The following is a 70,129-nucleotide window of genomic DNA, read 5'->3' as shown; positions in this document are numbered from 1 at the left end:
GAAGCGGCAGCCCTTGGCTGGGCTGTCTTGGTTGGGGGATGGGCAGGTGGGGAGCCCCAGAACCCCAGATTCAGGCTCTCCTGTCTGGTTCATCCTGCCACCACCTTCCTGCTCACCCTCCCCACCACCACCTCTCTTTTCCCAAGACAGGAACAACCCTGCCATTCCTTCCACTGGAATCTGAGCTGCCAGACAGCCGTGGTCTTTTTTTAACCACCAAAGTGGCCCTGGAGAACCCTGGCTCATGCTTACTAAGTGGTGCCCTTAACTCAGTCCTAATCTCTACATGTGCATGGGATGGGGGGTAGGGGAGGAGATTAGTGGTGTTTTACAAAAACATGCAGAGAGAAATCCCAGCACTCAAGCTGGGAATGTTTCCTCGAAAGACCCAGGTTGCTGTCTCCACTTGGAAAATAAGTATAAGGGGAGTCACCTAAGCCAGATGTCCTGAAAGACAGGGTGGAAATGGGTGGGGAGAGTGGGAGAAGCATCGCTCTTGAGACTCAAGAGGCAAACGCTCTCCTCAACCCACTATTGCTCCTGATCCAGCTCATCTAGCCCATCAGGGATGGGCAGTCATTCCTCTGGGCTGTACAGTCCAGGAGCTACCTGTCCCTGAGCTTGCTTTGCCAGAGGGTGCTTGGGAAGGGGCCACAGGTGGAAATGTGGGGGAAGTGAGGCTGCCACCAGCCCCTGGGGCATCCCTTTTGGACAGAGCTGCTCCCTAGCTCACCTCCTCCAGGCCACCTTTTAACTGAGCATCTACTATGTACAACTAAAGCACTGTGTTGAGCTCTTTCTGGATACTTTGCTGCATGCACCTCCCTTCAGGCATTTGCTTGAGAGATGAATAGCTTGAAGCTAGATTGGGCCAGGCTGGGTGTGCATGCCATTCCCTGGTGATTGGCCTTTCTGAAGATTCTTGGCCAGGGAGTGGGGAAGACAGCAAAGAGGGAGGACAGAAATGAGGCTCCCACTGAAAGCTGTTACTCTGCTTTTCCCTGCTACTGGGGCCACAGCCAGTGCCAGCATGGGGCTCCTTGGGCTTGGGAGTCAGGGTGGGGAGTGAGAGTTTGAGAGCAAAGAGGTTCCTGCAGGCTCAGGCAGGGGTTGCCCTGAAGTGACGGGGAATAGGGCATCTGCTTCTTGTCACTGGCAGAACTCAGCCCACAGCTGTCTGGAGTGAGTAGGCGGGGCTGACACATGACCTCCACTGCAGCATGGGGCTAAAATTAGAGAGCAGCAGGGGTGGGGAGGGAGCGTCCAGTCCAGGGCAGGGCAGCACAGCCTGTGACAGGGATCCAGAGGGAATCCCCACAGTTCCTGGGAGCTGTGGGCACCTCCCTCTACCCACAGGGCCAGTTGGTCATGCTCAGGAGCACTGAACTCTGGGGAGCCAGGCCTACATAGGGGATGTGAGGTGGGGCCAACGCGGCCCAAAGGGAGGAGGAGCAGGCCCAGGAGGTCCCCCCGACGCTGGCTGAGCCAGCCCAGTGCTCCCTGGCGGCCCCCAGATGCTGCTCTTCCTTGCCCTGTGGGCCCTGGTGCCCTGCGTGGTGCTGCTAACCCTCTACTTTCTCTCCTCCACAGGAGGGAAGAGTGGAGGCAACAAGAAGAACGATGGGGTGAAGGTAAGGTCCCGGCAGTCCAGCAGGGCCTGACTTGGGCAGCCATTCTGTCCTTAGGCCTGGTCACAGACCTGGGTCTGTGTGATGGGCAGCTGTGAGGATGGGTGTACCCAGACCAGATATTTGGCCACTGCACCCGCCCTCCCACCGGCATCAGTGGGTGGCTGTGGGAGGTGGAGGATTGAACGAGGTGGCCCAAGGTGGAGGTGGGAAGCAGGTTCCAGGAGGTGGCTATGGTTCTCCAGGGCTGGGGGACAGGGGAGCAGAGGGATCTGGCTGGTCCTGACGGGTGATTCTTTCCTTCCCAAGTGTGAGTCCTCCCCACACTGAACACACCCCAGTTTAACCACAAAGCCTAGACAAGGTGGGCTTCTCCAGGTCTCAGGACCCACAGGTCTCCCCCCATCACCACTCCCCTCTCTCAGCCTCCCTGCCCAGGCCTTCCAGATGAGTGCTGAGAGTCCCATCTTATCCAAACTCAGGCTGGCCCTCTGTCCCCAACCCAAAGCCCAAGATATGCCTTCCCCTTCACACCCCCACTGGTCCCCCTCCCCATCTCTCTCTTTTCCATCTGCTCTTTGGACCTGGCCCCTTCTCTGCAGCCCTCTCCTCCCCTCCCCTCCCCTGCCACTGGCTCGCCTTGAGGGCTACCCTCTTTAGAGAGTCTGTCTGTCTCTCTCTCTCTTGGCATGGAGCCCTGTCTGGCCAAGTTCCCAGGGCCTGACTGTGCCCAGGCACTGGAAGATGTGCAGAGGTGTCCAAATGCAGCCACCCAGGTGGGCTTTGGGGCTGTGTTTGCAGCAGCATGGGCAGTAACCAGGGTCTGGTCTGTTCTGTCTGGGGGTCACATGGCAGTCAGCCCGGGTTGGCTGTCTGAGGCAAGGGCTGGGGTCTCCCCTCCCATCTTAGCCCTCTGCAGAACAAAGGTACACAACGGAGATACAAAGAGTGGGGGAGAAAAGGGGTGAGTCTGTGATGTCTGAGATTACACCTTTTAAAATAGAAGGACTATCCGGTGGTGGTGCAGTGGGTAAGGTATTGCACCCTCAAATTTGAGGTCTGGAGTTTGATCTCTAGCAATGTACATGCCAGAGTGATGCTCTGGTTCTCTCTCTCCCTCTCTTTTTCTCTCTCATATAAGTATGTATTTCTAAAAAAAAAAAAAAACTGGAAGAAAGGAAAAATTCCTGTCTAATCCTTTCCCCTTTTCTTGTCTTTTGTTTTATCTTTAAATTTGGGTGGTCAGAGTCTCACACATGAATGATTTCACTGCTCCTGGACTGCCTTTTCATTCAGACAGAGAACGAACACCTCAACATTGGAGCTTTCTCCACTTTCCTAACACCACCAGATGGTGCCAGGGCTCAAACCTGAACACAGCAAGCCATGTGCTTTACCTAGTGAGCTCTTTTTCACTCTCTGTTTTTTGTCTATGTTGTGCCAGGATCTCATGTATGTATGAATCTAGCACTCCTGGACCAATCTTTATTTATTTTATTTCATTTAGTGAGAAAGAGAGGCTGCCAGAGGGAGAGACATTACAATACTGCTCCACCATCCATGGAGCTTCCCTAGGTGCCATGGTGTTCCCATGAGGTGCTGGGGCTCAACCCCAGAGCATGGTAAGGGTAAGGTGCATGCTCTTCAGAGCTGGATGAGCTAGCTCCTAAACCCTTCTTGTCCCTCTTATACTGGTTATCAGCTGGCTTGGTTTTCTTGGAGCCCGAAGGCTTAGCACATAGGTTGGGGTGGGATTACTTAGGAAGGAATGGGCTTCTCATGCCTGCTTCAACCAGAGCTACTCTCCTAGCTCACAGTGGTTAAGGGAGCCTTAATGAGGTGAAAGGGGGCTCTGAGAGCGACCCTGGAGGGTTGAGTCCCTGAGGAATTTGTTCCTCAATTCCAGCAATAGGGACGGTTTGTGAGCTAAGAAAATGTGTATCCGGAGCTCAGTGCAGTGCTGGCGTGAGGTCCAAACTCCTGAGATGCTGACCTGGTGATTACCTGGTCTCTTTTGGTTTGGTGGGTAAGTTTGCTTCAGTAAATGTTTGGCAGCCACAGATCTACTGTGAATCTGATTAATAAAACCAATATGTACTTATCCATGGTCCCAAATGGGTCCAAAATTGACCTGGGGCTCGCTCACTGTTTTGGGGGTGTCAGTGGGGCATGGGACAACTGATCTGCAACTGGGTATTGTTCTCTAGCTTGTAGGAGCTGAGTGTGGTGCCAGGTTCCCTAGGAGAGATCGTATTTGGGGGAGAAGGGAGGGGACAGGAGCCCCAGGAGGTGGCAGTGCCATTGAGTTATGACCCGAGTTGCCCTTGAGCTGGCTCCTCTCCAGGCAAAGCCAGGAGGTAGAGGCTGGCTGAGTGCCAGCGTGTCATTTGCTTTGGGGCTCTGGCTGATCACTGCTTCCTGTGATGCGGGACTGAGCCGCAGGGCCTTTTGGGGTGGCCTGGGTATGGGTGAAGGGAAGTTCAAAGGCTAGTCCTGGTCAGACCTTCTCTTCGCTGCTCAGTTGCCTCTGTGGCTCCCAGTCTGAGGTGGAACAGAGGGCTAGTCCACCTAGGGAACAGGAGGAACTCACAAAAGAGCATGGTCTGTAATATGTCATTCTGGAGGGTCTGCTCATGTTTGCAGGACCAATATCCAGGAATGAGACTGAGCTTCATATCAGGAAGCCAAGACTTTGAGTCCTCAGGAACCTGGGTCATCAGTTCTGTCCCTTGTACACTATTTGTGGGGGGCTGTGTCACAGGATGTGCTCCTTGAGTGGACACATATTCAGCTAAGGGGGAAGCCTTCTCTTGAAACAAGCTTTGACCGAAGAACCAGAGCCTAGTTCTCATGCTGAGTGGCAAACAAAGATGGCTGTCGGAGTTACTCTGAAAGGAAAACCAAGGTGGCCATCAAGAGTTGCTGAGCTGTGACAAGGTCCTATACTGTACAGTCTCTGAGGGAATGTTTTGATGTTAATCTTGACTGTACTTCATTTCAACCATCTTGGCTAAACCTTAGAACCCTGCTTCCATGTGCAGCTCTAAGAGATCTACCTCTCATTTGGGTGAAAGCCCCTTGTAAATTAAACATGAGCACTGGTCCATGTGGGGTTATTATTAGGATCATCGCCATTTGTCACTCAGGAAAAAATGGAGTCTTCCTATTGCTAAGAAAGCAACTCCCTACCCCCCATGCAACCCTTGGCCTCGATGCCTATAAAGAGAGCCCAGCTGCTCCCACCCCTCAAACCCACTCACTGCCCCTGTTGGTGTCCCATCCGTGCCGTCGTGAATGCTCTCTCCCCCATGTCCCATCCTGTCACTGTGCGTCCGACTCTGATGGCAGTCTCTGCTCTGTGTCTCCTCTTCATGTCCCCACCTGGAACTCTCTGGTGCCATACAAGCTATGCCTCAGGTTTTTGCTGATGGCCCAGCTTTGGGGCCTCCCACGTACCAGGCCTGGCCCAGCCCCAGCAGGGAGTGAGGCTACAACAAGAGAGAGAGCTGTCCAGGGCTGTTGCCCTCATACTACCTGGCCAGGTTGGGACAGAAGCAGGCTGGGAGAACCACCAGTGAACCACCCAGCCTACCTGTGGAAGCCTGGACAGAGAGCATATAGGCTTTATGGTATCTGGTGTTCAGAGGATTCCGGAGCCTAGAATTAGACTCCAGGGCCCTCAGGGGCTATCTAGGACTTTTCCTGGCAAAGGCTTACTGAGAGACTCAGACAGAGGAGAGACCCTCTTCCCTGTAGCACCCAGCTAGGAGACCTGAGTACATCTCTGCCCAACTCCAGAATCAGGTCTCTCACCTGTGTAACACAAGTGTCTACCTGAGACTTCCTATAAACTCCGGTCTCCAAGACTCTGACTGTGAGCTGAGGGAAGGAGAAAAGGACAACTTTTTTTTCTCTCTCTCCTTAGTTCCACATCTAACATGAGTCCCTGTCACCCCCCCCCCCCCCAGGGCCAAAGACTCAAGTGAGTGGACTCAGTTTCTTGTCTGGCTGTGCCTGCCTCTTATCTCAGGCAGGTCGAGGCTCTCTAAGGTCACTTAGTGGACTGGTCCACCACACCAGGCCTTGCTTTGGAATGGCCCAGAGATTCTTTTGGAAATGGAGGTGCCCAGGCCCCACCCCACGCCTAGCTACTAAACTCATGGTTATGGAAACTTTCCACCAGATTTCCAAGTAACTAGAACAACCTACCAACCTACCAGGAGTGGGGCCCTCCTCAGAGGAGATGCCTGGGGAATCTGGAAGGATGCTGGAGGCTACTCTGTACTAGAGCCCTCCATGGTCCTATGAGGGCTTTGGATTTTGGATGCCATAAGCCAGGGTCACCCAGGTAGGAACCTGAGGCAGAAGTAGTCCTCATCAGTTAAGTCTGATCCAGAGCTCAGGGGTCAGGTTGATTAGGCTCAGGTCACAGTGCTTGAGGCCTGAGCAGGCTGAGGGAGGCCTGGCCTTACCAGGTCTGTGGCTGCTGATGGGCCCGACTCCTTGCCTGGCATCACATCAGCAAGGGACCCCAGAGGATGACCCTGAGGCCCATCCTCCTCCCAGACCTCCACACCCCCCACTTGTTGTTCGTTTCTCTGCTCCCTGCCGTTTTCACGTGTGTCTTTTCCTGTCCCATCTCTTCTCCTTGTTTTTCCAGAAAAGAAAGTCCAGTTCCAGCGTTCAGTTAATGGTGAGTGTCTGCCGTCTCCCAAACACCGGTAACTGCTGAGCCTCGCACCCTCACTCCTGCCTCCCTCCTGCGCCGGCTGCACCGGGACCCCCAGGGTGGGGAGCGGGTGCTCAGGGCGTGCTTGGTACATGGTGTGTGCCTTGTGCGACAACATGTGCGTTGCGTGTGCGTGTTGTTGGCGTGTTTCTGTCCACACTTCCGACTCCATGGCCCAGACCAGCAGCCTGACAGTAGACCTGAGAGTTCCCTCTGGCATAGAATAAGGTGGATTAGCACCTAGTCCCCCCTCTTCCCCATATCCTGCTCTCGGCTTCTAGCTTCTCCCCACCCCTCTGCTCTGAACCTCATCTCGGGGCTAGGTTGGTGCCAGTTGCAACCAGGGTGGGACTTGGTGTGACTGATGTGGAGGTGGGTGGGGAAGCATCTTTGAGGCCCTTCTTTTGATTCTGCAAGGGGACCCAGGCCCGCCGGTGGCAGAGGGGCCACTAACCCCTGCTTTTACTCCAGAGGTGATATGGTGGCCCATGTCCTTCTTCTTCTACTTCCGGTGTCACTCAGCCATGTGGTTCTTCCACCCCCCCACCCCCCCACCCCCGGGGAGTCCAGCCTCTCATACTGGACCTCTCCCTCTCTCTCTCTTTCTCTTCCTCTCCCACCAGTGTGTGCATTCCTTCCCCATCCTGTGGCACCATGTGCCTCTCTGCTCCCCTGCACTCCATCTCTGCTGCTTTGAGCAGTTGGGGGCCCAGTTTTCCCCCTCTCCGAGTCCTTCTGGGAAAGCCAGGGTGCTCCCCTTCGTCCATACCTTACCCTCAGCCACCCGCTCAGCCAGACTTATGCTTCGCAGGCGTGGAAGTCTGACAGGGTTTGCCGCCAGCATCAAGATGGCACAGCCCTTGGGCTTGTGCAGAATTGGACCTCGATGTCAGGCCTCCGGGGCAGCCTCCTGCCAACCACACCTCCTTTTCCATCTGCTTCACCAGACCTCACCACCCTGATTGTTCTCTTTGGCAGGAATCTTCTGAGAGCACCAACACTACCATCGAGGATGAAGACACCAAAGGTAGGGGGGCCTTGGATGGCCAAGCCCAGGCACACTGGGTCTCCCTGCAGGCCAACCTTCTCCAGTAGCTACCTTCAAGTCTCATCCCATTCTGTCCTGTCCAGAGAGCCTCCTTGGGCTCCATACAAACCAGGAACATGAGGTTTCTCACCCACTAGTGGTGCTGAGATGGATTTTCCTTTTTCAACAGTTATTTCTTTCAAGATATTTTAGAAAGGAAAATAATTTGACATAATTGAGTGCACTGTATAGTAGAGGTATTTATTCTGGGGAGAGAGAGAAAGAGAGACATTGAGAGAAAGGGGGAGAGAGGGAGAGAGAAAGACAAACACTTGCAGCACTTCTTCATCACTCACGAAACTTCCCCCCTACAGGTAGGGACCTGGGGCTTGAACCCAGATCGTTGTGCATGGTAACATTGTGCTTTGCTGGGTTTGCTACCAGCTGGTCCCATTAGAAGTTTCTGCATTTTGAAAAAGTGAGTTGACTTTTTTTCCAGTCGTCCTCAGAACTTCACCATTTCAGGGTTTTTCAGATAGCCATATTCAGAAAACAGAGACATACAGAGAAAGGGAACAACACCACAGCACTGAAGCTTCTTCCATTATAGTATGGGGTGGGGACAGTCTGGGCTTGAACCTAGGTTGTGTGCATGGCAAGCACTACCCAGGGGAGCTATTTTGTTGGCCTAGTGAGGTACCCTTTCTTTCTTTCTTTCTTTCTTTCTTTCTTTTTCTTCCTTCCTTCCTTTCTTCCTTTTTTTTCATGAAAGGAAAACAATATTTTTTAAGTTCAGTTGACCAGAGAGCAGCCCCCAAAACAGATGGTTATGAACTTAAATTTTTCCACCTGTCAGGGAGCACTGCCAGGGTGTCTGGGTAAATACCTGGCAGATGAGAAACGCCACTTGTTCCTGAGTATCTGTTGGATAGACCCCTCAGTGCCACCCCCATTACCCTCCCCTATCCCCCAGATCTTCTGTCCCAGTGAATGAAGCCAGGGGGATCTTGCTCATGAGGTTTCCACTGCTGGAAAACTTCATGTTGCAAGTGGATTAAGGCATAGTCAAGCCATGCTGGGGATTCAGACAGCTCAAGGGCCTTGAAGAATAAATGACTGGCTTGAGTCAGATCCCATAAACTAGATAACTGCAACAGCATAGTAAGAGAGGGAGCCAGAATGACAGTAATTAGAGTAAGGGCTGCCTTGATGGGCCCCTGCTGTGTGCTAGGTCTCTTCCTAGTACTTTCTGTTTATCTGAGCTTCACAACAGCTTTCTGAGGTGGGGGCTGCGGAGACCTCCATCCATAGCCCAGGAGATCATGTTGAGTCAACTGTGACTGAGGTTCCGGGACTCAGGGTGGCCTTAGGATTTGAACCCTGGGGCTTGTGGGAAGTGTGCTCTGACCCTACATGATGAGCATTGCTCAGCGGATACCGGACCCTGGGATGTGGGAGTGACATCACAGGTCTGCCTGTGGGTAGTCCTCCTTTCTCCTGAGCACAGGGACATGCCCTGGGCACAGAGGTCTTCACATCCCAGCATGTCTCTGACAATCAGAAAATTGCCTTGACCTGGAGAGGGTCAGATCATTTGCTTCTGAAAGAATACAATGATGTGGGGAAAGGACATTTGATTTGTATAATAATTGTTTTTGCTGGGGCTGGGTGGTGGCACACTTGGTTAAGCACACATGTCGTCATGTGAAAGGACCCAGGTTTAAATCCCCGCTCCCCACCTGCAGGGGGCACACTTCAGAAGCAGTAAAGCAGTGCTGCAGGTGTCTCTCCCTCACTATCTCCTGCTATCCTCTCAATTTCTCTCTGTCCTATTATATAATATAGAAAAAGAATGCTTGCTGGCGGCAGTGGATTCATAGTGCCAGCACTGAGTCCCAACAATAACCCTGTTGGCAATTAAAAAAAAATTGTTTTTGCTCCCCTCCCACCCCACCTCTCAGTCCCCGCCTGCAGGGGGTGGGGCTTCATGACTGGTGGAGCAGTGCTACAGGTGTCTCTCCTTCTTTCTGTCTCTCTCTTTCCCTTTAACCTTCTCTACTTCTTTCTGTCTTCTACCCTCTACCAAAAAGAAAGAAAAAGAAAAGAAAAAAAAAGTGCTAGGAATGGTGGAGTTGTGTAAGTACAGAACTCCAGTGATAACCCTGGTGGCTAAATGTTTACATATGTATACGTTCAGTTGCCAGTCAGGGCACCTTGTCCTCAAGTCACCTGGCCCTAACTCAGGGTGTCCCAGGAGACCAACCCCACCCTCGGTGAGCCTCTCTGGTCCTTCCCAGCTGTGGCTGTGGTCTCTATCTCCATGGCTTGGCATTGCAGCAAGTCAGCCTTTTACAATGACACCAGGGACAGCCTTTTTGAAACATGCTATCTAGGGACTGGGGGAGCATATGCCTTACTGTGCATAAGTATTCAGGTTCCATAGAAACCGCACAAGAGCACCTGCATGGGGGAAGCTTCATGAGCAGTGGAGCAATGCTGTGGTGTCTCTCCTCTTTATCTCTCTCTCCATTATTGTCTTTCACCTTCTACTTAAAAAAATTAAAATCTTCTAGGAGCACTGGAATCATGCAGGTGCAGAACCCCAGTGCTAAGACTGGTGGATAGATGTGTGTATATGTTTTCTTAAGAATCCCGTGAAGTTCAAGTCAGAATTCTAAGTCCCTCAAGTATGATTTTTCTGACCACATTCCCAGTCCTGCTTCTTCAGATTCTGATTCCATGACACTGAGACAAAGGATTTCTAAAACAGCCTTCATATTTAAGACTCACTGTCACGATGGTAGGAGGGTGCTGGGATTTTGAAGAGACTGACTCATCATGGTCTCAAGTCCTGGTCTTCCAGCTGACAGGGGTCACGGGGTCATGGAAGCAAGCTGACTCCCCTTCTCCTTTTAAAATGTTTTTATTTATTTATTCTTTTTAATGAGAGAGGTACAGAGAGAAACACACACACACATACACACACACACACACACACACACACACACACACACAGAGAGAGAGAGAATGGAAATGGACAGAGAGAGAGGGGCCAAAGCACTGCTCACGTTTGGTATAGTGCCGGGGATTGAAACGAAGACCTCAGAGCTTCAGGCATGAAAATCTTTTACATAACCATTATGCTGTCTTCCCCAGCCCCTTTCAGTTTCTTTTTTTTAAATTTATTTATTTATAAAATGGAAACACTGACAAGACCATAGGATAAGAGGGATACAATTCTCACCACTAGAGCTCCGTATCCCATCCCCTCCCCTGATAACTTTCCTATTCTTTAACCCCATGGGAGTATGGACCCATGATCATTATGGGGTATAGAAAGTGGAAGGTCTGGCTTCTGTAATTGCTTCCCTACTGAACATGGGCATTGAAAGGTCGATCTATACTCCCAGCCTGTCTCTCTCTTTCCTTAGTGGGGCAGGGCTCTGAGGAAGTGGACACATTGGTGGGGTCATCTGTTCAGGGAACTCCAGATGGCATCATGGTGTCATCTGGAACCTGGTTGCTGAAAAAAAAGTTAACATATAAAGTCATACAAATTGTTGACTAATCATGAACATAAAGGCTGAAATATTGCAGGTGAAGATTTGGGGTCTTTGTTTTATAAATAGCTAGTAGGTCTATTTTAGATATATTCCACAGGGCCCATGACTTTGTTAGTTTTTGCCTGAGCCTGACATCTGATATGCAGGTGAACCCAAGTTATTGTCTGGGGAGATGACGTCATGGCTGGAAAAAGGGCCAGAAAGCTGGATCAGAGAAGAGAGTAGCTCCCAAATATGGGAAAGGTGTATAAATATTATTGACTGTAAACCCCCATTGATTTGATCTGGGGCCCATATTCAGCATAGGAGCCTATGTAACCTCTACATCCCTGTAGGTCCGAACTTGCTTTCTGTGGTCATCAGTAGGAGCAATCTGAGTTGCACCAATTTCAGGACCCATCTTCTTCAGGTGGTAGATAGAGTATGTTATCCAACCCCCTTTTGGAGGATGGGACATTCTCTACCATTGTTGATCCACCCTTTCAGTTTCTTTACTGGAATCTATTTGCTTGGTTACTATGGACAATTTGTTCAGCCTCTCAGAGCCTTGTTTCCTTACCAGTAAAGAGGTGAAGGTGACAGTCAGCCTCAGGGGGCTGCTGTGCTGTGATATATGAAGCATTTCCACTTTGTTTGGAACTTGGCACTTGTTTAATGCATCTTAGTTCCTTTTTGATTAGTCTCAAAATATAGCTTGTGGCTGAGTGACAAGCAGACATGTGACACTTTCTTAGTGCATCCGTTTTCTTCAATGGTTATTTTAAGATGAATATTTATTCACATGTGCAACAGACAGTGAAATAGTGGGCATGGAATGCATAATATGTCTGAATAGTTAATGTAAGCATTGAGCCATCAAAAGACATTAGTCACCCGGGGGTGGCAGCTCTGGTGCATCCCCAGGACCCAAGCCTACAACCTTCATCTTCTCCTTTATTTTTATTTTAATTTTTATTGTTACTTTACTTTATTTCATTTTTTTGCTATTAGAGTTGTCACTGGGGCATGGTGTCTACACAGATCCACTGCTCCTGAGTACTGTTTGTTTCTTCTTTTTGCTAGAGTTAAAGATTTAGACAGACAGATAGATAGATAAGGATGAGAGACACCTGCAACATTGTTCCACTGCTCATGAAGCTTCCTCCTTGCAGGTGGGGACTAGGGGCTTGAACCCAGATCTTTGTGCATGGTAACGTGTGCAGTCTACTACTGGGTGTGCCGCTGCCACTGCCCAGCCCCACCCACTATTTTAGAGAGATCAGCAGGGTGAAGTCTGTGAAGTCTGGAATTTGGGTTCACCTTCTGTCCCTTTTATGGAGGAGAAGCGGAGGCCTGAACAGGATAAAGAACACCTTCAGATTTTGTATGGCAGAATCCCCTGCCTCAGTTTCCCTCCCTGGGAGACAGAACATGAAGACAGAGATGCTGGCCCAGGCAGGAGTGTCTTCACCACAAGCTTCCCTCCCCCAGCTTCCTCAAGCCTCTGAGAAAGTTTCTCAAGTGCTACTTTCTGGTGTTAATTTGTTAAGGCCTCTTGCTAAGTGAGAATAACAGCTGGTAGGGTGGATTCTGACCTCACATTAAAGTTAATTAGAAATGTCAGTGGCCAGAGCACATTTACCCCCTGAGTTCAGAAAGGGAAATTAATATTTTAGGGCCCCTCTGGCTGAGTGTACAGGGCTTGGGGCGGGGAGAGGTTCAGATGCTGTCAGGCTTCCTCCTTGCCTCTCCACCTCACCCCTGACTTCTGGTCAGTTCTCTGAGGAGTTCATCTTCCTTCCAACGCAAGGAGCAGTCTTTGAGTCTGGGAAATTTCAGCCAGGAATACTGATGATCCTACCTCAACCTCAGTGTTGTATGACCTGGAGAGGGTGTCTTTATGCCTTCTGTATGCCCGCCATCTGTCAGGGGGTCTGGGTGGGCACCTGGCAGAGGAGAAATGGCCAGAGGTTGCTCCAGGACACCTGCTGAATGAGTCCCTTGTGCACAAAAGAGACTGCTGAGGGTATGGGCGGAGAAGATCCAGAGGGGACTTCTCCAACTAGAAAGAGAACCAGACTTTCCTGATATTCTGTTCCTGAGAACAAAGCCAGGGAGATTCCTGCCCACCAGGCTTCCACTGCTGCATTCAAAGTAGACGAAAATCAGACACTTGCCGTGGCTGTGTTCATTGGAGAGGTATAGTTTCCAGAATTAGGAAGGGGATAGAGAGTGCCTCCACCTCGCTTTTAGATTCTCCTACATCAGGGATGGAGGGCTGGCTCTTAGAGAGATAACCAGGCAGCTCAGAGACACCGGAAGAACAAATGACCAGCTTGAATCAGATGCTGCAGACTACTATCTAGAGGCCCTGACTCCTGAGAAGAGTAGGCTGAGTGAGCTGGTTCTCAGGGCAGGATCCCAGAATACAGAAACAGTGTGTGTGTGTGGGGCGGGGTAGGTAGCATAATGGTTATGCAAAGAGATGCTCGCGCCTGAGACTCCAGAGTCTCAGGTTCAGTCCCCCACACCACCATAAACCAGAGCTAAACCAGAGCTAAGCAGTGCTCTGGTTAAAAATAAATAAATAAATAAATAAATCCAGAAACAGAATGCAGAAACAGAGCCAGAATTATAATTGTACTCTGTCCCAGAGAGACAGATCTCAGCTTGAAAGAAGGAGGCAGGCGGGGCTGGGTGGTGGCACATCCAGTTAGTGCATGTTACCATGCACAAAGACATGGGTTCAAGCCCCCAGTCTCCACCTGCAGGGGGGAAGCAGTACTTCAGGCATCTCTCTGTCTCCCTTACCCTCTCTATTTCCCTTCCCCCTCATTTCTCTCTGTCCTATCAAATCAAAGAAATAAAATTTAAAGAATTTTTAGACAAATTTTAAGAAGAGTAAGAGGCAGGTGTCAGCTGTAAGACCTTGCTCAATAGTCAGTCCAGTGGGCAGTGGACAGGCTGCAAAACCCAGTGTTTCCAACAAGAGCAGGCTACCTCTTAGCAGCTGCTGGGAAGCCCCTCTACCCTAGCAAAAGGCTAGAGCCCATCTGATTTAGAGCCTGACAGATGCATAGACTCCTGGCCCTCATTTCTGGAGCATGAGCACTGCTCCCAAGGCTTTACATAATGCACTGCTCTTTGCATCAAAGAGCAGCTCCAAAGGGCTTGCAACAGCAGCTGGCACCCAGCAAGCAAGGACGAGCCTGGGTTAGCTGTTTCTATCCATAGACTTCCAAGCTTACATCATCCTCAAAGCCAGCGGAGGAAGTGCATGCTCTTTGCAGTTCCATCACATGAATGGGGAAACTGAGGCCAGGGAGGTAGCCTTCCAACAGTCACACAGGGGCAAGATAGGGTCTTGGGGAGGGGGGAGGTGGTTCCCAGACCCCACACCCATGACCACTTTGCAAGACAGTCAAAGGGGAGTGAGAAGCAGCCTGCAGGAGCTATGACAGCAAGTGAGGACTCCAGGCAAGTCAAGTTGGGGGAGCTCTTAAAATCCAATCCGCAGGGTCCGGTCATGGCACACCTGATAGAGTGCACAGGTAAGATGAGTAAGGATCTGGATTCAAGTCCCCTGTCCTCACCTGCAGGGGGGAAAGCATCATGAGCAATGAAACAGTGCTGCAGGTATTTCTCTCCTTCTCTAGCTCCCCTTTCCCTCTCAGCTTCTCTCTGTATCTACTCACCCTCTCAAAAAAGAATAACATTTTAAAAATCCAATCCACCATGAGAAGGAAAGGCCACACAACAGAGGTTCCACAATCAGTAGGAACATGTGGCCACCCCTAGCTTATCATGCTGACTCAGGGCTGAGTAGATAGGATGGGATTTCTCCTGTAGGGGTGGGCTTCTTCCCCTCCTTGAGTCTCAGCTCTCCCCACTTCCTCCCCAAAGGGGCTGGCATTGACCAGGAAGTTGGGTCCTTGAGCTGCTAGGTATAGAGACCACAATGCATCATAAACAACAGGGAGGCAGAAAAAAAATATCAGCCCCAGGCCCTGTCTTGATCCCCCGCCACACACACACACCCTTTTATAAAGATGTTTGACATCTTTATTCCTTTGCCTCTGGTAGCTTTTTGTTTCTTCCTGTTTTATTTCTCTCTTCCTTCATTTCTTTCTTACTTTTATTTATTTTCTTTATTTTTCCTTCTCTTTCTTTTCTTTCTTTCACCCTTTCTTTCTTTCCTCCCCTCTCTTCTCTCTTTCCTTCTTTTACTTCCAAGGCTTCATGCCTGCTGATTCCACTACTCCCTGCAGATTTTTCTTTTTAAAATTTCAGATAGAAATGGTTAATTTCAGCTCTAAACAGAGAGGACAAAACAGAGTCAAAGAGAGAGAAGGAAAGATAGCACAGCATCACTCCACCACTCATGGAGCTTCTGCCTTAGTGTGTTGTGGGGTACCCTCATATAGTGCTGAAGGCTTAAACTTGGAGCCTCATGTGTGGTAAGATGTGTGCTCTACCAGGGTCAGCTATCTCCAGGCCCTTCTTTTTCTTCCCCACCCATTTATTCATTCAGGTGGGCTCTGTGACAGCTCTAGGAGGGGCTCAGGGGTGGAGAATGGGCAAGTAACATCTACTGACCCATAGAACTCATGCTCTAAGGCAGGGTGATTCTAGGCAGAGGTCAGAGAGTGAGAGAATTCATCTCTCCCTGCAGTGGTGATGACACTGGTGCTCCCCATGTCAACCAAGCACTGAAGAGCCAAGAGCCATGTAGGCCTGGAATCCCTGCACCAGGGACACACGGTGTGGGGCAAAGTGTGCTGGGCTCCAGAGCTGCACCCTGTGGCTGGGGTGGCTCCTCCCTGGACACTCAGCTCTCAGCCTCAGCTCCTGGGACTGAGTGGGTGGTAGTGCAGGAAGGCTTGACAACCCCACGAGCTCTGCAAACAGCTCAATATCTGGTGTATGGTGCTCTGTCAGTCGCATGGCCACAGTGGGTCATGCCTGGCTTTGGCTCCAGGGGTGCATAAGTCAGAGGTCAAGGGCAACCAAGAAAGGCCAAGGGAGGCCAAGAGGTGGTGCACTTGTTTGAGCACACATGTTACCAAGTGTAAAGACCCAGGTTCAAGCCCCTGGTCCTCACCTGCACGGGGAAGCTTCACGAGTGGTGAAACAGTGCTACAGGTGTCTCTCCTCTCTCCTTATCTCCCCCTACCCATCTCAGTTTCTCTGTCCCTATCCAATATGCAAACAGATTATATATATTGAAAAGGGCAGCCCCCTGTGAAGATTCTGTTTCGTCTGTTCTGTTTGGACAGGATACCATTTCCCAAGGGAGTGTAAGGACTCCTGAGGGTGAGAGAGACAGTGGCACTTACCATGTGCATTTACTGTGTCTGGGATAAAATTCCCATCACCATCTGTCTGGTTCTGAAATCTGGTTCTGTCTACACATTGAGCACTGAAAGAGAGGTGGTGGCATGCCCATTTTACAGATGAGGAAACTGAGGCTTGGCATAGCACATGTTTAACAGGGAACCTGGTGCCTAACCCTCTGCCAAAAAGACCCCAGTGCCTCTGGTGTTTGAGGGAGGCTAGATCTCTGCAAATGGGCTTCATTTTGCCTAGAAATTTCCAGAGAGCTCAGTGTCTGATTCCTACAGGGCCCCACATGCAACAAAAAGCTCCTCCAGGCCTAAGGGAAGAGTGAGTCCTAAGCCTGTCCTCGGTGATCTTCGTTTTGATCATGGGAGAACCCTCCTGGTTTTGTGACTTCTGGTACCAACCACCACAGTTAATATCCTCCTCCTCTTTCTTATATGTTACTTTGAAAACACTCCCAGACTACTTCTTCATTCAGAGAGACAGAGAGACGCAGAAACACCACAGCACTGGAACCTTCCCAGTTGTTGTGACACTCCCATGTTGTGCTGGGGCTGGAACCTGGACCTGTGCTCACATGGCAAAGTCCATGCCCTACCCAGAAAGCTGTCTCTCAGGCCCCTGCTTGGCTTCAGTTCAGGTGTCAAAGCAAGATGAGGGGGACTCATACCCGCAGGGTAGAGATCTGGGTTCTCATCAGGAGGCCTTAGGGAGGCAGAGGCTGCCCAGGGAGACCCTGCCACTGCTCTTTATAGTGGAAAGGAACATCTCACCCCTCCACTTCTCCAGCTCTTTGCTTCTTCTGTGACCTTGAGGGTGATGCCACTTGTCCTCTAGGGACAATGCAGAGCTGCAGGGACATTTCCTCTAGCCGAGGTCCCCAGTCCCAGTCAGGGTCTGGCTGAAGATAAGGATTCCTCAAAGGGCCATGGGCGTTTTCTTACTATCAGGACTGTCACTCTCTGTGTTTCCTCCACCCCCTCCTTTCTACCCCCACCTTGCAGTGCGGAAACAGGAGATTATAAAGGTGACAGAGCAGCTGATCGAAGCCATCAGCAATGGAGATTTTGAATCTTACACGTGAGTGGGCCAGGCCCAGGCTGCATGTCCCACCCTGGGTGGCAGGTGGGGGGGGAGGGCTATGGGGAGGGTGCTGATGGCTGACTGGGACCCTCCTACACCCCCTCTGCATGGTGGGCTGGGGTTGGATGAAGCTCCTGTGTCTGTTTTGTGGTCAGACTTTGCACATCTACAAAACTTTCTGCTCATGACACTTCTCTGTATTCCTGTCCCCTTCTTTTTTCTCCTCCTCTCTTCCCAGCCTCCTCTTTCTTTCTTCCCTCTCCCCTCATCCTCCTGCTTTCCTCTTTCTTCTCCCCCTCCTTTCCTTCTCTCCTCTTCTTCCTCCTTTCTGTCTTCCCTACAGCTTGTCCTCCTTCCCTTCCCCCAACGAAGGTGGGAGGTAGGGGGTAGGGCTCCCAGAGAGTTGCTCTGGGAAGGAGGAGAAGGAACACTGTGGCACTGGGCCAGGGTCCTCACCCCTGACCTCCTCAGACCAGTTATCTCAGATGGACAGGAGCTGACAGGAATTTGGACAGCTCAGGGTACCCTACTAGGTGGGGCAGGCTGAGGGCAGGAACACCTCAGAACAGGACCATCAGCTCTCTGAGGAGAAAGGCATGACAATAACTCACAAATCAGCCCCTCCTTACAGTCAGGCTCTCAGAGGGGAGGCTGGCTGAAGGCTGAGTTGGAGCACCCCCTGCTGGCCACATACACCCTTCCCAGCTTGGTCCTAAAACAAGCTCTTGGTGGGGCGGAGAGGCGGTTGCCTGGGGAGAGTGAAGATTCAGATTGGGTCTAGGAACCCCAGTTCATCTTCTGGTAGCCAATGGCAGCTGAGGCCAGATGGCTTGAGCTGGTGAGGTTATGGCCAGGTGGAAATCACTTTGCTGGGCTCTGCTCCTTCTCACTGTGCCCAAGAACTAACTAGAATGGACACCTTACAGACTTCGAGAGGGTTTCAGGGGATAGGAAGGGAGCACGCCAACATTCTGCCGGAACAGAAATGCAGCCTTGGAAACTGCAAGCCTGAGCTGGAAGTGGCATGTGGGTGTGTGCACACCCCTGCCTGTGCATGTGCCTACCTGTGATTGTACCCAGAGCTGAGCATGGGGTATGTGCATGTGTGCCCCTGGGTGCTGCATGCCAGCACCCAAACCCCTGTGCAAAAGGCTCAGGAAAGGTGAAAGCAGCTCAAGGGAGCCCAGGAATAGCTCTATAAAGTCACAACCAGGGAGTGGGGAGAGGGAAGGAAGAGGGTATTTCTTGGAGAACTGGGAATACCCTGCCACCTCAGCCATCTTGATCCTTCTGCCATTGAAACTGGATCTAGGTCCTGACCCTTTGCTCTAACCTCTGGGGATCCTGGAGTCCTCACCTCCAGTTTTCCCCTGTGTGACCATGATAAGCCCCTTGTCTCACTGAGCCCCAGTGCCACTCCCCCCTCCCCGCCACACACATACACACATATGATCAGTGGAAGCTGGTCTCTTAAAGTCTTCACAATAACAGAAGGGGTCTCCTAGATTCTCCGAGTGAACCTCAAGCCTGGAGAACACTTGAACCCCTGGGACATCAAGTCCTGATGGTTTGAGACCACTTCTCGCCAAGAACCGCTGGAGGACCTGAGAGCCTGAGTGGAGAGCACACTAACTGGGGTCACAGGAACAGGGCAGAGTGGGGGACATGTCTTCATTTTCCATCCAACTTGGAATCAGGGGGTTTCTGATTTTTCCAGAGTTCTTCCTGCCCCTGGGCTCACTGTCACTGTCACTGGGGGGGGGGGTCCATGTCATGTCACAGCAGAGCCTCCAGCCCCCATTAAGGTCTCTCAGGAGACAGACTTGGGGAGAAGCCTTGTGCCAAATGTGGAGCTGGGGCCCCATAACTGGGCTCCTTCCTGCAGGGAACAGCTCCACAGCATACCACTGTTCTCACCTCACAGGAAAGGAGTGGGCTCACAGGGTTGCTGCTAACAACCCAGCACCTCTTTTTTCTTTCTTAAGATTTATTGTCCTTATTTCATATGCATTAAAGAGAATTTCAAGATACCGGAGAGAGAGAGACAGCAGAGAACCACTCCAGTACATGCAGTGCTGGGAATCTGGGCATCGAACCCAGAACCTCAGACATGCAAATTCTGTGTCTCCCAACTGATGTTTCCCCAGTTGCTGGCAATTGCATTTAATTTAATTTAATTTAATTTAATTTTTCAGAGTTATAGTTGGGGCTGGGTGCCTGCACAACAAATCCAGTACCCCAGAGTTCATTTTTCTCTTTCCCTCTTCTTTCCTTCTTTCCCTTTCTTCATTCATTTCTTTCTTTCTCTCTCTCTCTCTTTTCTCTTTCTTTCTTTTCTTGAGAGAGATAGAGAAAAATTGGGGGAAATTGAGAAAAACTGTTCATGAAGATCCCCCCCCCCCCCCGTGGAGGTGGAAACTGGGCCCTTAAACTTGGGTCCTGGTGCATGGTAACATGTGCGCTGTACCCAGTGTACCATCACCTGACCTCTACACCTGTGTTTAGATGAGTAAATACACACACACACACACACACACACACACACACACACACACACACACACGGGGACAGACCTGCTTGCTGAGCCTGAGCCCATTTGATGCAGAGGAAGCAGAGCGCCAGGAAGACAAAGAAATGAGGAAATGTCTCCTCGGGACCAGTTGCCCTGGACAGAGAATGCATTTTGGAGCACAGGCTCAGGATAGCTGTTTTTCCCAACCCCCCTCCCTGCCACCACCTCATATCATCTGTGGACAGACATTCTGGAAGTTCATTTCCAGGGGGCAGGGGGTGTCAGGGACAGGACCTGAATGCCTCTTAAATGGCAAGGCCAGTCAGCAATGGCCCTCATTGGACAGCTTGCAAGCTCTTACCACTCACCAAGCTCCCTCATGCTGAGAAGTGGTAGTGGCTTCCCTCACAGCACCTGCCCCTCTGCTGGCTTCCTGGCACGGGAAGGTGGCACCTCAGCTCCTCTCTCCTCTGGCTTCTTCCCTCCCCCCTCCAGGAAGATGTGTGACCCTGGCATGACGGCATTTGAACCCGAGGCCCTGGGGAACCTGGTCGAGGGTCTGGACTTCCACCGATTCTATTTTGAAAACCGTGAGCAATCCCTTCTCTCTGGGGTGCCTGTTGTCTGCTCTCGTTCCATGTCCTGCCGGATGGCACAGCAGGGTGACGGGCAGGGCCCCCCAGGCAGCTCAGCATCCAGCGAAGAGGAAGAGCCCGTGTGGACAGGGGTGGGTAACCTCTTACTCCCCTCTCCTAACCCTGGTCCGTCTGTGAGTGAGGATGGGCAAAATTGGTCCCAGACATGGTGGGGGTGAGCCCTCCAGGCCCCTCCTGCCCACCACCCCAATTCCCATTTTCTAGAACTGTCCCACCCATGCACATCTAGGACCCCTGGTACCACAAGCAAGTACCCCTAGACCCAGAGAAGGGGAGAGGGTCTGAGCTCACACTGCTGTGCCCTGCCTGTGTGTCTAGGTCTCTGTCCGCATGTCTGTCCTTCTGGGCCTCTCCTCAGCAGGAGAGACCTGGCAGCTTTGCAGTGAGGGGCTATTGGGGGCCGAAGTCAGGGCTCAGCCGGGCCGGGGTGCTTTCTGCTGCTGTCTGTGTCTCTCCAAGGCCAGGGCTCAGCTGGTTGTGAGCCAAACCATGCAGAGGTCAGAGTCCTGCTCAGGGTTCTGCGAGGCTAATGCAGACAGACTTCCCAATAGGAAGGACATGGCCCATTCAGGCAGTGACTGGGGCATTATCTAAATGGCCAAGTGGGCCTCTTTATTGTATTTTGCTTATTTATTTATTTATTTATTTGATAGATCTGAAAGATACTGAGAAGTAATGGGAAGATAGAGAGGGTGAGAGAAAGAAAGACACCTACAGCACTCATGAAACTTCCCCCAGCAGGTGGGGAACCAGAGCTTGAACCCAGATCCTTGTTCAAAGTAACATATGCTCTCAACTAGGTGCACTATAATCCTTCCCCTCACTTTCTTGTTTTTTAAAGATTTGCCTTTCTCCCCCCCCCCCCCCCCTCTTTCTCTCTCGGTAAGACACACACACACACACACACACTCACACGCACACACACACACAAAGAGGACCAGAGCATCACTCAGACATATTCAATGTTAGAGACTGGCTTGGGGCCTCATAGTTAAGAGGCCAGAGTTCTAGCCACTATGCCACCTCCTGGGCTGCTGAAATTTCTGTCATATGTCAGGCCCCAGGAAAGGCTCATAGGGTGCTAGTTGTTTTTTTTTTTTAATTTAATTTAATTTAACTTAGTTTGTTTTATGAGACAGAGGAAGGAAAAAGAAGACAGAGCAGCACTCTGACATACTCAGTGACCAGAATCAAACCCAGGACCTCATGGTAGCAAGTACAGTGCTTTACGCACTATGCTACTTCTCAAGCCTTTAAAGATGTATTTTTATTTACTTATGAGAAAGGGAGAGAGGGAGAGAGAACACATAACAGAGCACCACTCTGGTACATACAATGCCTAGGCTCAGACTTGGGACCTCATGTTCTTTTTAAGTCCAAAGCTCTAGTTATCATGCCACCTCCCAGGCCAAGGGTGTTTGTGTCTTGATCTCCTCTTTATACTTTAGAATTCATCTCTTTGCCAAAGAGAGATCAAAGTCTCAAGTTCCATTCAGGCCACAGTACAGAGCTAGGGTTGCATAAAGTTATTCTGATGTTACCAGACTTCTTGTCATGCAAATCACATCCTGTGATACTAGATGCCCATTAACAGTTGTGCTTAAGAAGCTTTCTTTTCAAACAGATGCATATAAATGAAAAAAGTAAACAGACTTAAGGAAGTATTTTCATCAAGTAAGTCTGGGTGACATTTGCTGATGGCAAAAAATGCAGATGGCACTTAGGTGACTGAAATAAAATCTAATCCAACTCTGAACCCTACAGAAGGGGGGAACTGAGGCACAGAGAGGAGAAGCAAGTTATCCAAAGGAGTCCAGACATCCAGTGGCAAAACCAGGTCCTGACTCCCTCCAAGACTCCATATCGTCCCCCATGCCTGCCCTCACCTGCACTTTCATGCCCTCCCCTCACTGTGCACCACTCTTGTTCTGCACCTTGTCTGGCTGATCCTTATACAGCACAGAGGCTCAAAAGCAACTTTATACCATATATATATATATGAAGGATAAAGTTGTAATTTCCCTGAATAAGTCAGGCCCTGGTTCTCCAAGGCTAACAATGGAGATGGAGATGGAATTTTCATGTGATCAGAGCATGTTCCATTTCACTGGTCTGTCCTTTAGAGGGCAGTTTCTAAAGTGAACTCCCCACCCAGCGCAGAGCAGCAGAGCAGAGCAGAGAACAGGTTAAGAGTTGGCCTCTGCACTAGGGAGATAGCATAGTGATTATGCAAAAAGACCTTTTCAGGCCTGAGTTTCAGAGGTTCCAGGTTCAAGCCCTTGCATCAGTCTAAGCCAGAGCTGAGCCATGTTCTGTGTGAAAAAAAACAAAACAAAACTGTGTCTCTTCATAGTTCCAGCTCCCTGGACTCTAGGACATCAGGTCACATGGAAAAACTCACAGAGAAAGCCCCCAAATAATTGCCACTCAACCCAATTCCCACCCTTCTTTTTTATGCACTGGAGGACCAGTGCCTTCAGCAATGCCAAGCTGTGTTTTTCCTTTCTGAGGCTGTTCTAGATTACCTAGCTGCAGTCCTTGTGAACACTGGCTTCTTCCAGATTCCACTGCAGTGCTTTAAGGAACAGGCCCAGCTTAGCGTAAAGCAGATTCATTCTCTGGATCTATCTCCAGGTCCAGATCTGCTAAATGGGTACATTGCATTAAACAGACTCTCACACCCCCAGTTCTGTATGCTGTCAAGGGGGTTTCCTGAGGCCTTCTGCAGTTTTTTCTTTGTTCTGCAGTCTTATGAGTGAATGAGAGGGAGAGGGAGGGAATGCAGAGCCTCACTCTGGAATCCTGAATGCTTTCTGTAGGAGGGTTCTGGTTGGCCCCTGGTCTCTGAGGTTTCTCCTAAACCCAGGGCTCAAAAGTCTCATGTCTTTTGTATTTAAAAGTCTAGAATCAAGGAAGTCTCTTAGTTAATGTGTCTAAGACTTGGGAACTATTTAGCCTTTTATCCAAAGACTGGGTGTAGTGTGGTGTGGTTTTGTTAGGGAGCAGATATTAGTACTAACTTTCTGTCATCCTGAACAGTGACAACAACAACAAAAGTCATGGCTCAGGAAATTGGGGCCTCACTAACCTGGTTAGGCATTAGAATTAGGGTGAGGAAGGGGATTGGGACTTTTTTTTCTTATTGCCTAGGCATCTTTTTCAAATTGAGATAGACAGAGATAGACAGACACACACACACACACACATACACACACACACACACACACACAGAGAGAGAGAGAGAGAGATGCCACATCACTGAAACTTCTTTTAGTGTGTTGGGGTCCAGGCTGTGCCCCTGACAAAGCAGGTGCACTATCCATGTGAGCTGTCTTGTCAGGCCAAGGACAGGGACTTTTAGCTTCTCAGATTCTAGCAGTGGAGAGTAGGTAGTAGGCCATCTCTATTTGAAGCCAGCTCTCCACAGGTGTTATACCTACATCTGGGCTACTCTGAGGGAAGGTGTGAGGCTTTTGGCTTTTTTGGGTTGAGTCTTTCTGTGCTTTGGTTTCCAACTTGCTGAAAATCCCTAGGACCAAATAATAACATTTGTGGCACACATATCACATAGAAGGGACTCTTCTTAGGTACTTTGGTCAGTTCTGTCATGATGACTAGAACTGTGCATCTCCCTCCCCCCCATCCTGGTTCTGGGAAACTCCATGGCTTCACCCTATAAGCACCAACACCATTCACATTATTCTGAGATTCTAAGATTCTGAATTGTTTGATATTCCTCAATCTCCATGATTCTTTATAGAGGGGCCCACAGTCCACATCTGGATAGAAAATGTGCAGATGTGCTGTATGTGGGCTGCATCTAACCTGACATTGAATTAGAGGCTAATAATTTAAGAAATGAGGAGTTCTCACCTAAAAGCCCAGGCTTCCAGGTTGTCCTCAAACAGACCACAATGTAATCATGAGGGCGGTCATGGTACCAAGCATCCTCTGGAGCTGGCCATAGTGTGCTCTTAGTCCAAATCCACACCACTCCCTGTCACGTCCTGAGCCAGAAGCAAAGGACTTCTGAGCACTTAGCATCTCTTTAAATGTTTTACTTTTTAAGATTTATTGATATGAGAGTCAGAGAGGAGGAGGAGGAGGAAGAGGAGGAGGAGGAGGAAGAGGAGGAGGAGGAGGAGGAGGAGGAGGAGGACATACACAAGAGAGGACCAGAGAATCACTCTGGTACATGCTATGCCAGGGATTGAATTTAGGACCTCATGCTTGAGAGTCCAGTGTTTCACCCACCACTCTTTCTTTAGCATCTCACTCCTACCTGGCCCCTGTAAGGCTTGGGGCTTGCAACTCAGCCCTGAGCTTAACTGATTCAAGAGTCAGCCTAAATTCATACTTCTAAGTGCTGGGACCCTCTGCTCCTAACACCCACCCCCTGCCTTCGAACATTCCCAGGTAGCTGAACCCTGTCACAGAGACCCTTTTCTTGGTGATGGAGCAGGCAGAGGGGACTGGAAGCAAGGGGAGTACGGTTAGGAGGTAGGAGGCCCCCACAGCATACCTTCTGCCCTCCCATCCCACCTCCAGTGTGGTCCCGGAACAGCAAGCCGGTGCACACCACCATCCTGAACCCCCACATCCACCTGATGGGCGACGAGTCTGCCTGCATCGCCTACATCCGCATCACGCAGTACCTGGATGCAGGCGGCATCCCACGCACAGCACAGTCGGAGGAGACTCGCGTGTGGCACCGCCGGGACGGCAAGTGGCAGATTGTGCACTTCCACAGATCGGGGGCACCCTCCGTCCTGCCTCAGTAAGCACCCCACCATCCTTCAGGACCAGGGGCGTGGGGCTAAGGGTGACACTGGGGTGCTGGCTGCCACTGGGAGGGCACCATCTAAGGAGGTGCCACCTCTGCTGTATTTTTTCTTGTTTTTTATTGCCACCAGGGTTATTGGCTGGAGTTCAGTGCTTGCACAATGAGTCCACTGCTCCCAGTTGCCATTTTTCCTTTCTTTTTATTTGATAGAGCAGAGAGAAATTGAGAGGGGGACATGGGAATACACATATATAGAGAATGAGAGAGAGATAGCCCTGCAGATGTGCTTCACCACTCACGAAGCTTTCTCCTTGCTGGTGGGGACGTGGGACAGGGGGACTGAATCCAGGTTATTCTGCATAGTGACAGGTACCCACCATCTGGCCCTCTGTTATGTCTTGCAGTTGAAGGAGCAGGTCCCAGGGGCCCTGGATCGAAAGGCCTGCTCTTTGCCCGTGGAATGTGGCTGCCGGTTCTCCCACTTGGATTTTACTGGAATTCCCCGGGCCATGTCAACCCACTGCCATCACCACCACTGCCACCACTACCACCTTGTCACCCCCATACTTGAATCAACGAGACCAGTCTGTTATCCAAAGCAATCACAACTTCGGAGCAAACGGCTGGCTCTCCCTGCCCCTTCCCCCCACTTCTCACTTTTGCTCTTTGTCCCTTCACATTGGGGACCCCGGCTGCCCCCCTAATATCATCCTGGTCCTGCCTTGGCTGTAGACCAGCTGTGTGGTCACCCAGGGGATTGGAGAAGAAAGGCCAGCGTCGGGAGGGTTTCCTGCCTATCCCTCTCCCTGGTGAATCCTCTCCTGGGGTCCCCTAGGGGAGAACCAGGTGAACCCCACTTCTGTGAGTCAACCACTCAATGAGAGAACCTGAGCAAGGAGCAGACCCAGCATCCTCCTGCCTCAAACCACCTCCCTTACTCATCTCTAGCCTGCCCTGCCCTCCTGAAAGCCCCCCCTTGCTTTTCCCTCAGTGTGGGGGGCACGATCCTCTCAGGGTACCCCCACTAGTGTCCTCCCTTCTCTGCTGGTGTGTACTTCCACCATAAACTGCCCACTCCAATGTGTCATCCGGCCCAGAGAATTCCATCTTCATTTTATCCAAGGGAGAGAACCGGACTTGTTTGTGGTGGGGAGGGGAAGGGCAAAAAGAAAGCAACGTTTTAGGTATCACTTCTCTACTCAGACCGCATGCCTTTTTATAGCCCAACTTCTGTGTGTTTTGTAAATGGAGTTTGCGTTGGTGGGGCATCTATGTGCTGACCAGACCCCTCAAGCCATTGTGAGGAGGGCTGGGCTGGGCTGGGGAGGGGGGAGGGGGAGGGGTAGCTCTATTTTTCTGTTCTAAGTCTTTCCTTCTTCTATTCTTCTTCTTCTTCTTCTTCTTCTTCTTCTTCTTCTTCTTCTTCTTCTTCTCCTCCTCCTCCTCCTCCTCCTCCTCCTCCTCCTTTTCTTCCTCCACTCCTCCACTCCTCCTCCTCCTCCTCCTCCTCCTTTTCTTCCTCCACTCCTCCACTCCTCCTCCTCCTCCTCCTTCTTCTCCTTCTTTTCCCATTGTCATCATTGAAATGGATTTTGTCATCCATGGTTATCCAGGGGCCACGGTGGCATTTTGATCCTAAGCTTCCTCTTGGGACTATAGGTGCCCTGGATATTACTGCTGACAGAGCAAAAAGGGAGGGAGGGAGGAAGGGAGGGAGGGAGGGAGAGAGAGAGAGAGAGAGAGAGGGAGGGAGAGAAAAGAGAGAGAACACAGGGGAAGCAGTAGGGCCTGGAAACATCTGGATTTTGCTTTGCTCACCCCCTAAACTGGGGTCTCTACTACCACAATGCCCAGGAGTCCATCCTTACACATCTGTGTGTTGCCCGCACCTCCCCATACCAATCCATCCTTGGGGGTGGGGTTCATCAGCACATGTCTTCATCAGGCTTCCCATGGCCTCAGCTGGCCCAAACAGAGCCCTGGACTTCTACTTCACTGGGGTCTTGCAGTCACAGGCACCCATGTCTCTCTCTCTCTCTCTCTCTCTCTCTCTCTCTCTCTCTTTCTTACTCTGAGATTGGCTCTGACATAGGAAGAAGCCTTGGCACATCCACTAGGATCTCCTATCAGCACTGTTTTCTTTGCATGACTTTATATGCAGTAAGTATGTTGAAAAAAAGAAAAAAACTCTCAGTAAAACCAATCTACACGTTTTGGACAAAAGAAAAAAATGGAGGTTATATCCTCGACTGTCCAACTAAGAGTTCTATTGCTGCCTCTCTGTGTTTTGGCCCCTGTGTGGCCATGTTCTGCCAGCATGAGATAATGTCCCCTCTGGAGGAGCAAGAGCCAATCCCCAGACATTTGGAGGAGGCTCTGGATCCCCTGCCCCTAGGACTGGGGGTAGGGAGGGTTGTCCTGGGTGTGGATTGGAGCAAGACTGATGGGACTTTCTATATGTTCCCAACCAAGCTGTCTGCCTGGTCCCTTTGCAGTTGCTGCTGCCTGCTGACAGGGGGCTGTCGGCCGGAAAGGCAGGAGTCCCAGGCCCCAGTTCTCACATAGGTCAATCAATGGCCTCAATTCTTGGTAGAGCCCCTGATGCCCAGGGCACTTGGTTGCCCCATATCCAGAGGGTTCCCAGGAAGGCCTAAAGACATCTATGCCTCAGCAGCAAAAATGCCTGCTCCCTGTGAACTGCAGCCTCCTGCAGCCCCCCACCCCCCTGCCAAAGGTGAAGATGTGTTCTTCACCAGTTGAAATTATCAGGACAAGGTCTGGTCCCTTCACCAGCCTCAGTTTTCCCCATCAATTAAGAGGGATGACATTCCTGCTGGTCTGCACCAATACACCTGTGAGAGCCAACATGGCTTTGATGGCTGGACTCCTGCTCATTCTGGGCCTGGCCACCCCCATCCCCACCCAGCCTTCCTTCCCCTCTTTGGTGCCTGTCAACTGCTTATGGGCAGAGACTGTGGAGAAAAGAGCTGAAGTCTGGGGCTTTGTAGGATCCCGTTTCCAGCTCAGACCAGACTTGCTGTGTGACCCTGGGAAAGCCCCCTTTCTCTCTCTGGCCCTCAGTCTCCCACACCTGAGAAAGCTGAGCATTAAGGACCCCCAAAGACCTGCCTTTCATTTGCTGATGCACCTCCCGACCACTAGGTCCATATTCAAGTGCCAGAGAAGTGGTGGAGGTGGCAGGTCCCCCACCCCAGGCTGAGACATCCCCCCGTCCCCCAGAAGGTCTCACCTGGAGATGGCACTCAGCAGACATGGGCCACAGGGTACCATTCCCAGGCAGCAAGCAGGCAACAATGGCAACGTAAGACAAAGGAGCCCAATGCCCACCCCCTACCGGATGGCCCGACTCCATGCTCCTCCAACCCCCCCCCCATGCAGATGCAAAAAAAAAAAAAAAAAAAAAAGTAATTTCAGACCTCAGGCAAAACTTAGGTTGTGGCTTTGCACACACATTTACAGGAAAGTCTTCTCCCAGGTCCACACCAACTGAGGCCCTAATCTAGATCCATTGGCCTCATCTCCCTTCCTGGGGAGACCCTTTGGGAGGGGGTGATGTATTTGCCAGACTCCCCATGCTGCCATGCTGGATTCTTTGTTACTATTCATTTGGGGTTTTGTTTCAGTTCTGTTTCTCCTCCTCCTCCTCCTTCTTTTCCTTCTCCTTTTCCTTCTTCTTAAAAAAAAATTATCTAAATATGTGGCTGTGAACTTGAATGACCACTGCTCAAACTTTCTGCTACTTGGGTGGGGGTGGGTGGGTGGGGAGATTGGGGCATCTGTTTTATTCTTGGTGTTTTCAGTGCAATAAATAGCTCTAAACTCCCTGTCTCCTCCCTGTTTGGGTCAAGGGGGTTGGGGGGAGTTGACTGTCATTCATGCAAATTACAAACCAGGGTCTTCCTTCTCATTGGGCCAACAGAAGGTGACATACTCAAGTCTGGGCCAATCACTGTGAGACTGCCTGAACCATGTGCCCATCCTTAGAGCCAGGGAGGTGCATGTCTGCTCAGTGGATGCTCTTAACAAGAGCACAGTGGGTTATAAGGCAGTGGTACACTTGGTAGAGTACGTGTTATCATGTGCCAGGGCCCAGGCTCAACCCCCCCCCCCCAGTCCCCATCTGCAGGGGTGGTAGTTTCACAAGTGGTTCAGCAGTGCTGCCGGTGCCTTGAACTCCTTTTCTCCCTACTCCTCTCTCTACTTCTCTCTATTAAATAAAAAAGAGAGAAGGAAGGAAGGATGAGTAGAAGGGAAGAAGGGAGGTAAAGAAGGAGGGAGAGATGAAGGAAGGAAAAGGGCACAAGGATGGATGTGAGGTGTTTCAGAAAGTGCATAGCACAGTGTCTCAGAGGCATGGAGAGAAAGAACTCTTCTCCAGGTCTTTGTTTCCCCTAGAACAGAAATATTAATATTTCCTTATAATAAGGTTTCAGAAGCCTTTCACACCCAATCTCAGTCCAGCCTCAAAGACATGCACCCCCCCTCCAAATTCAGAACCCCTGGAAAGTGTGTATATTTTTTATTAATTTTATTTATTTTCCCTTTTGTTGCCCTTTTAAAATTTTTTGTTGTTGTAGTTATTATTGTAGTTGTTACTGATGTCATCATTGTTAGACCGGACAGAGAGAAATAAAGAGAGGAAGGGAAGACAGAGAGGAGGAGAGAAAGACCTGCAGACCAGCTTCACTGCCTATGAAGAGACTCCCCTTCAGGTAGGGTGCCAGGGGCTCGAACCAGGATCCTCCCGCAGGTCCTTGTGCTTTGTGCCAAGTGTGCTTAGCCCACTGTGCTACCGTTTGACTCCCAGAAAGTGTGTATGGAGAGGGAAGCATAGGCAGAAAGGCTCCCTCTCCACAAATCATTTATGGACTGAGTACAAGGGCTAGGTGGCAATTGTATGAAGGGCCCTACTAAAAGAAAAAAAAGGCCTGAGGCACCAGAGCCAGCTGAGTTCTATGAGCCCCAGCTGCCTGGGCTGAAGCAAGGTGGTGATGCAGAAGGTTCAGTCCTGCTCAGGCTGTCATAGTCCCAATTGGTGCCAACCCAGGGCAGCAAGCCAGATGAGCTGGTCACTCTAAATCACTCCCCCACCCAAGAGAATTCTACCAGGTGAAAGGGCTGTGCATCTAGGGTCCACAGTCTCCCTTGGACCATGCTCTGAGGGAGTCTGGATTCCGGAATTTCTGTGCCAGCCTCTTTCCGAGTCTGTCCTGGCTGCTGGTATACCAGGATGGGAGGGAGGAGAGCTGCGGGAGAGTGTTTGTCTTAGGGATGTGTGCTGTTTACACGCTTGCCTGAGGGACTTTGGGGGTGGGGGAGCAAGATAAAAAAGGGCAAAAGGGTATTGCAGAAGGAGCTAGGGACTTCCTTGCGCACATCAGCTCTGGAGTGGGCCAACTTCAGTACCTGCCTCCCAGTGCCATTGTAGGCATGTACCAGCAGGTGGCAGCACAGGAACAGTTGATGGGAAGTCCTGGATTTCCCTACTTGGAATTCCAAGGGACTTAAAGAGACACCCTTTAACTCTTAAAATTTTAGTGCCAGCTTGGGGCCAGGTAGTGCCACTCAAGAGCACACATGTTATATTTCATGAGGATCTGAGTTCAAACCCCCAGTCTCCACCTGCAGGGGAGAAACTTTACAAGCAGTGAAGCAGTGCTGCTAGTGTCTTTCTCTCCTTCTCTAGCTCTCTGTTCTACCTATATCCAGTAAGTAAATAAATAATTTTTAAATTTTATTATTTTCTTTATTTATTCGATAGAGACAACCATAAATCAAGAGGGTGATCAAGAGGGAGAGAGACAGAGAGACACCTGCAGCACTGCTTCACCTCGCAAAGCTTTCCCCCTGCAGGTGGGGACCGGGGGCTCAAACACAGGCCCTTGCACATTGTAATACATGCACCCAACCAGATGCACCACCACCCAGCCCCAGTAAAATATTCTTAAGCACCAACTAAAGGCCTGCAAAATAGTTCACCTGAGAGGGTGCCTGCCTTACCTTGCAAGGTCCAAGCCTAGTCCCCAGGACACTGGGAGAAGCTTCAAAGCTGTGCTGTCTTTTCCTCCTTTGTCTCTGTTTCTTGTAAAAACACTATGATTATCTTGCAGAAGCACAGTCCCCTCTAGTTCACAAAGTGCTTTTAGACCTCTTGTCCCAGTTAAACCAGAACACTTTGCATCTGAAGGCAGTGAGATTCAAGAGGCAGAGGTGTCTCTCCAGCAGCCAGCACCGGTGCCAGTCTTCTCAGTGGAGCCCAGAGCTCTGTTCCTTCCTCAACCTCCTGGTCCCTAGAATGTGCTTTTCCATCTCCAGATAGCCAGCAAAGAGTGGCTCCAGGCTGAGGAGGTATCATAGTGGCTTGTATATCAGACTTTCATGCCTGAGGCTCTGAGATCTCAGGGTCAACCCCTGGCACCACCATAAACCAGAAGTGAATAGTATTCTGCTCAGTCTTTATTACTGTGTCTCTCCATCTAAACAGTTAAGTCTCTGGAAAAATAAACTATTAAAACATAGACTCAGAAGGCAGCTCGGGAGAGGGATAAAGAGCTGGATTCCCAAGCATGAGGTCCTGAATTCAATCTCAAGCATTACATATTCCAGAGTGATGCTCTCTTGAATAGCTAAATAAACAAATAAATAACTAAAGTTTTAAGAATGGGAAGGCCAACAGGGCTGGGTGGTGGCACACCTGGTTGAGCGCACGTTACAATGTACAAGGCCCCAGGTTCGAGCCCCCAGTTCCTACATGCAGGGGGAAGCTTTGTGAGTGGTGAAGCAGGTCTGCAGATATCTCTCTGTCTCTCCCTCTTTATTACCCCCTTCCCTCTCTATTTCTGACTGTCTCTATCCAATAAATAAATATTTTAAAAATAAATAAATATTTTATTAAAAATAAAAGCATGGGAGGGCCAGGTGGTGGCTCACCCTAGAGAGTGCACAATAACCATGTGTGAGGACCCAGGTTCAAGTCTCCAGTCCCCACATGCAGGAAGGAAGCTTTATAAATGCTGGAATAGTGCTGCAGGTGTCTTTCCTCTCTTTCTCCATCTCCATCTCTTTTACCCTCTTGTCAAAAAACATGGCCACCAGGAAAGGTGTAGTTGCCACATGGGTGCCAAGCACCAACAACAACTTTGGAGGCAATAAATAAATGAATCTTAAAGAGTGGTCCAACCTTGGCATCTTATGTGCCAAAGTGACCCTCCCCCCCACACACACTTTCTCCTCTCATTAATCATTTTCTCATTAGTGAAGAAATACTTATTTTTGCCTCCAGGGTTATTGCTGGGGCTCAGTGCCTGCACCATGAATCCACTGCTCTTGGAGGCCTTTGTCCCCATTTTGTTGCCCTTGTTGTGGTTATTATTGTTATTGTTGATGTTGTTCATTGTTGGATAGGACAGAGAGAAATGGAGAGAGGAGGGGAAGACAGAGAGGGGGAGAGAAAGACAGAAACCTGCAGACCTGCTTCACCACCTGTGAAGTGACTCCCCTGCAGGTGGGGAGCCAGGGGTTCGAACCAGGATCCTTATGCCAGTCCTTGCACTTTGCGCCACATGAGCTTAACCCGCTGTGCCACTGCCCGACCCCAGAAGAAATACATTTTTAATAAATCTTAAATCAAAACAAGGAGACTGCAGTATGGGAAGTAAAGAGACCTGTCCAAGATGTCTTGGGGGACAGGCAAGAGAGAGGTCCACACTGTAGATCACTTGCTAGGCACAGCCTGCTTATGCACCCTGGAGCCTGGAGTGAGTGAGCTCCATCTCCTGCCCCCCACCCCACCCCCGGAGTCTCTGGTGCCACTCCCCCCACTAACCACATGCCATGCAGGAAGCAAGGACCAGAACTCAGGACACACAGGGGTTGGATGGACCAAAGGTTCTGCAAAGGGCAAGGAGATGAGTATGAAGAGAACCCTGGATACGGTGAATGGAGTGCTCAACAGGCTTTGTGCAAGTGCCCTGGTGGGTGAGGATGTGAGGAGGACACAGAAATGGGGGTCAGGCAGGGCTGGGCAGCAGAGGCTGGGCAAGGGGCCAGAAGTGTGAGAGGGCCACACCTCAAAGAACTGGTTTTCCAGGGCAGAGGCTAGTCCTGAGAATGAAACCACAGTCAGTCTTCAGGAGGCAGCCTGGCCCATGCTAGGAGTGTTTGCTCAGGGCAAGGCAGGGCATCCTGGCCTCTGTCCTTAGCCTACTTTCCTCCTCCCCCTGAACTGTCAAGATCTCAGATATCACCCTGTTTCCTGGAGGAACTTTTCCTGGAATGTGGCCTGCACCCTGGGGTAGATAGAACTTTTTTTAAAAAGGAGATAGTCACTTCCCCTAGAAAGAACTGGCATCTTCCCTGAATGAGACCTTGGATTCATTGCTTCCCCAATCCAGGCCTTAGTTTCCTCACTGTGACAATGACAGTAAGTTTAAAGAGATGGTCCCCAAGTATGGGAATGGGGCTGGCAGAATCATTAGGGGTGGGGGTGTTTCTGGAAGGCCAGATGCTTCAGGCCCCATTCAGAGGGAGCAGGTCACAGCAAGGCTTGGTGGAGTTCCAAGGAAGCATGGGGACCCCCACCTCCCCTCTGTGAACCTGCTGCTCCAGTTGCCACAGTTGCACTGAGAGGGCAGGCCCAGCCCTGCTCCAATCTCCGTTTGCCTTCCCATGTGGCTCGATCAGTATTTACCATGGGCCTCTCCCCAGCCTCTGACCGCCAACCTCCAACTCCTATCACCCAGGCCCCCGAGTTCTTTGAGACCCTGACCCCAGGGAAGTAGGGTCAAGGTCAAAGAGGATTTCACTGCTGCTTCCCAGGCCCACCCTGTGGCCCCCATCTTCTGCTGGCTCCCTACAGAAAACATTGGGGCTCAGGGTCATTTACTTTTAATTATTTAAATATGTATTTATTCATTTATGAAAGAAAGGAAGAGGGAACCGAAATGTCACTCTGGCAACGTGGTGGTGGGGACTGAACTGGGAATCCAATGCTTCAAAGTAAAGTGCTTTTATCCACTGTGCCACCTCTCTAGCCACTCTGGATCATTTGTTAACCAAAAGGGAGGCAAAACATCCTTTCTGACTGTGCAAAGCCAGCTTCCGAGTGGAGCTCTCTGTGGTGGTCTCCAGCAGAGGCAGAATTACGCTGTGGGATCCTGTACTTCCCCCTATCACCTCTAGGGGGCACACTGTTCATGTTACCTCCCACCCATGTTACAGCCCAACAGACTAGAGGACCAGGGACACTAGTCTTGGAACTAGGCTTCCATCTTAACCCATGTCTCACTCCAGGTACACTACTGTCCCCTCCTTCCTGGACTGGTTAGAGCCGACACTGGGTCTCAATTTCTCTCTGCACATGGAACAGGCCAATGAAAACCATTCTGCCTAGAGGATTTCTTTTTATTTCGTTATTTTTAATTTTTTATTGTCTTTATGGGATAGAGACAGCCAGAAGTTGAGAGGGAACAGAGAGATAGATATAGACTGAGAGACACCTGCAACACTGCTTCACCACTTGCAAAGCTTTCCCCCTGCAGGTGGGGACTGGGGGTTCAAACCTAGGTCCTTGCACATTATAACATGTGCACTCAACCAGGTGCACCACCACCCAGCCCCCTCTCATCGGAGAGGACTTCTATGTACTTTGTTTTATGCTAAACACCCATGTTTTTATGTTTCTTTTTTAAAAACTTTTTAAAATATATATATTTATTTATTTTTCCCTTTTGTTGCCCTTGTTTTTATTGTTGTTGTAGTTATTACTGTTATTGATGTCGTTGTCATTGGATAGGACAGAAAGAAATGGAGAGAGGAGGGGAAGTCAGAGAGGGGGAGAGAAAGAGACCTGCAGACCTGCTTCACTGCCTGTGAAGCGACTCTCCTGCAGGTGGGGAGCCAGGGGCTCGAACTGGAATGCTTAAGCCAGTTTTTGCGCTTCGTGCCACGTGCACTTAACCAGCTGCACTACTGCCCGATCCCCTACACCCAATTTTTTAAAAGTATGCATCTTTTTTTTTCACATTGAATCTTCTGCAAGGAGGACACTGTTCTCTCCCTACTTTACATGTAGATTCAGAGGGGCTAAGAAGGGGCTCAGAAAGGTGCTGAGGCAGATTCAGTTGGGGTGTACAATTCATCAAAGAAGGAGAGATTGGGCTCCATCCAAAAGTTCAGCTCCCTGGTGCCCCCTTTCCCAAGGGATCTAGCAGGAAAAAAGCTTCACACACACCCCCACCCCCAACCCCACATAAATAAAAAGTCATCTTGGAGTGGCCTAGATGACGGTGCAGTGATAAACCTCAGGACTTCCAAGCACAACACATGTTCTAGTTGCTGTCGTCATCTCTCCTTTTTCCCATCATAAAAGATAAAATAATCATTAAAAACAAATCAAAGAACCTAAAGTTAGGGAGACAGCAAAATGATTATGCCTAAGGCTCCAAGTTGCCAAGTTGAATCCCCAGCACCACCATAAGCCAGAATTGAGCAGTGGTCTGGTAAAAAAAAAATATATATATATATATATATATCCTAGATGGGAGGTACTGGGAAGAGGTCTCCATGAGGCCAGTGGGGTGCAGAGGCTGCTTCTCTGTCCTGGGGAGAGATCATCAAGGCAGGAGGAAGCCAAGCAGGCAGAGCAAGAGCCCCAGCCAAAGCTTTGGGGGTTAGGGAGGGCCACTCTGGAAGCCCTTCCAGGGCAGAACTGGCCTCCTCGAGGCTGCAGGCCCCAGAGGGAGTGGCCTGGAGATGGAGGAGCCAAACTTTCCATGAGCCACAAGCAAAAAATGAGTCTGGAGAAGAGAGGCCACTGCAGATCAGGAGACCTAGCAAGCAAGCAAGCCTCACGTGGTCTTCAGAGGGCCTGGGACAGTCTTAACACATCAAATGCCTATCCCTAGAGCCACCAAATGGTAACGTCCATATATATATTTATTTGAAGAAAGAGCACAGTACAAAAGCTCTTTTTTATTTTTTTGGCCTCCAGAGTTATTGCTGGGGCTCGGTGCCTGCACCATGAATCCACTGCTCCTGGAAGCCATTTTTTCCCCCTTTTGTTGCCCTTGTTGTAGTTATTATTGTTGTTGATGATGTCGTTCATTGTTGGATAGTACAGGGGAAGACAGAGAGGGGGAGAGAAAGATAGACACCTGCAGACCTGCTTCACTGCCTGTGAAGTGACTCCCCTGCAAGTGAGGAGCTGGGGGATCGAACTGGGATCCTTACGCCTGTCCTTACGCTTTGTGCCATGTGCACTTAACCCGCTGCACTACCACCCGACCCCCACAAAAGCTTCTTTCAATGTGTTGGAGACCTGGCTCAAACCTGGGGTGTGCACATGGCAAAGCAGTGTACTACCCAAGTGAGCTATTTCATTGACCCTCAGCAGCAACTTCCGGATTGAAGCAGAGCTGTGAGCTGGCATGATGGGCCTGAGGGAGGGGCAGCGGTGGGGAGAGGTCCCATCTGTGTGGCTGAACAGCCTAAGGTCCTCTCACCACACATGGTATGACACCCCACTGCTGTGCCTGGGATCCACAGAGCACTGTTTATAAGAGTGTTGACTACAGAAGGTCCGCGGGTATCTGGGGCTCACTGGGCCTCAACAGGGTGGAGTCAGTAGGTGAACAAGCTGGGAAGGCTTTGGGTCAGGGAGTCTGGGACTGCTTGGGCACTGAGATGAACCTGATGGGGTGGTAGAGGGGAACTCTCCAGCTCCCTCTGAAGCAGTGCCCACTTATCCCTGGCATCTCCTCACAAAGTGGCTCCCCCGGTTGCCCCCATGGCCCCCTGCCGCTTGGATTGGGGTTGGCAGCTCCTAGGGCCTGGCAGTACTGAGGTTTCCTGAAGTGTGTGTTGCACTGTCCTGGTTCTCTGGTCAGCAGGGCTGTGCTGGGAGCCAAGGAGCCCTCAGTCTGTGAAAGGAGAGGAGAGGGCTGGGGACTGCCGGGAGCCATTTGGGCAGCAGAAAGAAGAGGGGCTGTGTGGCAGGGGAGGCTGTCTGAGAGCAACCACAGAAATGGGAAAAACAGGGTGAGCAGGAAGACTGGGCCAGGGAGGCCAGCCCAGGAACAGTTGGCTCAGGAGCAAGGCAGGGCAAGTGGAGGCTACTACAGACTCCCAGGATGCTCCTCTCCATTACAAATGATAGTCAGGGGCCGGGTGTTGGCACACCTAGCTGAGTGCACATGTGCACAGATGTGGGTTTAGGCCCCTGGTCCCCACAAGCAGGAGGTGGAGGGAGCTACAAGGGCAGTGAAGCAGTGCTGTAAGCATCTCGCTTTCTTTCTCCTTCTCTAGCTTGTCATCTCAATTTCTCTGTCCTATCAAATAAAGGGGAAACAAAAGGGTGGGAGGGGGGAATGGCAGCCAGGAGCAGTGGATTTGTTATTGTTGTTGTTGTGCAGGCACTAAGCCCCACCAACAGCCCTGGTGGCAGGAGAAAAGTGAACATTAAAACAGGTAGAGAGAGACAGAGAAAAGTAGAGACACCACAGCTCTGATCCACCTTTTACAGAGTATCCCCAGGTACTATGCACGGTGCTCCCATCCCTGTAGTGGCTGAGGACTTGAACCCCTGTCCTCATGTCTGGTAAAGAGTGTGCTCTCCTGGGTGAGATCACCTCCCCCAGGACTCTCCATTCCTCATGTCAGGCTGAGGCTCACAGGCTAAGTGAGTGCAGCTGAGCCTTGAACAACTAGGGAGTTAAGGGTGCTGACCCCCGCCCCCTCCCCGCACTCCGCCTTCCACACACAGGAAAATATGAGTGTAATTTAGCCCTTCATCGTCCTGGATTTGCATGGGAAGATCTCACCAACGAGCATATATGCGGAGAAGGAAATCTGGGTATGAATGAATGGGCCTGTGCTGTTCAAAAGCAGACACCAGGGCAGAGGGCCACTGAACTCACAAGATCTGTCCCAGAAAAACAGGAGGGACAGAAGCACATGAGAAAGGAACCCCTAAGAGGGCCACTGAGCCGGGGGGGGGGATCACCCAAAATGGACAGGGCCATTTGCAAGCCCTGGCTGCCAAGGAGGTGGTACAGTGAGTATAGCATCCTGTTTGAAAGCATGAAGTCCCAAGTTTGACTGCCAGCATCACAGAGTAATGCTATGGCTCCCATTCATTCTCATTCTTTCTAATCCCCCCCATCTCTTTCTTCTCTTGGTAATAATAAATATTTTTGCAGTCTGAGGGGTGGCTCAGTGGATAAAGTGCTGGACTTTCAAGCATGAGGTCCCAAGCTCAATCCCTGGCATTGCATGTGCCAAAGTGATGCTCTGGTTCTTCTCTCTCTCTCTCTCTCTCTCAGCTCTCATTAATAAACAAAAACTGTTAAGATATATATTTTTTCCTGAGCTCAAACGAAGGGTGTGGGAGGGCTGATCTCTTGCTAGGGGACATTTATTAACATCTGACTTAGATAGTGTCCCTTCCTGTCCCTCAAAGTCTCTGCAAACACATGGGTTTCACATGTGAAAGAAACTATTTTCTGAAGAAGTACTACTACTACTAATACTACAACTTCAACTGCTACTACTACTATTATTATTTTACCCTGAGCACTGCTCAGTTCTGGCTTATGGTGGTGCTGGGGACTGAATTTGGAACCTCTGAGACTCAGGCATGAAAATATGTTGCATAAACCACTGTGCTATCTCCTTGGCCTACCAGTGCTCCCTTCTAAGGCCTGGTTCTGCCATGAAGGTGTGAGAAGAGCCAGGAGTCCCTTCCAGCCTGGTTACACTCAACCTTGGTCTTATAGCTCCAGCTCTGTCTGCAGGAAATTGGGGACAGCAAGAAAGGGGAAGGCAGTGCCTGCAGAGGAGGGCTGTGTGCCTGATTTGTCCCCAGGTTCCCACACACACACCAGACTCTGGAGTCACCCAGAGCAAATCTCTTCCATGTGTGCCTGGTCCTCTTAACATCCACCATGGAGAAGCGGCAGAGCAGGTATGGGTCAGGAGAACAGCCAAAGGAGCTCCGTTTCCTCGTCTGCTGCATGGCAGCCTGACAGCTCTGTGCTGCCACCTATTGGTGGCTCTTGGCAGGAGAAGATAGGTAAGGAGGGTGACCTCATTGGTGTTTATTCATGAACAAGAAAATGGACAGAACACGGATGGGCAGGGGACACACCAGGAGAGAAATAAGAACTGGTGGCACTGGCAGACAACACTCAGGCGTCATTATGCTCCAGCCATCACTTGGGGAAGCAGGGACGCCACGGCAGCCCTTCCCAAGGCTGGAAGTGGAAGATGCCAAGACTTCTGGCCACAGGCCTGGTGTGTGGCCCCCCCTCCTTCCTCACACCTGAGGAGCAGAGTGGGGAGAGGGCCACCCAGGTGGACCTTCTCTGAGTCGCCCTGGTCAACTACAGCTAATCTCTTAGCAGTGCTGGGAGGGCCACGAGGGCCACTGGGACTCAGGGAAGGGGAAGAGCAGGGCTCTGAATATTGGCTGAGGCTCCTTCTTCCTGCCTCCTTCTGGCCTGAGCCTGCAGGGCCAGCCATAGTGAATGTAGACACACCTCTTCTCCACCCCCCTCTCATACCCTAGCTCAGGCCACAGCCCCCTCTGGCCCACGCTTTGCAGACCCCCTCCCCACCACCACACCCTGCTAATGCACCCTGCACATTGGCCCAGAATGAATGACGTCACCTGAAGCAAAGTTAAGACAGCCCCCTACCCCCCACTGCCCTTTCCAAGCCCTCAGCCCCTCTGGTGCCTATTGTAAAGTCTCCCACTCCCCCAACTCCCTGACCCCTGGCTCCAGGGTCCAAGCTTCTGACCTCAGGGTAGAGGGGGAGACAGTCTAACTTCCACACTTTGGTTGAACCAGCCCCTCCTGCCTGCCCTCTGCCCTACCTCCTGCCCTGCACATGTAGCCCCCCTGCAATTCTCCCCCTGGCTTGCCAGCTCTGACCCTTGACCCTGGCCTCCTGCCACTCCAGCCTCCTTGTGTTTGTGTCAGTTCATGTGAGGGCAAGCAGCCCCCTCCCTCCAAGAAAAGTGGAGTCTGGGCCCTGCATGGAGCTATGGAAATGACCCCAGCTGCCATATAAAAAAGAAGGGAGCTGGCTGGTCCGAATATTTGAGGTCTAGTCCCTTGGGCCATGTCCTTCCTCCTTGGCCTCAGTCTGTCCATCTGTAAAATGGCTGAATGGGATCATTGTCAGTTTTTAAGGTGTGTGTGTGTGTGTATGTGTGTGTGTGTGTAAGTATGTGTGTAGGGTGTGTGTAGGGGTGTGTATAGCTTTTGTGTAGGGGTGAACAGGAATATGAATATGTGTAGGAGTGTGTGTGTGTGTGTGTGTGTGTGTGTGTGTGTGTGTAGGGGGTTGAGGAGAGGTGGAGGCCACAGGAGGGCCCTGCCCAAGGCCAGCATCCCAGTTGCACCCTCCCACAGCCTCGACCACACTGCTGCCCGTGTGGCCCTGGCTCTGCCGCCCCGCCTCACATCATGGACTCCTCCTCCTCGGCCATCTCACGGTCCACCTCGATGGCGGTGTTCTCGAAGCTGGTGATGCCCCCATACTTGCGCATGTGCACCATCAGCGGCTTGGGTGACTGGCTCCCGGCCAGAGTGGCCACATACATGCCCGTCCTGTTCTCCTCCAGTGACGGCCCCCAGTCCATGGTCGGTCGGCTGGCCTGCTGGAGCCGCTGCAGCAGAACAAGGGCAGGGGTAGAGACAATGGCCAGTTGGGGGATGCTTCCCGGGATGGGGCACCTGGTAGAGCCCGGGCCACACCACCCACATCAACAACCCAGGGGGACTTCTTGGAGGCAGTCAGCTCCCATGTCCAGGTGGATGGGATTCACAGGTTGGGTGGGCATAGGGTTCAGAATTTAAGTTCAGCTTCCTTCTCTTCAATGGGGCAACTGTGATCCTTCCAGGAGGGATTGCAGGGATACCTTCTGGGGTGCTGGGAACTCAAAGGCCAGTGCACAGTGGCTGTTACGGTTACTGGGCAGGGTGGACAAAGGTCAAGCCACGAGCCCATTCTGAGGCGCTCCCCCTGAATGCTGAGGCCTGGGGCGGCCCTCACAGGTCTCATTCTGACACTGAAATACCACCGCCACCCCCGCCCATGTTCCCCCCGAGTCTCAGACTCCATGGAGGAATGAGCTAAGATGTGACTAAGCCAGGAAGCTCCAAAATTCCTTTTTCCTCAACTCACATACCCAGAGCTCCCACCGCCCTGCCAGGGTCACACAGCTGGGTAGTGGCAGTGCTGGAATATAAACTAGGTGTTCTGACCCTGCCTAAGCCTTGGTATACTATGCTTTGCTGCCTGTTGCAGTGGTGACCCTGGCTGTGGGCTTTTTGATCTCTGCTCTGAGGCTTGGAAGGACAGGTCTCCTATTAAAGATAGAGCAGTGGGGTCAGGTGTTGGCACACCAGGTTGAGCTCACATGTTACTGTGTGCAAGGACCTGGGTTCAAACCCTGAGTCCCTATCTACAGGGAGCTACTTCATAAGAGTTGAAGCAAGTCTGTAGGTCTCTCTTTCTCTCCCTCTCCCTCTCTCTCTCTTTATCCCTCTCCCTTTTTCCCTCTCTCCCTCTCCCCTCTCAATTTCTCTGTCCTAATAAAGAAAAATAGAAAGGAAAAAAAAAAAAGGGAATGGCCACCAGGATTGGTGGATTCTTAGTGCCAGCACTGAGCCCCAGGGACAACTCTGGTGGCAATTAAAGAAGGAAGAAGGAAAGAAAGAGAGAAAGAAAGAAAGAAAGAAAGAGAAGACGAAAGAAAGAAAGGAAACAGAGCAGCCGTGGCTCATGGAGGTGTTTTCTCCTGCAGCTTGGCTAGAGGGTAGACCTAGGATCTCTCACTCCTGATTATCAGTGCTGGAAGCCCTGGACTGGGCAGGTAGCACCCCAGAACTGACTCTGGATCCTCTGCAGGACTCACTACCCCAACAGCATGCCAGCCCCTGACAGTTAGCTATTGAGAAATCAGTGCAAGCTAGTTTGCTGAGACTGATGATCTCTGATGGGGTATGTAAAGGGGCTGTTGCAAGGTGGTGGTGGGGGCTCAGTCTCACTCCCATTCTCAGTAGGTTCACTCTGTTTCACCCACTATGCCAGCCTCTTGATACTAGGGGACTCCACACACACAGCCTCAGAAAGAAGCCCAGAGAGGGATAGAGACTCTAGTGATCACACAACACAGCAGCATTCCAGGGGCCCTCAGAGTCGCCATCTCCTTTTCTAAGACCTGTGTCAAACAGTTTGTGTACTCTCTGCATTCTGGGTCTCTCTGTCATGCCCCAGTCATGGGCTGAGCTGACACCATCACTCCACTCCTAAGTCACAGAAGAAAGTGACAGCCCACCCTAAGAGGGTCTGGGCACCCAAGCTCAAGTCTGGATTCTTGCCTGACTCACTATGGGACCTTGAACAATAAAAGGAAAGAGAAAGAAATAGAGAGAGAATAGTACCGAAGTTTCCTTCAATGCAGTGGAGGCCAGGCTTAAACCTGGATCAAGCAGATGGCAAAGCAGCTCACTATATAAGTGAGTTATTTTTGGGAGGCTTCCCTTGTCTTTTCCTTCCATTTTTAAAAAAATATTTATTTGATGGGACACAGAGATTTGAGTGGGCAAGGGAAGGTAGTGAGGGGAAAGAGAACACCTGCAGCACCATGTCACTGCTCACGAAGCTTCCCCCCTTATAGGTGGGGACTAGGGGCTGGAGCCCAGGTCCTTGAACATGGTGATGTGGACACTCAACTTGGTGTGCCACCACCCAGCCCCTGCTCCCTTGTCTTTTTCAAGTTTACCTGAAACACTGACTGATATCACTGGTCTTGGCATTGTGCCCCTTACCCACCCCAAGGCCCCTCATGGGTGAGGCGGTCACAGGGCAGAGTCCCCCACTTACACACACACACACACACACACACACACACACACACACACACACACACACACTATCCTGGGCCAAGCTGGTCGCTGGGGCAGAGCTCAGGCAGCCGCTTAGAGGAAGCACAGGTGGAGGTAAAAGACACCCACAGGACAGGCAAAGGCACTGGAGAGGCTGGGGTGGGTGGGGCAGACTCACCTCCCAGAGGGAGCCCTCCTCTCGCAGCACGGCCACCAGCATGCCAGCCGGGATCATCAGGCAGGACAGCAGGCCCATGAGGATGCCAAGCAGCTCGGCCCAGGCTGGGAAGCGGTAGCTGCCATACTCAGAGGGCTGGTACTTGACAATGCTGTACACTAGCAGGGCCTGTTGGGGAGGGCTCCCCATTCACTGAAGGTCCCACAGGCCCCTGAGCTTGAGCCCAAGATCTGAGACACCCCCATCCAGAGCCCCCCAAGTGACGGACCACCCAGCCTTCAGATTTGCTGGAACCACAGCTGGTCTCTCTCTGGAGCCATGCCTGGGCTTGAGCTAGCCTGACCAAAGGTCGGAGCCTGAGACAGCTTCAGAGTGCCTGAGACAGTTGTCCTGCAGCCACTCCTGCAGCCGTTCCAGCCCCAAGACAAAGAAACACAGCTTCAACACCCTGGGGCTAGGCAGTGGTGCACCTGGTTAAACATGTTACCATGCACAAGCACCCAAGTTTTAGCTCCTCCCTGCTCCCTACCTACAGGGGTGGGGTGGGGGGACACTTCCCAAAGGTGAAGCAAGTACTGCAGGTGTCTCTCTGTCTCTCTCCCTCTCTATCTCCTCCATCCCTCTTAATTTTTCTCTGTCATATCAAAGAAAAAATGGCCATCCTGATGGGTGTATATGTCGTGCTAGCATCAAGCCCCAGCAATAACCCTGGAAAAAAAATGACTGTGAGTCTTGAGAACATCCCACCCACCCACTCTGACAGCCAACTGCAATGCAGCTGCCAAAAATGGGTAGTGCTCCAAGAGAGGAAGGAAGACAGAATCCTGGTGCCTACCCTTGCCCTTAGCCCTGGTAGAGCTCTCTGAACTGGTGGGCCCTGCTCTCCATCCTGGGCCCCCAGCCAACAGTCCCCCTTCCGCTCCCCTTACCAAGAGTGTGGCTGGGGATAGGAACAGCCAGCAGGCCCTGAAGTAGATTCCTGGCTTGAAGCCCAGCATCATGTGGATGTCTCTGCAGAATCTCTGGATGCCTGCATGGGGAAGGCACCGAGTGAAGCTGGCCTACATGGCCCCCGGGACCTTCCCCATTTGTCCTCATGGCCAACCCCATCCCAGACCAGGTACCCCTGTGAGAATCCCCTAGGAAGACCCCCCCACCCCCACAGCCTTGCTCACCATACACCCGGGTGACAGCCAGGCACGTTGTGATCACCACCACCATGAGCCCAAAGCTGGCGCTGTAGTCATCCAAGAGGACCAGCCAGTACATGCCCCCCTGGAACACAAGTCACAGCTTTGGATGCCCTTGCCCCCTGGCCTGCTCCCTGCTGCAGCACCTGCTCCAGGAGAGCTGTCTGCAGGGTATCCCAGGAGGTGGCGCTGTGGTAGAGCTACAGATTCACAGGCATGAGGGCCTGAGTTCGATCCCTGGTATTGCATATGCTAGAATGATGCTCTGGGACCTGACACTCATGTGCTCATATGTGCACAGCCTGCCCCTCTCCTATCTCTCTATATCTCTATCTTCATGAAATAAGTAAATCAAAAAAGGCTGGTGAATAGTGCGTTGCTTTGTCATGTGCACAACCCATGTTCAAGTCCAGTCCCCATTGCATTGAAGGAAGCTTCAGTGCTGAGCATATTCTCTCTCTCTCTCTCCCTCTCTGTCTCTATCTAAACATAAACAAGAAATGCAAAATAGAAAGAATGAAAGTAATGGGTCAGCAAAATATCTCACCTGGAGAGTGTGCTGTCTTACCATGCTCACAACCTAGGTTGGAGCCAGCTCCCCTCACCCCCTGAATAGCTTCAGAGCCATTGTGTCTTCTCTCTACCTTGTGTCTGTTATATTTTATTTTAATTAATTTATTTTCATTTTGTTTTTTTGCCACCAGGGTTATCACTACAGCTTGGTGCCTACACAACAAATCCACAGTCCAGTGAGCCCTCCTCCCCATTTTTTTTCACTTTATTTGATATACAGAGAGAAACTGAGAAGGGAAAGGGGAGCTACAAAGGGAGAGAGACACCTGCAGTACTTGCTTCACCTCTGCTGAAGTGTCCCCACTGCAGGTGGGAATCAGCGGCTCGAACTCTGATCCTTGCACATGGTAATGTGTGTGCTTCACCAATAGCACCACTGCCTAACCCTCTGTCTATTGCTTTCTATCCCAGAGTGTCAGCTTAGAGAAGTGAAGCCCTGACAGTGATAAATAAGTAAATGAATAATTAAAATTTAGAAGAATACAAAGAAAGAGGTGAAGGAGGAAGAAGTGAAAAAGGAAGGGAAGAGGAAAGTGGAGGGGGAGTGAGTAGGAAGCAGCCAAAATTGCAGGAGAAACAGGATAATGATAATATCATTGACATCTCTCTGTGGAGCCACCACCCTAGCTGGAAGGGGACACCCCCACCTCATTCCTGTCATTTAATCAGTAAGAAACAGGCTCAGGATCAGTCCTGTGAGGTCAGCTGGCCAGGGCAGGAGTAAGACCCGGCCATCAATCTCTCTGAATCCGACACCGGGACTCTGGGTTCCCAGCCACACTGCCCTTGGGGACCAGGTTCCCTCCCAGGGAAAGCAGTGGAGCCACTCACATCAGTGGTGAGCACCAGCCCCATGAGGTACATGGCCACGCAGATGAGCCCCGAGAACACAGCCTTCTTGGGCCGCAGGTAGTAGGGAAATTCATCCGTCACAGATGTCACGATGGTCTCCAGAAAGGCAAACTGAAGGCAGAAGTGCATCAGAGAGCACAGCATGCACACATGCGTACCAGGAGACAGCCGGACACACGCCCCGAGATGCCACTCACCTGGCTGTCCAAGCCGAGTGTCAGCAGCATGAAGAAGAAGAGGAAGGACCAGAAGGGTGCCAGGGGCAGCATGGTCATAGCCTGTGGGTAGACCACAAAGGCCAGGCCAGGGCCTGGGCCAGGGCACACTGGCTCAGTGGCCTGGGGCACAGCCTGGGGCACACCCCCACCACACACACACACACACACACACACACACACACACACACGTGCACATGCTAGCCAAAGCCAAACCCAGAAACATGCCCTAACTGCACACTGCTGGCTATTTAGCTCTAGGATGTAGGCTGGCACACCATGGGCGCTCAACAGACAAATGTTGATGAAGAAAGTGAATTGTACAGCTAGGGATATAGCTCAGCTGGTAGAGTGTGGGATTTGTATATCTGAGTCTCCAGGTCCAATCCCTGGTGCCACATGTATTAGAAGGATGCTTTAACTTTCATGAAATTCTCTCTCTACCACACATGAAATAAACATAATAAATAAATGAAATTAATAAAATAAAGCCGGGAAAATGCAAAGCAGCTCACTTGGATAGCCTGCTACTTTGCCATGCGTGACCTGGGTTTAAAGGCAACCCCTGCCGCACTACAGGAAGCTATTGTCTGTCTCTCTTTAAAAAAAATGGGGAGTCGGGCAGTAGCACAACAGGTTAAGCACAGGTGGTGCAAAGCGCAAGGACTGGTGTAAGGTTCCCGGTTCGAGCACCCGGCTCCACACCTGCAGGGGAGTTGTTTCAGAGGCAGTGAAGCAGGTCTGCAGGTGTCTTTTTCTCCCCCTCTCTGTCTTCCCCTCCTCTCTCCATTTCTCTCTGTCCTATTCAACAACAACGACATCAATAATAACTACAACAATAAAACAACAAGGACAACAAAAGGGAATAAGTAAATATATAAAAAAAAGATTATTGTGTGGTCCAGGAGGTGGTGCAACGGATAAAGCATTGGACTCTCAAGCATGAGGTCCTGCATTCCATCACCGGCAGCACATGGATTAGAGTGATGTACTTTCTTTCTCATTAATTAATAAATAAAATCCTTTAAAATATGATTTATTTGTTGGATGAAGACAGAGAGAAATCCAAAGTGAAGGGGGTTTGTAGAGGGGGAAAGACACCTGCAGCACTGCTTCACCCTTTGTGAAGCTCCCCCTGCTCCTAGCAGATGGGGACACAGGGCTTGAACCCAGGTCCTTGCACACTGTAAGATGTACACTTAACCAAGTGAACCACCAGTAGGCCCATATAGCTATCTGGAAAGGTTACCCCAGAATGGTGAACTTCCAATGATTACAAAAAGTAAAATAAAAATAAAGATACATAAAAGAAAAATAGAATGTATAAATTCAGCGCATAAATAAATATTAAGACCCAAATGTAAAACCTCTTTTTTTTTTCCACCAGGGTTTTCCCTGGGGCTTTGCACCTGAATGATTCCACCATTCCTCACAGACTTTTTGTTTTTCTTATAGAAAGTGAAAGACAGATAAAGGAGAGACACAGAAAGGAGAGACTCCACAACACTGCTCCACCGCTCATGAAGCTCCCCCCTTGTATGGTGCTCCCATGTGGTAGCTGGAGGCTCAAACTCAGGTCCTCACGCATGGCAAAGTGTGTGCTCTAGTGGGTGCGCCATCTCCAGGCCCCCAGAAGACCACATCTGAAGACATAGTATGCACATGATCATTTCTCACCAGCAACACCACTAGCAAAGACACTCAGACAACTAACTGGCACAAGTTGCAGATTCACGGTATTGCCCACACATTAGAATCTCCTGCACAGACACCCCAGCACAGGATGTAGCTCATGTGGACAAGGAAGGCCCCCCAAGATCTGGGCCCCCCTAAGACAGGCCAGGACATGAGAAACCCTTTTCTCCCCAGACACACATCAGTACATGCCCATCTGTTCCTCCTCCCCACAGCCAGCCCTTCACACCTGGAACCCCATAGGCCTGGCCAGACAGGTTCACTTGTGATTTGTGTCACACTCCAGATACACCCACACACAGCCCCGCAGACCCCTAGACACCCTCACCCTCACCCACCAGGGCCGGACAACCCACACACCTGCTTTGGCGACCTGGTCCACAGGGACATCCAGTTCCTGCGACATGTAGCCCAGCACGGAGAAGATGGCGAAGCCGGCCAGGATGCTGGTGATGGCATTGCCCAGGGTGACGATGAAGGTGTCCCTGCCAGGGGAGGTCGGGGCACAGGCTGGGATGAACCAGGCTTTCCTGTCCCTGCCCCACAAAGCTCTGCCCACCACGCTCTCCCTCGCTTCCGCAGGCAGCACCCACCTATAGATGTTTTGGTGGAAGGTGTTGTAGGAGGCAAAGGTGAGAAGCCCCCCGAAGCCCACACCCAGGGAGTAGAAGATCTGCAGGGCGGCCTCGATCCACACCTGAGACAGGACACACACGGAAATAACTGGGACTGGAGACCCTGGCCGGGAGTCACTCTGGCTCCCGCGCTCACACCAGGAGACTTGGGCAAGGCCCTCCCAGCCCTAGGCCTCAGTTTCCCTGTCTGGGACCTGAATTTTCCCTACCCCCATGAGGAACACAAAGACAAAACTGTCAGCCATCAGCACTCCAAGTCAGACAGAGGAAGCACGAGATCCCAGCTCTGCTGCTCTCTGTCCCATAGCCTGGAGCTTACCACTGACTTTTGAGGACCTCTGTTTCTTCACCTGTGTAATGAGCAGATAATGTCTACCTCACAGGATGAGTGTCAAGAATAATACTAAGATGTCAGAAAAGTCATGAAGTATTGGTCGAGCAGTGGTGGACTAGGTTAAGCGCATGTTACTGTGCACAAGGACCAGGGTTCGAGCCCCCTCTCTCCACCTGCAGGGGGGAAGTTTCACAAGTGGTGAAGCAGGTCTGCAGGTGTCTATCTTTATCTCTCCCTCTCTACCTGCTCCTGCCCTCTCAATTTGTTTCAATCCTATCACATAAAAAGGAAAAAGTGACCTCTGGAAGTGGTGGGTTCATAGTTCTGATACCAAGCCCTAGATATAACCCTGGTGACAAAAAAAAAAGTTATGATACATTTTTTGCATTAAAAAAAATGGGAAAAAAATGTCATGACTTTTCCAACAACTCAGTAAATGAACTGAGGCCAGGTGGTGGCACACTCAGTAGAGTGTAACAATCACAATGTTCAAGGACTTGGGTTCAAGTTCCCGGTCCCTACTTGCAGGGGAGGAGGCTTCACAAATGGTGAGGCAGTATTGCAAGTGTCTCTTTCTCTATTTCTGCCTCTGGTAGAAATAATAAAAGGAGAAAAAATGGCCACCAAGAGAGGTAGAGTCATCACGCAGGCACCTAGCCCAGATATGATCCTGGCGGCAAATAACTAGATAGATAAACAATGAGTCTATGGCAGCAGCACAGCTTTTCAGAGCATACAACTTACTTAACTGAAATTCCCAGGTTCAGTCCTCAGCACCACCATAAGCGTCTCTCCCCGCTCATGTAAAATTACATAAATAAATTCCCTTAAAAATGATTTGTTAACAGGCCAGGAAATAGTGCACCCAGTTGAGTGCACACTTCACCATGTGCAAGGTTCTGAGCTTGGGTTTGAGCCTTCAGCACCACGTGGGAGCACCATGCACAGCATCAGAGGAAGCTTCATGGTGGAGGAGTGTTTGTGGTCTCTGTCTGTCTTTCCTTGTTTCCATCTGAACTTAAACTTGCATACATACATACATACATAAATGGCTCTGCCAGGAATGGTAGAATTATGCTGGCACAAAGTCCTCATGGCTAACCCCTGCCCCCCTCCTCCTCCCCCCAAAAAAAATTAGAGAAAAGACAAAGACATTTAAAAAAGCACATCAAGCACTGTGCCAGGTACCAGGGAGGAGTTCTAGCCCTGGCACCTCTTTCTCAAGAAGCCCTCCCCCACTTGCCAGCACCACCTACCCACCCCGCAGCACCCCGGCCCCAAAGCCTCACCTTAGAAGACAGCAGGTGATGGAACTGGGGGGTGAGATAGAACTGGATGCCCTTCCAAGCACCCGGGAGTGTGACCCCTCGGACCAGCAGCATGAGCAGGATGAGGTAGGGGAACGTGGCCGTGAAGTACACCACCTGGGAGGACAGGGCAAGGAGTGGAAGAAGGCTGGTGACCTTCTTTCTTTCCACCCTGCTCACTTGAATAGTGCTCCTCCCCGCCCTCTGCCCTCTGCCCTCTGGGTGGCCTGGGATAGATCTTCCAGGTTCCTACTCCCTACAGCCTGCCTCCTACCTGGCTTCCTGTTCTAGATCGTTTCTGCTCTTTCTTTTTGGCCTTTCCGCTAAGAGCTCTGTTCTTCAGGGCAACACTTCCCCTTACTGTCCAAGGGATTGTTCTAATTTTGTTTTGTTTTGCTTTTAGATAGAGACAGAGAGAGGGAGAAAGAGAGAGAGAGAAGAGAACAAGACCACAGCACCAAAGTTTCCTTCAGTGCAATGGGAGCCAGGCTCAAACCTCCACTGCATGCAGGGCAAAGCAGCACACTATGCAAGTGAGCTATTTTGCCAGGATGGGTTCTAGTTCATCAGCATTCAAGAATTCAGCCTTTTGGAAGATTTCTTAGACCTTCCCAGTTTCTCGGCCCTTCACCATCCAAAATGGGCACCTGTGGCTTTGTCACTCCAACATCTTTTTGTCCCTCTTCAGATGACAGTGCCTCAACTTCTGCCAAGATGGGCTGATTCCATCCCCAGCACCAGAGGTAGTGGGCAAGGATGGCGTCAAGTGCATACAACACTGCTGGCCCCAGGGACTGGCTCAGGCATAAGTACACAATCCAGCTTAACCTATGAGACTCAATTCTATGATTTTCACAAACTGGGGAATGTGTGTGTGTGTGTGGGGGGGGGGGTCCTTTCACTAAGCAAGTAAATTGTAAGCCTACAGTGGCCTCCTTTTTAAAAGATTTTTTCTTCATTTTATTTATTAACTACTGAATAGAGACAAAAAGAAATTGAGAAGGGAAGGAGAGATGGAGAGGAAGAGAGAAAGAGAGACACCTGCAGACCTGCTTCACCACTTATGAAGCTTTCTTCCTGCAGGTGGGGACTAGGGGTTTGAACCCAGGTCCTTGATCACTGTAATGTGAGCACTCAACCAAATGTGTCACCACCTGGTCCCCTCTACAGTGGTTCTTCATGAGGAACAAAGCCCAAGGAGGAGCCTGTCTGGAGGACAGCACTGCTGAGAGACCAGAGACACACAGTATAAAATCGATGGAGAGCCTTGAACCACCAATGCCTAAAGTCCACTCTTTGGACCTTTCAATCTAGTGGGACAAATAGATTTAGTTCACTCACATCTCAAAGACCCCTGGCTCATGTATAAGCCCTCCAGGCATTCAAAAAAAACGTGCACAGAGTCCCTTCAAAGGGCCAGACACTGGGTAAGTATTCAGTCTCAAATAGCAGCTAGGTCTTGCCCTTGGTCTAGTGTGCCAGTCTAGCGTGCCAGTCGACCCACAGTTCCTTCTTACCTCTAACATCTTCCTCAGACAGTGGCCCCAGTCCGATCTCCCTTTCCCTTCCCTCTTGCCAGGTGAAGTCTGTTGACCACCACCCCAGGTACAGTTCCCACCTCACTTCCTCCAGGAAGCCCTCACCCCTCCCCACCCCTCCAAATTGTAGGGAATTCCCAGGCTTCACCTTGCCTGAGGACTTGACCCCCTTGAGGATGCAGAGGAACACGATGACCCAGGCGAGCAGCAAACAGAGGCAGAGGTTCCAGCGGATCTCCCCGGGGCTGCCGATGCCCCGGCTGCCTTGTATGTGCAGGACATAGCGGCTGTGGGAGACGGAGGTCTGAGTGTCCCCTGCCAGGCTCCAGGGACACGGCGAGTCAAGGCACGGCCAGACCATGAGGCTCCCCCAGCTCCAGTCACAGGATCCTCCTCCATCCTTCTCTGCTCAGCTGCACCCGAGGGGCTGGCTTGCACAGAGCTCCATCATCCGGCCAGGCTGCCTTCTCCTCTGACTTCCTTTTACGTTTATTTTTTGCACCAGGGTTACTGCTGGGGCTCCATGTCTACACAATTCCCAGCAGACTTCTACTGATTGAATCATTTATTGATTAATTGCTTAAAATCATGTATTTATTTTATTTGATAGGACAGAGAGAAACTGTTAGGGGAAGGGGAGAAAGACAGGGAGAAAGACAGATACCTGTAGCATGGCTTTACTGCTTGTGAAGCTTCCTCTCTTTTAGGTGGGGATGGGGGTTTGAACCTGGGTCCCTGCACATGGCAATAGGTGTACTCAACCAGGTGCATCACCCTCCCACCTCCAGATTTTTATTTTCTTGATGGACAGAGAAAGAGATAGAGAGAGAGAGAAGGAGAAACACCACAGCACTGCTCTAGCACTCATGAAGCTTCCTTCACGCAGGTATTCCCATGTGGTGGCCAGTGGGCCGAACTCAAGTCCTTGCACATAAGCCACCTCCCACCCGACTCCCCCCTCCCTTCTCTGTTGGGGTTGGGTCAATGGGAAGCAAAAGCAGGAGACTCAAGGTAGAAGTGGGGGTGGGGAGGGGTGGTCAGGGTATCTTCATACCCAGCCCCCACTATGCTTCTCCAGTTCTATAGGCTAGCCCTTCCTCTGAGGCTCAAACTGTCCCCTGGTTCCAATGGTTCACAGAGGGCATGGAATGTAGACCCTTCCCCACCTCTGTGCAATATCTCCTAATCTCCTCAGTGAAGTCCCCGAAAGGCCAATAGCTGATCACATACCGACACCCAAAATGACACAGCGGACATTTTTTCGGCAGGCCCCTCCTAACTACTAACAACTGTGGCAGGTTCTTCAACAGTAAGGCACAGAACCAGCCTGGCAAAATAGTTCACCTAGATAGGGCACCTGCTTTCCCATGCACACAACCCAGGCTTGATCCTGCTCCCGACACACACACACACACACACACACACACACACACACACACACACACACGACGAAACTATGGGGCTGTGGTGTCTTTTGCCCTTGTCTCTGTCTCTCTCATGTCTCCCTTTCTAGCAATAAAGTCAGCCTAGAGCAGTGAAATATTACTTTTTTATAAATAAAATAGGGGGCTGGCAGTGGCACAACACAACTGGTTAATTGCACATATTACCAAAAGCAAAGACCAAGGTTCAAATCTCTGGTACCCACCTCCAGGGGGGCAAAGCTCCACAAGCAATGAAGCAGTGCTGCAGGTATCTCTCTCCCCCTCTTCCCTTTCAACTTCTCTCTATCCTATTGAATAAAAATTTAAAACTAATGATAAAAGTTAAGTCTAGGGCTATTTATGAAATATATGAATAAATCTATAAGACATATTTATAATATAAAGTTTCGGAGCTCTAGCATAATGATTGTGCAAAACATCTCCATGCCTGAGACTCTAGAGGTCTCAGATTCAATTCCCAGAACCATGCCTGAGACTCTAGAGGTCTCAGATATAATTCCCAGAACCATAAGCCAGAGCAGAGCAGTGGTCTCGTAAAAATAAAATTGGAGGGCCTGAGAGGTGGTGCTCTCAGTTAAGCACACTCAATACCACGTGCAAGGGCCCAGGTTTGCTCTCCACCTGCAGGGAAGAATGCTTCATGAGCTTTCTCTCTTCCTATCTCACTCCCACCCTCCCCTTTCAATATCTTTCTATATCCTATTTGATAACATAGGAAAAGAGAGAGAGAGAAGGAAAGAAAGAAAGAAAGAAAGAAAGAAAGAAAGAAAGAGAGGAAGAAAGAAAGAAAATAGCTCCCCAGGGGGGCCGGGTGGTGGCACACCTGGTTGAGCACACATGTTACAGTGCACCAGGACACAGGTTTGAGTCTCCACCTTCAGGGGAAATGCTTTGCAAGTGGTGAAGCAGTGTTGCAGGTGTCTGTCTCTCTCCCTCTCTATCAACCCTTCCCTCTTGATTTCTGGTTGTCTCTATCCAGTAAATAAAATAAAGATAATAAAAAAAATTTTAATGGCTCCCCAGGCAGCAGTGGATTCATAGTGCTGGCACTAAGCCCCTGTAATAACTCTGGTGGCAATTAAAAAAAAATAGATAAGTAAATAAAATAAAGTTAAGGCCAGGCAGTGGCACACTTAGTTGAGTGTAGTCATTACCATGTGCATGGACCCAGGTTTAAGCCCCTGGTACCCACCTGTAGAGGGGAAGCTTCACAAATGTGAAGCAGGGCAGTAAGTGTCTCTCTTGCTCTCTCTCTTTCCCTATCTTCCCTCCCCCTCTCAATTTCTCTCTGTCCAATAAATTTTAAAAACTAATACATAAATAAGTTAAATAAATTTTAAATAAAGTAATATTTAAAAAGAACAAAGATGGTACAGGCCTAGGCCCAACCCCTCCCACTTGTTACACTTGCTGCTGGACACTCTGAAGGGCCTTCATGGAGCCCCTCGGGGCTGGACACACACCCCTCGCTCCCTGGCAGTGAGGGCCTGACCTCCAGTACTCCTCGCTAGGGCTGACAGTGCCGCTAAGATTGAGCGCCGGCGTCCCATTGTGGTCCTTGGGGCCTCGGTGCTCCCGGCACAGGTCAGTGTTCCACCAGTTGCCGCAGTGCTCCCAGGGCAGGTCGCTGGTGAGGGAGGCGAAGAGGTAGAAGAGGACGTAGGCGATGATCATGTTGTAGTAGATGGCCACGAGGCCCACGATCAGCAGCATGGCCGCGCCGGCACCTGTGGGGTGAGGGGTTGGTGGGGGGGGGTGGCAGAGAGGGCCTCAGGCCAGCCCTCCCTGGCCTCAGAGAAGCCACTCCCCACCCTGTTCTGAGGTCCATCCCCTCCCCTCTCTGAAGGCTGGGCAACTCCCCAGGAACTCACCTTTGAAAAGGGGGCTGATCTTCCAGACGGCCAGGGGTCCCAGGCTGGAGAACTGGCCTAGAGAGAGCTCGAGGAAGAAGAGGGGGATGCCACAGATGGCCAGCATGAGGAAGTAGGGCACGAGGAAGGCGCCTGTGGGGAGAGGGGCACACGGGAACCTCAGGCACAGTGGCTCCCTTCTCCCTTGGTCACCTGCCCTCCTGGCCACCCGAGAGCATTTCTCTGAGGATTGGAATCTGAGATCCTGTGTGACTATTTGTTTGTTGAGGTAGAGAGAGACAGGCAGAGAAAAAAGGGAGAGACCACAGCACCAAAGCTTCCTTAAAAATGAGATGAGGACCAGGCCTGAACCTGGGTCACGCACATGACAAAGCAACGCACTGTCTAAGTGAACTATTTCACCAGCCCTGGACCCCATCCCCCACCTTCTTTTTTTTTTTTTTCAACCAGAGTACTTACTGCTTAGCTCTGGCTTGCAGTGCTGCCAGGGCTTGAACCTGAGACCTCTGGGGTTCTCTGGTATAAAAGTCTGGTGTACAAACCATAATGCTCTTTCCCCCCATCTTTCTTCCTTTCTTTCTTTCTCTTTCTTTCTTTCTTTTATTTTTTAATTTTTGTTTATTTGCATTTGATAGGACAGAGAGAAATTGAGAGAGGAGGGGAGAAAGAGAGACAGACACCTGCAACATTTTTCACCACTCACAAAGCATCCTCCCTGAAGATGGGGACCGGGGACTTGAACCCTGGTCCGTGTACATGGCAACATGTGCACTCATCTCAGTGCATCACTGCCTGGCCCTCCCATTCATTTGTGTTTGTGTTAGAATGCAGAGCACTGCTCAGCTCTGGCTTGTGGTGGTGCCAGGCACTGAGCCTGGGACCTCTGGGGGCTTCAGGCAGTAGTGCTCTTTCCTCCTGCCCCTATTCATTTATTATTTATTTTTTACCTTTATTTACTTATTGGATAGAAACTATCAGAAATCAACAGGGGAGGGGGGAGAGAGAAAAAAAAGGGAGCGCTGCTTCACCACTCATAAAGCTTTCACCCTGCAGGTGGAGACCAGGGGCTCAAACCAAGGTCCTTGTACACTGTAACCTGTGCACTGAACCAGGTGCGCCACCACCCGGCCCCTATTCGTGTATTTATTTGTTTATTTCACCTCCAGGGTTATTGCTGGGGCTCAGTGCCTGCACCATGAATCCACTGCTCCTGGAGGCCATTTTTTCCCCCTTTGTTGCCATTGTTGTTATAGCCTTGTTGTGGTTATTATTGTTATTGTTGATGTCATTCGTTTGTCGGATAGGACAGAGAGAAATGGAGAGAGAAGGGGAAGACAGACAGAGGGAGAGAAAGACAGACACCTGCAGACCAGCTTCACCGCTTGTGAAGTGACCCCCCATGCAGGTGGGGAGCTGGGGGGCTTGAACCGGGATCCTTATGCCAGTCCTTGCTCTTTGCACCACGTGGGCTTAACCCGCTGTGCTACCGCCTGACCCCCTCCCCACCTGTTTATTTTTATGATCTAAATCAAAGAGCTTGGTTGGGGGGTAGAAAGCATAATGGTTATGCAAAGAGACTATCATGCCTGAGGCTTCAAAGTCCCAGGTTCAATCTCCCACACCACCACAAGCCAGAGCTGAGCGGTGTTCTAATAAAAAAAAAAAAAAAAAAGAAGAAGAAAAACAATTAGAGAACTGCTGAGCCCTGGTTTAAGGTGGTGCCAGGCATTGAAGATGAGATCTCTGCTGCCTTAGGCAGTGAAGTCTATACCATAAATGATTGTGCTACTTCCCCCAAGACTGGCTACTTTTTAAAAAATTTCTTTATTGGGAGATTAATGGTTTACAGCCGACAGTGAAATACAATAGTTTTTATATGCATAACATTTCTACATAACAGTACAACCACCACTAGGTCCTCCTCTGCCATCATGTTCCAGGACTTGAATCCTCCCCCCCTCCCCCCAGAGTCTTTTACTTTGGTGCAATACACCAGCTCAAGACTGGCTCCTTTTCTTCCAGGAAATTCCAGAGGACCCAGGGGACAGGTGGGGATTTACTCACTAGATGAGGGCTGGATTCTGAGCAGACACTGAGTGAGTGGATACGGGTGAGTGAGCAAATGCATGAATGAGTGACTCACTTGAAAGTCCAGAAAGCAATGTCCTTTAGAATCTGGCTCCACTCACACATTACCATTAATGTACAAGGACCCAGGTTCAAACTCCCAGTCCCCACCTACAGGGGATAATGCTTCACAAAAAGTGAAGTAGGAATGAAGGTGTTCCTCTTTCTCTCCCTATTTTCCCCTTCCCTCTCAATTTCTCTCTGTCCTATCGAATAATAGAAAACAAGCAAACAGAATCTGGCTCCCGTCTACCAGACTCCCCCTAGCCCTCCCTGCCACTCCTACTGCTTGTGGCTATCACCCATGCTATCCTTTCTTCTCACCTCATTTCAGTAGCTGGCTCCCTCAGAGAACTGCCCACCATCACCACACCAGCCAGCCCCCTGCCTATCCTTGTAACAGGCACACAAGCCACGTTGCTGGGAGGCCTAGCCCCTCCTTCAGAGAGAACAGCTTATTCCAGCAGGTCTCCATTGGCACCCAACGCAAGCAGGGAGCTGGGCTCAGGGACAAGTCAGGCCAGGAGACAGGGCCAGGGTGAGGCAAGAAGACAGCTGAGCTCCAGCCCCTCAGCCACCAGCCACTAGCCCATCCTCCCCTCAGTCCATTCTACATGGATGCTGGTTACTCTGCCATGAGCTGGACAGAGATGGGGAAGACAGGGTGGCCCTGGAAATGCTGGACCGAGGTGGAATGGTGAGTCAGCAGCCTGCCAGCCACCGGGTGACCATGGGAGAGGAGCTTGGGTGCTCTGAGCCCAGGCAAGCTCATTAGAACAACGGCACACACACCACCACCCCAAGCCCAAAGGCTTCCACTGGGTTCAATGAGCCAGGCAGGGGAAGCAGGGAGCCGGGAGCCTGACAGATGGTAAGCCTAACCACCCCAACCACTGCCAGTGAGCCTTGGAATAGGAACAGAGAAGGAACAACAGAGGATTTGTTTGAGATGGGAGAGATCAGGGCTGGGAGGTGGCACAACCAGTTGAGTGCATATATTATCATGCACAAGGACCCAGGTTCAAAATCCCTGCTCCCCACCTGCAAGGGGAAATTCAGGAGCAATGAGGCAGTGTTGTGGATGTCTCTCTTTCTCTACCTCCCCTCCTTTTTCAATTTCTGTCTCTATAAAAACAAACAAATACATATTTAAAAATGGGAGAGAAGCTGCAGTGGGCAATGTGAATAGAAAGGGTCACGAGAGGAGGAAAGAATGGTGGTGACTGCCTGAGAAGTGGATCTGGAGAAGGTGGGGGGGGGGGCTGAAGAGCACAGTGTCACAAATGAGAATACAACTCTTTGCCACCAAACCAAGGTCGTTCCCTCAGACCATCACTCAGGGCCCAGGGAGTGACCAGCCCTGGAAATTGACATCTATAGGCATCTATGGGCAAGTGGAGGAGGGGTGAGAGGGAGAAAGGGTTAGCTGCTTCCCACCCTCGGATGCTCCCCATCCTTTATGAAGGGGTCCTCCTGATGAAGCTTTCCAGCAGGAATTTGATTTTAAAAAAGTCATGTTGGGGCTGGGTGGTGGCACACTCAGATTAGTGCACACGTTACCATGAGCAAGGACTTGGGTTCGAGCCCAATCCCTGTCCATGCAGATGGGGGGGGGGGGGGCTTCATGAGTGATGAAGCAGACCTACAGGTGTCTGTCTCTCTCCTTCTCTCTCTCTCTCTCTTTCTTGCCACCAGGCTTATCGTTCGAGCTCATTGCCTCCACAATGAATCCACGGCTCCTGATGGCCTTTTTTTTTTTCTTTCTTTACTTGATAGGGCACAGTGAAACTGGAAGGAGAGGGGGTAGATAAAAGAGGGAGAGAGACAGAGAGACACCTGCAGTTTCTTGTTTCATAGCTCATGAAGCTTCTCCCTTACAGGAATGGACCGGGGGTTTGAATTCATGTCCTTGTATATGGCAACCTAAGCACTTAACCAGGTGCACCACGGCCTGGCCCCCCTTCCTCCCTCTGTATCTCCTATTTCCCTCACAATTTCTTTCTGTCCTATCAAAATAAATAATCAAGTAAAAAATATTTTTAAAAAGAAAGAGCAAGTCACGGGGTGGGGTGAGTACCTGCCTGTAGCCCCAGCATCTAGAAATCTATTTCCAGGGCCAGGAGGTGCCTCACGCGGTTAAGCATACATAGTAAGAGGCACAGACACCTGTGCAAGGATCAGAGTTCAAGCCCTTGCTCCCCACTTGCAGGGTGTCTGCTTCACGAGCAGTGAAGCAGGTCTGCAGGTGTTTCTCTTTCTCTCTCTCTCTCTATCTCCCCCTCCTCTCTCAGTTGTTCTCTATCCTAACCAATAAAATGGGGGAAAAATGGCCACCAGGAGCAATCGGTTTGTAGATGGCCTTCAGATGCATTGGATCGACCTTCTCGTGGTGCATCCCGTGAGTACCCATTCATTGGGGAAACTGACGATCCTTCCTAGCCGACTGAATCCACATGGACCCCAGTCACTTTCAAACCCAGCAACAAGCAGCTCCTGACAGCTTTGCTGTTGACTGGCTATGGAAGAAGAGCAAACGCTAGAAGAAGAAAGTGCTGGCACTGAGTCCCAGAGATAACCTAGGAGGCAAATAAAATAAAATAAAATAAAATAAAATAAAATAAAATAAAATAAAATAAAATCTATTTCCCCGGGTCCCACAGGAGCCTATACTCACTGTCTCTCTCTCTCTCACACACACACACACACACACACACACTCCAGCCCCCGAGCAGAGTGACCAGGCATACCTCCCCCGTTGGTGTAGGCACGGTAGGGGAAGCGCCAGACATTGCCTAGGCCCACACAGTAGCCAATGCAGGACAGCAGGAAGTCCAGTTTGCCTGTCCAGTTGCCCCTGTCGGCAGCAAAGTCCACATCCAGGTCCACATCCCCCTGGTCACTGGGGGTCATCAGCAGGTCTGGGGTGACGGGCTGCCAGCAAGAGAAAGCAAAAGGGGCAAAGGTGAAAGGTGAGGAAAGGCTGAGGAGGTGACCACTCTCCAAGAAAACCAGCAACATGGACAGGAACAGGGCTCCATGGGAAGCTGGTTCTGGGAGATCACTGCTCTCACCTGGACTGGCTTGACCACTTGCAGGTCAGCCTCAGGTTCTAGATGACAGCAAATGTGTAAGACCAGCAGGAAGTTCAGGCACTAAGAAAGCCATCTCTCTTGACTTAGTGTGGCTGGCACAGCATTCAGATCAGAGAATGGTCTTGCTAACTAATGAGGATGACAGTGATTTTAGTAATGGTACCAGGTATGGAGTACTCACTATGTGCTGACTTTACCAGATTTTAGACTCAAAGCAATCCTGTGAACTAAATTATTGATTCATTGATTATGTAAAGACAGAAATTGAGAGAGGAGGGAGAGATAAGAGAAGGAGAAAGAGAGACACCTGCAGTACTGCTTCACTGCTCATGAGGCTTAGCCAACCCGCCACCCATCCCCTGTAGGTGGGGACAGAGGCTTGAGCATAGTAACGTGTGCACTCTGCTGGATGAGCTACTGACCCACTTCTTTTCTTACTTTCTTCCATCCTTTCTTCCTTTTCTTTCTTTCTTTTTCTCTTCTTTTCTTTCTTTCTTTTTGTGTATGTTTGTCAGAGTTTTGTTTTGGTAGAGGATGAAAGAGAAACACCTACAGCACTGCTACACCATTTGTGAAGGTTCCCCCCTGCAGAGGACCAGAGGCTTTAACCCAGGTCTTCACACATGGTAGTATGTGCACTCTAGGGAGTCTGGCGGTAGCGCAGCGGGTTAAGCGCACGTAGCGCAAAGCGCACGGACCAGCATAAGGATCCTGGTTCGAGCCCCCAGCTCTCCACCTGCAGGGGAATCGCTTTACAGGCAGTGAAGCAGGTCTGCAGGTGTCTCTCTTTCTCTCCCTCTCTCTGTCTTCCCCTCCTCTCTCCATTTCTCTCTGTCCTATCCAACAATGATGACATCAATAACAATAACAATAACAATAACTACAACAATAAAAAACAAGAGCAGCAAAAGAAAATATTAAAAAACATCTTTTAAAAATACATGTGCACTCTACTGGCTGCACTACCACCTAGCCCTTTCTTTCCCCCCACCTCTCTTTTTCCTCCCACCCCCCTTTCTTTCTTTCCTCCTTTCTTTCCTTTATTGCTACCAGGGTTATCACTGGGTTTCAGTACCTACATGAAGAATCCACTCCTCCTAGCAGCCTTTTCTTTCCTTTCTATTTTATTTGATAGGAGAAGGCAGGGTAAAGGGAGAGAGAAAGAGAGAGAGAGAGAGAGAGACCTGTAGACCTGCTGATCTGCTTCATCACTCCTGAAGAGTTCCCCCCTGCAGGTGGGGAGGGAGACTCTAGCCCAGGTCCTTGCATGTGGTAAGGTGTGCTCAACCAAGTATACCACCACCTGGCCCTTAATTTTCCAAGCTTAAAAGGTTACTATAATGTACCCAAGGATTTGACACACTTATCTGGGTCTTGAGTCCACAGCCTCCTGATATTAAAGGCCATGGCATAAGCACCATATTTTCAGAGCCACACAGAGAGCTGGAGCATGTCCCCAGGGCAGGTGACCAGATAAAAAGTGTTGCAGAAGAGAGGTTCCAGGAAGACAAGAGAGAGAATCAGGACCTTGGCACCAGAAGGCGAGGACTTGCCAGGGCCACCGCATCCTTTAAGGAAGCTGAAGAGCTGTTTGAACTTCAGAAGGCCCACAGGACTGTGACTTTAAGCTGGGAAGTTGCAAGAAACTAAGCTGACTCAGAAACTCCTAATCCTCCTGACACAGGAGGAGATGCATGCAGAGAGAACAGAGGCCAGCTGTCTTGAAGGGCCCTGTCCTGTGACTAGAGGGAGACAGGAAACTCCATGGGCCTCCTCCCTCAGGTGGAAGCTCGAGATGGAGACTCTTATCCAGATGTTTGGAAGCCTGGCCCAAGGAGAGGAGGCTGTGTGAGCTGGCATATCCCTAAACTGCCTAGGCACAGGGCCCAAAGGAACTCCAAAGGTGCTAGGAAGACTGTCCAAAATCCAGAAAGCCATGCCGAGCAGGTGACTCCAGGAAGGAGCTGGGGGACAGGGTCAGTCACACCTTTGCTGCTTGCTCTGAAAGCCACACCTATGTCACAGCACAGGCAAGATTTCCCAAGAGGAGACAGGACCATTGTACCACCAACCCCCAGTTCCTGAAAAACAGCTGGGGAAAATAGAGGCCCCAGTGAACTGGAAGATGGGAAATTGCTCTTCTTGTGGCCAGTCTAAGTCAATTCATTGTACATTTTTAACAAGAAGTCCTTCAAGCCTCAGCTTCTCCATCTGGACACTGAGGGGGATTGACTAGAGCAGTGTTTCCAAAATCCCATCCTTGTGATGTTCAGGTGTGCTCAGTGGAGGAATAATAAAAGATATCTTGGGTCAATTTGGAAAAAGCTGGATCAACACAAAGTAAAACAAGTTCCTGGGGACCAGGCGGTGATGCACCTGTTTGAGCACTCATGTCCCCAAGAGTGTCACCAAGAATCTGGGTTTAAGCAAATAGTCCCCACTTGTGAGGATGGGGGGGGTTCATGAGTAGTGAAGCAGTACTCCAGGTTTTTCTCTTTCTTTCCATTTCTATCCCCCTTCCCTGTTTCTTTTTTTCTTTTTATTTTTCTTTATTGAGGGGATTAATGGTTTACAGTCCACAGTAAAATACAGTAGTTTGTACATGTGTAACCTTTCTCAGTTTTCCACATAACAATGCAACCCCCTTTAGGTCCTCCTCTGCCATCATGTTCCAGGACATACCCTCCCCAGAGTCACAGTCCTATACTTTGATGTGATACACTAACCCTCTCTATTTTTTTCTGTCTCTTAAAAAGCTAAGAGTGTGTGTGTGTATGTGTGTGTGTGTGTGTGTGTGTGTGTGAGTGTGTGTGTGTGTGTGTATGTGTGTGTGTGTGTGTGTGTGTGTGAGTGTGTGTGTGTGTGTATGTGTGTGTGTGTGTGTGTGTGTGTGTGTGTGAGAGCTACATGAGAGATGAAGCCGTGCTGCAGGAGTCTCTCTTACTCTCTCCCTCTCTATCTTCCCTTCCCTCTCAGTTTCTGTCTCTATCCAATAAATGAGCAAAAGTATTTTTAAAAAGGTAAAATAAGAAAGGGAAGAAAAGGGAGTCAGGCGGTAGCACAACAGGTTAAGCACACGTAGCGCAAAGTGCAAGGACCAGCATAAGGATCCTGGTTCAAACCCCCGGCTCCCCACCTGCAGGGAAGTCGCTTCACAGGCGGTGAAGCAGGTCTGCAGGTGCCTATCTTTCTCTCCCCCTCTCTGTCTTCCCCTCCTATCTCTATTTCTCTCTATCTTATCCAACAATGATGACATCAATAACAATAATAACTACAACAATAAAATAAGGGCAACAAAAGGGAATAAACAAATATTTTTAAATGTTTTTTTTTAAAAAAGGGAAGAAAAGACCAGGGCTGGGGAGATAGCATAATGGTTCTACAAAAGACTTTCATGACTGAGACTCTCAGGTCCCAGGTTCAATTCCCACCATAAGCCAGAACTGAGTAGGGCTCTCACCCCATACCCTGTGTCTCCTTCTCTATATCCCTCTCATTAAAATAAATTAAACATTTTAAAAGACCACTGGGAGCAGGGAATTCATTATAGGCATCGACCCCCAAGTAGTTAGCCTAGTGGGAAAAGAAAGAAAGACCACCAAGTTTCTTTGCTGCAGGACTTCCAGAGTCTTTGTTTTTTATTATTATTATTATTATTATTATTATTATTATTATTATTATTATTATTATTTTACTTTTCTACCAAAGCACTACTCAGCTCTGGCTTCTGGTGGATTGAACCTGGGACTTGGGAGCTTCAGACATTAAGAGTGTCTTTACATAACCATGATGCCATCTCCCCCACCCTGCTAGAGCCATTAATGACCCACAAGCACTGTGACTTTTCAGAGAAGGTGATCCTCACTTCTAATTAAGAAAGGGTCTCAAGGAGCTAGTGCACTTGGATTTACTAGAAGGAATGCAAGTCTTGAGATTATCTAATACCTTCTGGCTCTGATGATCTACAAAGCAAGAGTCACCAAAGAGACTTCACAGGGAGACATCATATACCATATTGGTTGGGGACTCAATACCTCACTGATGGCCTGATTTGTTTGTTTGTTTGTTTTTCCCTAGAACTGTCCTTTCTGGCACCAGTCCAAGTGACACATAAATCAGGTAGTGACAGAAAAGGCTTTGCTGGGTATTTGTCACCTGAGCTCTGCAGGAAGAAAGACAGAGAAAGGATGTCTGGCTGCAGTGACAAGCTGAAGGGCAGAAAACTCTGGTGGCAGAACAAGCAGTTGGGTTGAGTCTTAGTGACAGTGAGAACTGTGGAGGGGATCCCACCTGAGGTTGGCCACTGAACAGAGGACAGGGGGAACAAGGACAGCCTAGCATGGTCTTGGGTAATAGTGACAAGATGAAAAAGCTGCCTTATTTATTTATTTATTTATTTATTTATTTATTGTTTACTTATCGATTGCCTTCAGGGTTATCATTGGACCATAATGCCTACAAGACTTGAGGGTTGGGGTAACAGCTAGTTGACATGGGTCCTGGCACCACAGGACTGGCCTGTCACCCTGTGACCCCGTAGCTTCATTCAGGCCAGCCAGCAGGAAAGCCAAGTGATGAGGTGCCTCTGATCCCTCCTGAGAAGCTGCTGCCCTTTCTCTGCTCATGGAGCGGTCCTGGCTCTCTGTTTCCATGGTGACAAGAGTTCCAAGAGCAGGATGCTGCCAGTCCTGGCGTCCCCCTCCTTCCCCAATTACAAGGAAGCCTGCCCGTACTCCAGGGGCTGGGGATGAGATCCTCCTAAGCTGAGCCAATCCCCAGATGACCTGTTGCCCCCAGATCCCCTCCTCAGGGGGAGGTGAATTCCAGGAAACTGGCATACACAGGATGGAACTGGTGGGGCGATGAAGCAAGCCACCAACTGCTTCTATGGGGCATGGAGGGAAGCTTCAGAGGCTGTTTCACAATTCCAGCCAGTGTGAAACTCCTTAGCCTGTCCCCACTCCCACCCCATGTTCCATCTGGAATCACACGGGATCACGTACCCAGTACCAAATCAGTACCCCTTCTTTTGGGGGACCTATAGTATCAGCAGGACCTGGGAGAGGAAGGATTGCCTGAGTAAAGGATTGCCTTCCTCTGGGTGAAAGAAAGATCTAGGGATCTGGGGCCTGGCTTCATCTTAGTACAAACAGACAAATTGAGCTACAATGATGGGGGGGGTGTGTGAGAGTGAGAGCGTGGGGGGTGGGGGGGGTGGGGGTGGGGGCGGGGGTTGCCTGGGTCAAACAGCACGAGCAGGACCCACACCCCCAGGCTCCTCTCAGAACAAGGCTGATTCTTGGTAGATACTTACCTGTCCTCACTCCCTGTCCCCTTCTCCCTATAACCAAGGGTGGGAATCCTGAAGTGGGGTGTGTGCGCGCTTGTGGAGAACCTTCCCTATTGGTCTAGGTTGCTGCACCCCTCTGCACCCTGGTTTCCTGCTCTATAATGTGGGGACAACAAAAGACCAACCCCCCCCACCCCCCCCCCCCGCTTATTGCATAATGACAAAACCAACTGTGATTATAACACAGGAAGCCCCATCCCCCCCCCCCCCCTTAGAGAGGTCAGGTTCTTTGGAGAGACGGAGAGGAAGGGCAAGAAGGGAGGAGGATGGAGAAAAAAAAGGGGGGATGGGTAGGCCTCCTCCAGAAGACCCCTGACATACAAATGGCTCCAGAAGTCATTCAATAAGACAGCCAGTGCCTGGTCACTAAGGGGAGTGAATCTGAACAGGGATGGAGGGCTGGTCCCTAACACCAGCCTCAGGGTCCCAGGCTTGCTGTGGAGACTGCTTTGGCATTCTGGCACTGGAGTGGGGTCAACCCAAAATCACAGGGAGATTGTGTAGAAACAGTGCCCGGGACCTCCCACTCCTTGGCTAGGGACTCAGTTTAAAACCCTACGGCTGGAAAATTTGCTATGATTCCTGCCCACAAGCACACAGGTAACTTGGCTGGGAGGTCCACCTCCCCATGCACGGAGAGAAGTCTGGGCCCCAAGGTCTTGGGAACTCACGTTTCCCTGCTTCTCCTGTTGCCTTCCATCCCACCCTCATGGGTCTCCCATGTCCTCCTTCCTTGTTGTCTGTCTCCTGGGGCCCTGCAGTGGGGCGGCCTAGGGTCTTAGCAGGGAAGCTAGAGCTGGGGGTAGGGAGAGTGCAGGTGGTGCGCTGGGGGTGGGGGAGGTGTAGAAGCACCGGGAAGAAATGGAGAGGGGGTGCTGGCTCGCACAGGTCAGGAGATTAACCCCACTCCTCTTTCAGGTCGAAGCTGGCACCCAGCTATTCTAACACCCCCACCATACATTTAACCCTGAGGGAAGGGGTGGGGGTAAGACAGAGGGGCGGGCGCCTTCTTCCAGCCCCCCTGACATCGTGCCTTTTGGGGCTGTGGCCACCTGTTCGCAGGGCCCGATCCAGTGAACCCCAGCTATCATCCGATCACACCGCCACCCCCAGACCAGAATAGGGTGAGAGGAGTGGGATGGGGTGGGGTAGGGCTCGCCCCACCCCGGCACACCTTGAACCCGTCCCTCCTAGCAATGCCGACCCCCTTGAACCCTGAGACAGTTCAGACGCCCGGGGGACCCCCACCCCCACCCCCCCCCCGGGACTTGGCTAGGGGCGGGTCTCTGCAACATTCCCCCTCCCCCGCCTTCACCAGGTGCTGCCGCCCTGGAGTCCTACCTTGCGGAGGTGAGCTCCCTGGAGCTTCTTCATCCTGGAGGGCAGGTGGCTGGGGCTTCCTGGCTCGGCTGCCCCCGGGCGCTAAGAGCGAGCGAGCGAGAACAAGGGAGCTGGCGACCCTGCGGCCGCGCCTTGGCCCCCGTAGGCTCCCGCGCACGGGCTGCGGGGGAGAGGGGGGGTGCTCCGCGGGCTGCGAGGGGAGGGGCGCGGGCGCTGAGGGTCAGTCGGCTGCGGATGTGGGGTGCGGGCCAGGCTCTGCAAACGCCCTGCCTCCCCCTGCACAGCACCCAAGGCTGGGGAGGGGCGCACGGCTGCACCCGCGTAGACACCCAGACAGACGGGCGGCCGGATGGACGGCGGGGGGATGCGCGCGCCCCCGCACGCAGAGCTGCGGATTGGAGGGGCCCAGAGCGTGAGTTGGGGGGAGGGGGTTTCAGCGACGGAAACCCTCTCAGAGTTGAAGGCCGGCGCCACTGTCTCCTACGTGACCTTGGGCGAGTGGCTTGCGGACTGTGGGTCTCCCAGTCCCCAGGTGGGCTAAGCCAAGAATACTGCGCCTCCGCCCCCTCTAGGCTTCCAGGGCCCCAGCGTCCCCTTGGCTATGCTAGGTGACCTTGCCCACCTTAGGCTTTCTGTGGTGCCCCCTTCATCTGCAAAATGGGGATAAGAATCTCGCCTCCTCCGCCTGGCTGTAAGGAATTTAGGATGTACAAAGGCATTGAGTGAGTCCCAGGGGGCACAGCTAGGGGTTCCATTCCCTTGACATTCATTGACTGGCTGTGGGTTTGAGAATTACCCATTCCTGCCCACAGAACAGTTAGATATTCTTCAGCCAGGCCCCCCTGACGTGCTTCCACTGTCCTCAGGTGTGCCCTCAAGACCCTCAGCCAGGTTTGGCTTTCGCAGCACCTGGACCTAGAGGGACAGGTGGCAATCTCCTACAGAGCACAGAGAGGTGAAGTCACTCACTCAAAGTCACAGAGCTAATGGCACCCATGACAGGCCTCCAGGACCTTCCAGACCAGTGATAGTGTTTCATGTTCCTTTCTTGGGGGTGAAAGTGAAACTGGGAGGAGACATGGAACAGGGCAAGTGACATCTGCTGTGATGTTGTGATGGTTTGTGACTCAGGTCACAAGCACCTGGGTTTCTGGTCACTAGCTATATGACCTTGGGGATGTTGTCCTATAAAATGGACCACAGGGTTGGGAAGATAGTATGATAGCTATGCAAAAAAAGATTTTCATGCCTGGGTCATTGGAGGTTCCAGGTTTAATTCCAGGCATCACCATAAAGCAGAGCTGAGCAGTTAAGTACTTAGTTAAAAGTGTAAAAAACGCAAGCTGAGACCTACAGGGATGCAGAGGTTACATAGGCGCTCGTGCTGAATATGGACCCCAGATCAAATCGACGGGGTTTACAATTAATAATATTTATATACTTTCCCCATATTTGGGAGCTACTATCTTTCCTGATACAGCTTTCTAGTCCTATTCTCAACTCTGAAACCATCTCCCCAGACAATACCTTTAGCCCACCTGCATGTTAGCTATTGGGCTCAGGCAAAAATGACCCCTTGGAATATACCTAAAATAGACCTATTAGCTTTCTCCAAAATGGAGACCCCAAATCTCATCTGCTATAGTCTTACCTTTAGATTACTGATTACTAAACAATTTGTTCTACTTTATACCTTAATGCTTTTTCAGCCACCAAATTGCAGATGCCACCATGATGCCAACCTGACTTCACTGGGCAGATGACCTCACCAATGTACCCTGGAACCCCACTTCTCCAGACTCCTGCCCCACTAGGGAAAGATAGAAACAGGGTGGGAGTATGGGTTGATCTGTCAACACCCATGTCCAAACAGAGAGGCAATTATACAAGCCAGACTTCCTACCTTCTGCAACCCATAATGATCCTGCCATGCTCCCAGAGGAATAAAGAATAGAAAAGCTTCCAATGAAGGAGATGGGATTTAGAATTCTGGTGGTGGGAATTGTGTGGAATTGTGCCCCTCTTATCCTATGGTCTTGCTGATCATTATTAAATAAATTTTAAAAAGTAAAAAGAAAGAAAGGGACTACTAGGCAGCCTGAGCTTGTTGACACTCAAAAGTCTGGTGGTGGTTGTTGGAGGGGTTGTCTGTGGCTAAGACAGGGCATAACTGGCTAGAGCCACCTTGTGTATGGACTCATGGGACAGGGAAAATCTTCTAAGGGCCCCAACATGGAGTCACAGTGTGCATTACAAATTCTGCCCCCTTTCCATCCAGACATGGTCCAGTGCAGATACAAGGTTGGCCTGTGACCTGCCAAATGTGGATGCCTTTGGGGAGAGTCAGGCTAGATAGAGGTGGTTGACCCTCAAATCTCCAGAGCCTTGAAAGAGACAACAAGGAGAGGTTGGGGAAACAGCATAATGGTTATGCGAAAGACTTACATGCCTGAGGCTCTGAAGTCCCAGGGTCAGTCCCCATTACCACCATAAGCCAGGGCTGATCAGTGCCCTGGCCTCCCTGTTTCTTTCTCTTTCATTAAAATAAACAAAAGTATTTATAAAAATATTAAGAGAAAGAGAGATAGCAAGGGTCTAACAGGATATATGGGCTTGGGAAAAGCCAGGTCAGACCCTGGGCCCACCTCTCCTCCCTGGGCCCCACCCAACTGCTCTCTGCTCACAGGAGAGGCCAGGGGGCTCCCCAGAACTCAGAAGAGGGGCCAACTTGGCTGTGAGTGTGAGGAAGGCAGTCAAAATCTACACTAAGGGGGTCGGGAGGTGGCGCAGTGGGTTAAGCGCACATGGCGCAAAGCGCAGGGACCAGTGTAAGGATCCCGGTTCAAGCCCCCGGCTCCCCACCTGCAGGGGAGTCCCTTCACAGGCGGTGAAGCAGGTCTGCAGGTGTCTGTCTTTCTCTCCCCCTCTCTCTCTGTCTTCCCCTCCTCTCTCCATTTCTCTCTGTCCTATCCAACAACAAAGCAACGTCAACAACGGCAATAATAACCACAACGAGGCTGCAACAACTAGGGCAACAAAAAGGGGGAAAAATGGCCTCCAGGAGCGGTGGATTCATGGTGCAGGCACCGAGCCCAGCAATAACCCTGGAGGAGAAAAAAAAAAAAAAAATCTACACTAAATAGCACTTATTTTTATTTTTTTTTAGATAGA

General features: G+C 50.7%; 2 protein-coding genes across 7 annotated transcripts in view; one reads left to right on the top strand and one right to left on the bottom strand.

Moving 5' to 3' along the window:
- Window positions 1–26,472, top strand: part of CAMK2A (calcium/calmodulin dependent protein kinase II alpha) — a 69,087-nt gene extending 42,615 nt beyond the window's left edge. The window contains exons 13-19 of one of the 2 annotated variants that reach the window (XM_007516404.3): window positions 1,591–1,631; window positions 6,289–6,321; window positions 7,336–7,384; window positions 17,271–17,346; window positions 20,357–20,451; window positions 25,066–25,294; window positions 25,705–26,472. In XM_007516404.3, the coding sequence (XP_007516466.2) occupies window positions 1,591–1,631; window positions 6,289–6,321; window positions 7,336–7,384; window positions 17,271–17,346; window positions 20,357–20,451; window positions 25,066–25,294; window positions 25,705–25,708 (527 nt within the window). In that variant the 3' untranslated portion in view covers window positions 25,709–26,472. The remainder of the gene's footprint in view (window positions 1–1,590; window positions 1,632–6,288; window positions 6,322–7,335; window positions 7,385–17,270; window positions 17,347–20,356; window positions 20,452–25,065; window positions 25,295–25,704) is intronic. The other variant, XM_007516405.3, reaches the window with a different exon arrangement.
- Window positions 26,473–39,399: 12,927 nt separating this feature from the next.
- SLC6A7 (solute carrier family 6 member 7) lies at window positions 39,400–67,307 on the bottom strand. 5 transcript variants are annotated; one of them, XM_060181069.1, is made up of 14 exons: window positions 66,959–67,306; window positions 59,923–60,106; window positions 55,049–55,180; window positions 54,670–54,904; window positions 51,881–52,019; window positions 50,177–50,311; window positions 48,512–48,615; window positions 48,279–48,364; window positions 46,206–46,318; window positions 45,988–46,119; window positions 44,569–44,668; window positions 44,323–44,423; window positions 43,394–43,561; window positions 39,400–40,991 (listed from the first exon to the last, which is right to left on the bottom strand). In XM_060181069.1, the coding sequence occupies exons 1-14, from the start codon at window positions 66,989–66,991 to the stop codon at window positions 40,782–40,784; spliced, it is 1,872 nt and encodes a 623-aa protein (XP_060037052.1). In that variant the 5' UTR covers window positions 66,992–67,306; the 3' UTR covers window positions 39,400–40,781. The 5 variants fall into 5 exon arrangements, with proteins under 5 accessions (XP_060037052.1, XP_060037050.1, XP_060037079.1 ...); XM_060181067.1 differs by having other exon boundaries at window positions 48,279–48,403; window positions 66,959–67,305; XM_060181096.1 differs by lacking the exon at window positions 51,881–52,019 and having other exon boundaries at window positions 46,206–46,286; window positions 66,959–67,307.
- Between the last annotated feature and the right edge of the window lie 2,822 nt (window positions 67,308–70,129).

Source organism: Erinaceus europaeus, chromosome 2, assembly GCF_950295315.1.
Source record: "Erinaceus europaeus chromosome 2, mEriEur2.1, whole genome shotgun sequence".
NCBI lineage: Eukaryota > Metazoa > Chordata > Mammalia > Eulipotyphla > Erinaceidae > Erinaceus > Erinaceus europaeus.
This window is presented reverse-complemented; position numbering and strand designations above follow the sequence as displayed.

Excerpts from the sequence above, each read along its gene's own strand:
- SLC6A7 (XM_060181067.1), bottom strand. The coding sequence starts at position 66,991 with ATGAAGAAGCTCCAGGGAGCTCACCTCCGCAAG. Across the intron at positions 48,616-50,176 it reads ATCACCTGCTGTCTTCTAAG|GTGTGGATCGAGGCCGCCCT; the intron begins GTGAGGCTTTGG and ends GTCCTGTCTCAG. Across the intron at positions 44,669-45,987 it reads GGCTGGTGCTCACCACTGAT|GGGGGCATGTACTGGCTGGT; the intron begins GTGAGTGGCTCC and ends CTTGTGTTCCAG.